General features: G+C 46.9%; 2 protein-coding genes across 3 annotated transcripts; one reads left to right on the top strand and one right to left on the bottom strand.

The window, feature by feature from the left end:
- Positions 1 to 6,036: 6,036 nt before the first annotated feature.
- Positions 6,037 to 8,019, bottom strand: LOC139051377 (uncharacterized). Its single transcript, XM_070528394.1, has one exon. It carries the CDS (start codon positions 8,017 to 8,019, stop codon positions 6,037 to 6,039), a length of 1,983 nt encoding a protein of 660 aa, XP_070384495.1.
- Positions 8,020 to 17,662: 9,643 nt separating this feature from the next.
- On the top strand, positions 17,663 to 53,344 carry LOC139051328 (uncharacterized). Of its 2 annotated transcripts, XM_070528340.1 has the most exons (5): positions 17,663 to 17,999; positions 20,699 to 20,898; positions 43,071 to 43,555; positions 46,047 to 46,289; positions 52,820 to 53,344. In XM_070528340.1, exons 3-5 carry the CDS (start codon positions 43,134 to 43,136, stop codon positions 53,001 to 53,003), a joined length of 849 nt encoding a protein of 282 aa, XP_070384441.1. In that variant the 5' UTR covers positions 17,663 to 17,999; positions 20,699 to 20,898; positions 43,071 to 43,133; the 3' UTR covers positions 53,004 to 53,344. The 2 variants fall into 2 exon arrangements, with proteins under 2 accessions (XP_070384441.1, XP_070384442.1); XM_070528341.1 differs by lacking the exons at positions 17,663 to 17,999; positions 20,699 to 20,898 and having other exon boundaries at positions 42,956 to 43,555.
- The last annotated feature ends 18,745 nt before the right edge of the window (positions 53,345 to 72,089 follow it).

Genomic DNA, 72,089 nt, shown 5'->3' with positions numbered 1-72,089 from the left:
AAATTTTCTGGCCCCCTATTCTGAACTTTGTTTTTGTACGTCTCCGTTTTTTCTCGTTCCCCTACTTCCACTAATCTTCCAATCGCCTCTTACTAATCTCTATTGCGGACGTGCTTACTTTGCCCTTGCTGTCGCTGAACTCAAGGGCTTCAAAGAGTCCAGTGGTGCCTAAATCGACTGATGGGCAGAGATCTTCACATTCTAATAAAACATGCTCCATCGTTTCCCTATCTTTACCACAGCAAGCACATGCTTCTTCCTTCTTATATCTCGCTTTCTATGTGCGTGTTCTAAGGCATCCCGATCTCGCTTCGAAAAGTAATGAGCTCCGTTTGAGTTATCATAAATTGTTTCTTTCCTGATTTCGTTTTTTCCTCTTAAGTGGTTACTCCTGGCAGGCTTCTTTTCCATTGCCCCCACCCATGAGGACTTTCAACTTGACGTTCTTCGCGGCAAAGCAGCGCCATCTAGAGTAAAGTCTAAGTGGTGTTGAGGGAAGCGGGGAGGGAGAAAGGAGGCGAACAGTGGCGCAGCAGCAAGGTAGGCGGAGGTGTGGTGGGCTGAACTGGCTAAGCAGGCCCAGCATTGTAGCGTACTAGAATCATTCTAGAACAACATACCCAGCATCGCCAGTTCCAGCAATCGCCACAAAGGGCGAAGAATCAACCGCGGCGCGTTCCAGCATGAAGCGCGCAAGTGTAGCTACTGTAATTTGTTCGCATACCGTAATTTGTATCTTTTTCTGCTAGGGGCGCTCTACGCGTCTAAATGTTTGTTCTGGAAGTGTACATATAATAACCGACAAACCTACTTCACATGTGATTTTGTTACAAAATAAGTAGACAGTTGTTTTTAGTGGACTTGTGTTGTTAAAGTTTCTGTTTTATTACTTGTATAAAGGCTTTTGAGACCTCACTGGTGTCTGGTATGCAGCAGCCCACTGGTATCGATTGCAGTCCGCGCCGTTTATCGGTTTGAATTGTGCGGCGGTAAAATGTTTGCGAACGGGGTGGTCGTTTTCTTTGGGCATCATCACGCATGTTCGTTTTAATAAGATAACAATAATATCCCAGCCAGTTTATGCGTCCAACGTTCGATAGCCACCACCATGCGAACGTGTTTGAAGACGGTGAATCTTAACAGCTGCGGTGTTTCACTGGCATAATGGCTGCATGCACGGCTTCAGTCGTTACAGCTGCTGCGTCTGGCCGCGTAATGACGCCTTGCTTTTGAAAATATGTGCTAGCTAGCGCGAAAATTCGCCGCTGGAACCGATCATAGTCCGTTTGGAAACTCCCCGCGAAAACGGATAAACCTTGCAGCCTCTGGGTGTGTGCGCCGGCGAGTAAAAAAGCACTGCTTCGCATTTTAAATTTTGCAATTCTTTGCATGCGAAGCGAATAAAACAGATTTCGGTAGTCATATCATAAAAGTGTAAAGTAATAATTATAACGTTATCGCTCTTCAAAGAGAATTCGAACAAGGCTCTTGTTCTTTCACCACGTTGCTAAAATTCCCAACACGGTGTACAGCATAAAGAATAAATAGTTTTGTCTGCTTCTACATGAAAGATACGTTGCGACAAATTCACTGCGCATTAGTGCATATGTATTTCCGGTGATAGTTGGATTGATTGCATTTGGTACGTATAAAAATTACTGTGTTTATTACCTGGTATCTGGCAAAAACATTTAATCTAATCAAGGCTTCACTAAGCACAGCCCACACAAGGACACCATTGGAAGAAATGCACACTCAAAACTGTGTTATGTGTGTGCTTTTCTGTCATGGAGCGTTTTGTGCACAGTTCTTAGTCATACATGAATCACAACTCACCCGCACTTCTGCCATTGTAACTGAGGTTCGTCTTTCTTTCTACTACAGCCTCCAAGACGCTGCTCATATTTGTTCGCCCCTTTGGACTCTATTGTCTCTGGACGTACAAGGCAACCGGGAATGTGACACCACTGGGCCACAATCCTCACAAGTTATGTTTCTGAACACTTCACCTAGAACCATGATTTCTTCATTCATTTGACCTACATTTGTTTCACCATTCTTTTCTTGCATGTTTATCATGGTTTCATCATTTCTATTTTCAGGAAGACGGACAAAAGAGAGATTATTGGTCTGCAAGCTGCCCACGCCAAGCCATAAGAAGCTCAACAGTCACCATAATGACAGCAGGTCCTCTTGAACTATGTGCCTCACCATGAAATGTTTGTAAATTTACCAGATAAAGAAATGTGAACCCTATCAGGAAAGCAACAGTCTACAGTTTTGTATTGTACCGAGCTGGAAGGCTACATTTTTACATACAAGCTTACTTGCATTCAAGGGCGTCTGATGACAACCGGAGAAGTAACATGTTCAGTGCCAACGTGTTTCTTTTCAAGTCGTTATAGCCATGATACCCGCCGTGGTTGCTCAGTGGCTATGGTGTTGGGCTGCTGAGCACGAGGTCGCGGGATCGAATCCCGGCCACGGCGGCCGCATTTCGATGGGGGCGAAATGCGAAAACACCCGTGTGCTTAGATTTAGGTGCACGTTAAAGAACCCCAGGTGGTCGAAATTTCCGGAGTCCTCCACTACGGCGTGCCTCATAATCAGAAAGTGGTTTTGGCACGTAAAACCCCAAATATTATTATAGCCATGATGACCAGAACAGAAACAATGTAGCAAACTCCTACTCACTAATTCACAAACTATGTCGTCTGCTCTTTGCAAATCAGCTTTGCGGACATTACCACAAAGCATCACACGCTACCTCACAACGTTAACTTGTTACATGAAAGTTCAAATAAATTTAAAACTTTGAAAAACACTCAATGCAATTTTGAAGAAATTATACTTCATGTTGACTGAAACCCTGGGAGTCACTCTTCAGTTTATTATTGTACCTTTTATTTAAAGTACCCTCAGGGCCATGTGGCATAGAAACGGGGAGTGGTTACGAAGCAGTAGAGTAAAGCAAACACACATAGAAGTGCAGTGAGTTCTGGTAACGTAATAATTCTCCTGAGTATACAATGTTAGCTAATATTTTGCAAAAAGAAGTTTACTATTGGTAATGGTTACCATATTCGAGGGAAGGTGGTTCCATTCCTGAGATGTACGGAGGATGAAAGATTGAAAGAAAACTGCACCCGCCTTGGTTGCTCAGTAGCTATGGTCCGGCCACGGCGGCGGCATTTCGATGGGGGCGAAATGCGAAAAAACCCGTGTACTTAGATTTAGGTGCACGTTAAAGAATTCCAGGTGGTCGAAATTTCCGCAGTCCTCCACTTCGGCGTGCCTCATAATCAGATAGTTGTTTTGGCACGTAAAACCACACAATCTAAAGAAAGAAATTCCTATCTTACTGCGATGACCAACGCGGTTTGAAATGTACTGAGGTCGCAGTAGCAAGTCGTCGTAGTTTCCATTACACCAAGCGTGGTGTAATGGAAACTTTTATGAAGTAGCGAGGGGGGGGGGGGGGGAGGGGCGACTGGCGTCATTGCGGCTGTTAGCTAGTGGAGTAAGTGCTAGCTTAGTTTTTATTGAGATACTCGTTGTACGGTTATAATGAAAAAGAATGAAACGAGTAGAGTCAAGTAATAAGATTAACGCTAGTAGGATCGCGTATTGCGGATGCCGATTCAAGTTTCGAGTGTATTAGAGTCTTGCAAAGCTGTAGTTTTGATGTAGAGGATGCTTTAGAAAAGTTGCGCCATAAGTGCCCGAACATCTGATCAGCATTGTTAATGGCATATTTTATGTTAATAGTCCAATTTAAGTTATTTGTAATATGTGCACCAAGATATTTATACTACATGATGAAATCTAAGAGAACGTTGTTCAGATGGTAAATGCTAGGATTAAAATTAGATCTGGATGTGCGGTTATGATAGATTTGTTCACTACAAAAGACGTCATGTACAGTTTGCATGAAATCAATAGGCTAGCCCTGCACCGTAAGAGATAGCTAGAAAAGGCAAATGCACACAGTCGGCCTACTTCACACTTCTAAAACATGACAAATCACTAAAACAATTTTTCTTCCTCCTGAAACAGCAGATAACAAACCTGAGCAGTGTATTCCCAAAAACTTTTTGAAATATACTCGGCGTAAGTTTGCCTTAGCACTCAACCAATCCACAGTGGACGAGCAAGGAAGCCTCAAAGTGGAAACTTGTCTTCGTCACGGCCCTCACAAATATGTTTGCTGGTTGAAACGTTGGCTCCCGGCTGAGACTTTTCTTGCTCACCTCTGTTACTCATTTGAAATGTTCATTTCCTTGCAACCTCTTTGGCTTGTTTGAATAAGCAAATCTAGATGTTTTTTCCAACATGAAACCGTAAATTGCATTTTCCAAGGATCCCTGAGAATTATTTGGTCTTATATGTTCATTTAGTGCCCTTGTTTATTCACATAATATTTGCAAAGGTCCTCGTAAGCACTGTTGTCTCCACAACGTTCCTCGCTTTCGTACGAATTCTCCACTTGCGTCGAAGCCTTTCCTGCCGCAGTTGAACATTAATTGTGTGGTTGAAACATCAAGAGCGGACGATGTTTGCTGTAAAATTTAGCATACCGTTTTGTTTTGTTTTTTACCCCTACACTTCGTGTCTATCGCCAATGTGTTATGAAAACAATGGGACATTGCAGTTGTAGCTTATCTTGCGGAAAGCACATCTTGGCCGAGCAGTTCTTGTCTTTCTTTTTTGATAGTTGAAATCGTTGAAAGCAGGCAATGTACTATGAAGCACGTCAAGCAGCACTGTACGCAATACAAGTACGAGGGTAGCTCAACATAAATATCGCTGTCTGAAACTTCATTCTCCCTGCTTTGGCAGAACGCGATGAGAAAACTCAATTTCATTGAATAGATGGCTATTTGTGTTCCTGTGTTGTAAACTAAGTGACTGACAGCATTAACTCCTCCTGACCTTTACGAAAACTGTGGCATGTACTGCTTTATTCACCATGACAATACACGATATAAGCTTACTTGCTTCAAGTATTTTTTTGGCAGTTGAGGCCTCTGGGTCACCTGGCGGCATAATAAATATATCCGTAGTCATGTTACAGTACCGTACACACGAATACCACCCCGAAAGTGGTAACAAAGCAACCGAAACTAGCGAGCGAGCAGAGTGACGAGCCCCACCAGCCGCTACCGTAGCGGCCATATTGCTCACTACGTAATAAAGATGATGTTAGTTTTGATTTTGCTAGCGCAATCTCTCGGTGGCATACCTTAGTTCACAACGCCACCACTACTCTTACATCGGTTGCACAGAGGCAGGTACAGTTGCCCTTCTGTAAGTTTATATAGGTGCTCTGTGGTCTGACTTCCTCTGTCAGTTGCGGCGAGTTCTGTGTGTGCTACGGACTTGCCTTGTTAGTCTCGTGATCGAGAGGCCGAGTGACGAGCATGGACGGAGCAGCGACAGAAGCGGTGGCAGGCCGAGCGCGTGTCGGCCGACCCCGAAGTGCCTTACCATCGCCGCTAATGGTACTCTACACTTCATGGGACATAAAAGATACAACATAAAAAATAGCCCTTGTAAAACTACTTCCCAAGCGCTCCGTACAGAAGGTTAAGCAGCAAACCTGCAACATGCGGCCCAGGTGTTTATCACTGGAGCCCCTCGTTCAATCGCGGCGGGAACTGAGCCATTTTTTCTTCCATTCCTGGCGAAAACTGCGACGGACACAGGAGGCGGCGGCGGCGGACAACAACGCCAACCAAAACGGCTGCTGCAATGAGCCCATAACTGTAAAATATTGAAAGAAAACGCACCAGATAGCTGAAATGCTTTACTATGCGATGTTCACGACCAGTCTGCAAATCTAAGCATATAACGACCAATCCTGCAAGCCGATGATTTGGACTTTATGCTGTGCGCGTACAGCCGCTGCCCGGGCTGCTGTTTGGTCCTTGGATTTCTGATCGCAATTTAGGAATAAAAACTGCCAATATTTTGCGGCGGATTGGAACAGTTTCCGCCACCAACTGCCCTGATGGTTGATGAACTGCTTGTCAGTCTTCAGTCCACTCCCGCTAGTTGCTTAGTTGCGTTCTGTAGCATACCTGGTTCCTGCCGTTTACTTGACACTTCCTTCACATCTCGAGTCGTCAGTTGTTTCCGCAGTGCGCTCCTTCGCCGTATAGTGGCTGGTGTGTTGTCACGCGTCTTTTTGCTGGTGTTCGTGTCTTTAGATGTGCTAGGTTTGCTCTTGGGTGTCTTGGTCAGTGTCGTTGACTTTGTACCGTGCTTTCTCGCCGTGGCAGGGATATCGGTCTTTTTAGGGCTTTTTGTGTCTTGCGGCATTGTGGCTTTGCGCTCTCTCGTGATGCCTGTTTTACCCGTCGAATCAATCTTCTGACTACTCTCTCCGTACTCAGCCGTCTTTGCTTTGCGTTTTGTTGTGGTAGCGCCTACTGTTGTCTCACTCTCTACATTGACTCCTGCATCTTTCGATGGTGTCGCTGTGCTCTTTCGCGATGTTCCTGCTGCTTTCTCGCCCTTCTGAGCTCCACCAACGTCTTCAGATGTATTGGCTTTGCGTGACCGTGTTGTTGTAGGTCCTGGCGTCGGCTGAATCTTCCCAGCACTGCCGGCAGCCTCTGACGTCCTAGCTTTGCGTGTACGCGTCGTTGCAGGTCCTGGCGTCGGTTTGGCTTTCTCAGTGCTGTGAGCCTCCACGGACGCCCTAGCTTTGCGTGTGTAGGTCGTTGCAGTTCCTGGCAAAGTGTCAGATTTCTGAGCACCGACTGCACCTTTGGATGTAGTGGCTCTGCGTTTTCGCGTTGTTCCTGGTGCTGACTCAGCATTCATACCCGGATTCGGCACGACGGTCTCTTGGCTGCGTGCCTCGTCTTCCGACGTCTTGGTTTTGAGTTTGCGCGTCGGTCTCTTCACTGTGGAAACCGCTGGACAGCTCGATTTCTTTTCCGCGGATGCTTGTTTACTCTTTGGCGTTCTCGGAGCTTTTGCTGTCACCGTAGCCTTTTCAACAGCACCCCGAGTGTTCTTTCGAGTCGCCGCTGCCTTGGCCTTGCGGCTCTTGCGCGTCGATACAGTGGATGATGAATGGCTACTTGACGGGGCGTCTGTTGGGCGTCGGCTCTCGTGGTGGCTGCGAGTGCTCGAAGAGCAGCGTCCAGCACGGCAATTCTTCTTGGTTTTGCGACTATCGCTCAAGCTGCTAAGCGAGCTGCTCTCCGACACAGATCGACCTTTAACCCTGTGCTTACTGCCTCCACTGTGCCTTGACATGCTTCGCAATCGACGCTGTTGTTTATCATCAACTGCGCTCTCGCCAGTGCTTACCATCGATGTAGTTCCAGAGCGGCGCGCCTTCTTGATTTTTCCTTTGTGCCCACTCACTGTGCTTGAGCTCCGCGACCACGGGTCCCTCTTAACGCCGCGCTTAATAGTGCTGCTGCTGCTGCTCGAAGACCAGCTTGTTGCAGAGATTCGACTACTCGTTCTGCGCTTACGCCGACTGACGCCGCTAGACGACGAGCTCCTTGGTCGCCGAGCGTTAGCAGTGCCGCTCTGTCCACTAGCTTTGCTCCATTTGTGGGCCGTCTGAGTCCCGCGCTTCTCTTCTCTGCCGCTGCTCGATGACCTAGTTGTGCTTCTGTAACCAGTGCTGGTCGCAGGTCTTTCCTCTGATGCATACCTCTTTTCGGCCATGCAATTTGTCCCTCTTGGGTTGACATAATGCGAGTCTTTCCTTGAGCTGCGAGCCTTCTTGGCAGTAGGCTTGCTCCCTCCAGCTCTGCTCGGTAACAAGTTTCCTTTTCCTTGGTGGTCCTTCTTTCCTACGCGTTTGTCGCTGCTAGCGGCTATCGTCGACGGGACGCTTGACGACTCGTCGGTATTGCGTAGATTTTTCCGAACCTTGTTCCGAGGTGAAGCTTCATTTCCGACGAGCCCGAGTGTGCCAGGGTCGCCGATGTCCGCTGGTCCAGCTTCATTCTCTCCCTCCGGTGGATCGCAAACGAAGCAGATGCCCGCCATGTTGGCACTCTCGAAATAAGAGGCAGATTTGAGCGCTAAGATTTCGCCCGGTTGTTTCCGTCAGTCGGTCGCTCGCCTCCGGCGCTCTTCTCGCAAGCAGTGCTTGGTACCACCCAGGAACCAGGCTCCCAGCGTCTCTAGATAGGCCGGCTCCAAAGTGCTCGAGTCAGCGCTGAATCGGGGGACACATAGCGATGTACCTGAGCTTCCAGGTGCGAGCGTCAACGGCTGTTCGAAGCGCACCACACGCGCCTGGTACACAGTGCAGGACACGCGCCTCTTCTTTTCCGTTTCTTCGCCACCCTCTACTCTCGAGCAGTAGCGGCTATTCGCGTGTTTCAGTGCCAGATAATCTGAAAAATTCCTGGAACACCTATCTCACAATGACTCTCAAAGGTAATTCGATTAGCATTCAAGCAATGTAGCAACACACAATATTGACAAAAATTCAGAGCCATCCCACTGTGTGAAGGCGAATGACCAGCAGAACTATATACATGGATGGAACGAAGGCGGCAGTATAACGACGACGGCATGCTAACATCCTGATGATGATTTTAAAATATTGGCCATGATAAAATGACGGCAGAGTCACGTCATCGATGTAAGGACAATAGGAAGGCGATGATGGCGTGGCCTCAAAAGCGACGAGAGTGAGATGACGAAGTTGGAATGAAGAAATAATAATTAATTATAGAAAAATTTACGTGCCAAAACCACTTTCTGATTATGAGGCACGCCGTAGTGGAGGACTCCGGAAATTTCGACCACCTGGGGTTCTTTAACGTGCATCTAAATCTGAGTACACGGGTGTTTTCGCCCCCATCGAAATGCGGCTGCCACGGCCGGGATTTGATCCCGCGACCTCGTTCTCAACATCCCAACACCATAGCCTCAGAGGAACCACGGCGGGTAAATGAAGAAATCGAGTGACCGCAACGGCACAATGACGACGAATGTTTGGAAACGAATGTTCGACAAACACGAATGTTTGACATAAGCATGACGGCATGACGATGAATATTTGACGAGGACACAGTGATGACGATGGAATGACAAAGGAATCACGTAGATGGAATGACGGAGATGATATCACCGCGGCGGCATGATGACAATGGTATGACGATCTCAAAATGCTGACAACGGTATAACGACGACAGCTTGACGACGACGGGATGATGACAATGAACCAACGACATTTGTATGGCGAAAATGGCATGACGATGGCTGTATCACGAAAACTATGATGAATGATGGCATGACGACGACGGCTAACAATAACTAGATGAAGAAGTTGAAAAGACGACTATGGAACGACCACGACCGCATAGCCATGACTGTACGACAGCAAATGTTGGATGACAACTGTCTGACGACGACGCAATGATGATGAAGGCATAACAATGGCGGCATAATCTCGAATGAAGGACGACAGGTTTATTATGGTAGAATGGTGAATTACAAATGACGTCGATTGAACGATGATGGCGTATAGATGACAATGGCATAACCTCAATGAGATGACGTGTCTGAAATTATGGTGATATTGAGACGACAGCGTGACGATGGTGGCATAACGAACACGGTATATGGACGGATGGATGATGACGTTGACGTGGTGGCGACGACATGGTTAGATTCGGATGACGAAGTTAGAAGGACGATGGCAGAACGACCATGACGTCATCACAACGACGCATGGCAAAAATGCATGACGACAATGGCATGATAACGGTATGAGGACAATGAGATGCCTACGAAAGTATGACGACGATTGCGTGACGACGATGCATGACAAGGATTGTATATGGAGTATGGTGTGACGACGATGGCATGATGAGAATCACTGATGACGAATCAGGAGAGACGACAACAGAACTACCACGACGGCATCGCGATTACGGTACAACGATGAATACATGACGACTGTATGATGACGATGGTGTGAAGATAATGCTACTACCACGACGCCATTAGGACCATTACAGACCTAGCGGCCCAAGCTATATGACAACTGGGTCAGATCGTGGACGGCGGTTCCAGAGACGTCAAGGCTCTGCTCGATCTGGACCTCGAAAACGCTTTCGACAACGTGCTCCACACCTTCATCACCAAGGCCACTCCAGACCTGAGCCTCGGTTCCAGATTCCACAGCTGCGTCAGCTCTTTTCTAACGGACAGGAAGGCCAAGCTTCGCACTGGAGACTTTTCTACCAAAGATGTGCCTCTCTGAGGACGGGGCACTCCTCAAGGCGCCGTCATCTCCACAACACTGTTTAGCATCTGTATGATTGGTCTTTCCGAGCGGTTGGCACGCGTCGAGGACGTCAAGAACACCATTTACGCCCACGACCTCACTACTGGATCTCCGGCGGCTGCGAGGGTACAGTCGAAGAAACCATGCAGGAGGCGATGCACGTGATCGAGGAGTATCTCTGCCGCACCTAAATTCGATGCTTCCCCGTCAAGTCGGAGATTCTGCTTTACAGAAAAGAGAAGGGAGGCACACCCAAAGATTCGAAGCCAGTCTCCGAAAGTAGCATCAGTCTTCGCACTTGTGACGAAAAGGGGGGGGGGTAATACTCAGGGTCAACGTCATTCGGGTCCTGGGCATGTTTGTCGAATTCAACGGCGGCAATGGAAAGGCGCTCCGCAAGATCATCGCAAACGCAAAGACGGACGCCGCTTTCCGCCTCGTTCACAGAATCGCAAACCGACACAGAGGCATGAAGCAAAACAATCTCCTCAGGCTAATCAACGCCTTCGTACTATGCCACTTCACGTAGACGATTTCTATGTACAACTGGCTCAGATCGGAGCGAGACAAGCTCAACGCTCTCTTCCACAAAGCAGTCAAAAGGGCTCTCGGGACCCTACCGACGATCTCCTCAAGCTGGGAGTACATAACACCACTGAGAAGATTGCCGAAACCCAATAACGCGCGCAACTCCCTCGCCTGACCACCACAGCGTCAGGTAAACGCATCCCCGAAGAGCTGGGTTACCACCCTGCGGAATTCTCGATGGTCAGTAACCCGATCCGTAGGTGCATTCGGGACAAGTTCGAAGTGGCCCCCATGTCCCGAAACGTCCATCCGTCCACAACGAGGGCAGACGCACGGCCAGAGCAGCAGCGATCCTCAACCAGATCAAGCAACAAGATATCAGAGCAAGCTTTGTCGACAGCGATGGGAAGACTTTTGCTGTCGTTGTGGTGGACACCAGCGGCAAGATTTCCAATAGCGCCTCGATTCGCACTTCAGAAACCGAAGTCACCGAGCAAGCCGCAATCGCCCTTGCCCACCTAGACGGTCGTGGGTCTGAAATTTATTGTTATTCCAAAACGTCAATTAGGGCTTTTAAGAAGGGTTGAATCGCCGAGCAAGCTGCTCGCCTTGTTAGCGTCTAGAGTCCGTATGCTCTCAGGCATTATTCGATTCACTGGTTTCCCGCTCACATAGGGTCGGTCCAGGGTGCTCCCACGAACCTCAGTGAGTCTGCTCACGCGGCTGCGCGCGAACTTACCGACCGCGCTTCCTCTGTAAGGAGCGCCGACTCCCTTCCCCCTACCGCCACAGGGACGCTCCTGCTACTCACAACGAGGTAACGAAATTCTGCATGTCCAGAATGGTCTTTCCAACCCCTCAACCCAAGTTGCTGTCGGGCGTGCCCGCGACCGGCCGCTGGGCTAGACCTGCCGGTCCCGACGTGAGACTAGCCGGGTGCGCGACTAGATCGCGTCCTCGCCGGACCTCCAATAAAGTTGTTTCAGTCATATGATAACTGCGTCATCGCATCGGCGTTAGAAGCGTGACGACAACGGTATGAGGAGAGTCAGATGACTAAGCTGAAATGAGGACGATGGAACGACCATAACGACATCACGACCACAAGCACATACCATGTGGCCCAAGCTATTAGACAGCCCGGGGCTGTCGGTAGACGTAAGCAACTAGATAGATAGATAGATAGATAGATAGATAGATAGATAGATAGATAGATAGATAGATAGATAGGTAGATAGATAGATAGACAGACAGACAGACAGACAGACAGACAGACAGACAGACAGACAGACAGACAGACAGACAGACACAGACAGACAGACAGACAGACAGACAGACAGACAGACAGACAGACAGACAGACAGACAGACAGACAGACAGACAGACAGACAGACAGACAGACAGACAGACAGACAGACAGACAGACAGACAGACAGACAGACAGACAGACAGACAGACAGACAGACAGACAGACAGACAGACAGACAGACAGACAGACAGACAGACAGACAGACAGACAGACAGACAGACAGACAGACAGACAGACAGAAAGACAGACAGACAGACAGACAGACAGACAGACAGAGAGACAGACAGACAGACAGACAGACAGACAGACAGACAGACAGACAGACAGACAGACAGACAGACAGACAGACAGACAGACAGATAGATAGATAGATAGATAGATAGATAGATAGATAGATAGATAGATAGATAGATAGATAGATAGATAGATAGATAGATAGATAGATAGATAGATAGATAGATAGGCAGGCAGGCACGCTCAAAATTGCTTATGTAGGCAAAGTCTGCTAATCGCATTAATAAGGGGTGCTCGTTCATGAAACGAATACGATAGTAGAGAAGCACACCCAGACCGTGTGTGCTTCTGTCATCGTTCTCGTTTCTTGCACTGGAAAAAATCTTAGAATATGGAATCAAGAACAGCTTGTTCGTTCACTTTGAACAAGGAGACTCAGTTACTTGGAGAAGGAAAGATACTGTTGTTTATATTATGCCAGTTGAGGCACATCCTAAAGCATCGGTGAACATAGCAACACACGGAATATAACCACAAGCACGAATCATCCATCAGACACTGGGTCTCCTTGTTTCGGCTGCACCTTCTGCATTTGTTCTGGGAGTGCCACAATTTCGTCTTTAATTTCACAGTGCCCCGTCTAGGAATTTTGGACATTGCCCCTTCGGCACTCTTTCGAAATTCACGCCAATACACCAGCGTAACTGAATGGGTGCAATTTTTCAGAAATGGTACTTCAAATATCCGCCAAATTTCAACAAATTTTAACTAACATCGCCGAGAAACGATACCCTTCTAACGACTTATGCATTTACTGCAATTAGCGCTAACGTTCGTGCTGCGTGAGAGTGCTGATTTGGTCAAGGATCAGCGGCAAACTCACACGACAGGAGCAAATCGTTTTGCACTCTCCCGGACGAGGGCGCATTGACTTCAAGAACAGGCTAGGAGGTAACCTATTCGTCCGCCCGATACAATAAGAAAAAAAACGCCATGTCATCGTCATCATCATCATCATCATCATCGAGGTGCCAAATTAGAGCAAAAGCTGTGCATGACTAACCTTCCGTAGTTTTTTCGGCGTCCGGCAACAGAAACGGACTTAGCGATGTCTTGCAAGTCCATACGGGTGGAGTACGGCGGCGCAGGTGTGAAAATGCGGAAGAGATTACAACAATAGCGTGACGCCAAGGTTATCTCAGTATATAAGTAGGAGAGGTATCGGCGCTAAAAGCAGTGGCGTTATCGATAGGGAGGACACGTATAGCTCGTACACCCGAAGAACAACATTCGTACGAGGAGCGCCGGAAGGAACAGCAACGAGAATGTAAATTGCACCGGCGCGAAACGACTACCGACGAAGAACGTTCCCGCGATGTTGAACGAAAACGACAATCGCGAGCCCAGGCACCTCCGAACGAGCAACGACGCCAGACTCGCAACACAAAAAATGACAACCATTCCACTCTGCGAAGATGGAATGGCAGCGAAAGCACTTTGCTTTTCGTTTGAGAGCTTTAACTGTCGTCAGCTTTCGCAGCCATTCCATCTTCACAGAGTGGAATCGTTGTCTTTTTTAAACCGTAAAGCGATTTATTACATCTGGCGTTGAAACGGTAACGGCAGAGCGAGTGCCATTCAGTCTGCTTGGACGCGCAGGTTCTTGAGAAGTAGCAGAAAGGGAGAGATAGTGATTATACCCGTCGCATATGTGTGGCGGCCAAAGATTCAAGGAATGTCGAAGAACGAGCGTTGAGCGGTGGCGTCCTTAAAAACCAGCAAAAACTTGCCGGTGACATGATTAGGCCTCATTGGCAGGATCAACGGTAGGAATGTATCGCCGCCGTTCGGGGGGAAATCACTTGCCATCACGCTTTTTTTTTTTGTCCTGTCGATTTGCGTTGCACTCGGTAATGTTTACGTGGTTAAGCGATGAAGTCGATCACGGCCTACATCCATGTTTTGGTTCGGTGTGTCCGCAGTGTGGCATTTGGCTTACGTTGTGAACACCACTTGCCGCCTTTATCATTTACCGCTTCTTTTCCTTGCTGCTGTCACTGTAGGGTGCACGATTGTAAGAGTGCATCGTGTTGTGTTCCTCAGCTCCTGAGGCATGCAAGGACTGACTATGCTGTACGCGGCCCTTTAAATCATCTCAGCAGTTGTCACGGAGTTATCGTATCTATTTTACGCGTGCACTTCGCACATGTTGTACTGTTACTACGTAGTTCCTTCATGTAACACTGTTGGTAATTGTTTTTTTTTTTAATACGAGGTTTTCGCCTGGACTCGTTTGTAAGGGGCTTAAATCACGCCGTGTCTTATTCTAATGACAACATGCGAGGACATCTTCGATTTTGCGGTTGCTTGGGAAATGTGTTAGAAAACACGTGGCTCAGAGCGAGGATTGGTGGTAGCTACTGCATATTGCCGCCAGCATTGCGAGAAGAAAAAGACGACCGACATATCCCAACTGCGTAGCCGCCACACCGCGAGCGTCAAGCAAAGCGCCGCAAGGCAACGCTCGGCCGGTGCTGACAGGCCGGCGGCTCGTGCGCGAGAATCGTACGATTGGCACGCGACATCAGGCCACAAAGAGGAGAACGACGCTCGAAGGAGCGAAGCTCGAGGGACGCTTTTGTTGTTGCTGATTGTTCAGTCAGTTTTTGTTGACGGGCACAGGTTCCCCCAGAATAAATAAGTTTTCGTAGAAACGGCTGTTGTAACTGTTGGTTACAATATGATTTTGCTGTTCGATTTTCACAGAAAAAATTTGCATCATATTTGTGAAGTAATTACACCTTGATGCTGTCTGAGCAGACTTACCACGCACAGTGCCTTTTTGCGTCTGTATTTTGTACGAAATTGACTTATTTCTCTTATCTTTTGCGTATATGAGTACAATTACTTACACCGCGAAGGAGTAAACCCGGCCTTGCCGTCAGCGCATGCATCTACCTTGGCCGGCGCTGCCCCGCTTCTAACAATATCGTGTGGCTCTACTCTTCCGTAACAATCGAAAAAAAAATACTGAAAAGTTGGTAAGATCTAGTTTTGTATATTTCCAAGCAGGTATTGCCAAGCAGGCATTTCGCCGACGTCTGCAGCGGAATTACATCGGCGGTACAGTGCTAACTCGCACTTTTATTCACCCGTGTGTTTGGTGACTTCATTCACTAGTCTAGGCATTTCTTCTAACATATTCGTAATTACTCTTCCTAAGGCGACGTTGACGGCACTTATTCGGTGATATCATGTGTATTCATCGGTAGCAAGACCACGCATGCAACGTACAGTACAGCGTACGTTTCAATAAAGGACAAGCTCCAGAACAACCATCTATCATCATCCTCGTCATCATCATCATCAACATCATAATCAATGGCTCATGCCCCGGTAGGCAAGCAGAAATGCAGTGGCTCATAACCCCGTGAGGCAGAGGCTATACCAGAGCTCAGCAAAGTGCAGCGAATATTGCATACCATTCATTGAAATTGCCCATACAACAAACAACGTACGTTTCAATAAAGAACAAGCTCAAAACAAGCACCCTCACCATCAATAAAGCATTGCATACCCCCCCAGCAGTTATTGTGATGGTTTCGCAACAGCTTCGGTGGAGATGCATTTTCGCAGGGCCGGGATGACAAGTAAATTTCTTTTGTATACACCTCTCTAATTTTTTTCTCTGCCTCAAAATTTCTCGATCTACCTCGTACCCCTACCTATGCCTCTAACGGATCCGGTCGTATCAATCTCTTCCTTGCTTTTTTTTTTTTGCACCCATACTCTAAATTTATCGTTCTTATCTCGACTGCAGACCGGTTGATTCCGTCCACTTTAAATCCAAGCACTTCTGGAAGGTATACGTTACCTAGGGGTCTCACTGCGTGAATCTCACTGCTTTGGGCCCACGTTAAGGAACCCCTGGTCGTGAAAATTTATCCGTAGCCGTCTACAACTGCGTTCCTCATAACCCACTAGGCAGCTGTGGTACGTTTCAAACTCACAATTAAACTTAATTTGTAATGCATGCTGGTACAACCTTTGGGACGCGAAACCCGGTCAGTGAAAGAAAATACAGCGCTATTTTCCATTAAGATGGGCTGCAGATTTGTGAAAGTGTAAAGCGGGCATCTATCTCTTCAAAAGCCGCAACTGCTCGCGTAAGCGTACGCGCATTGAAGGACTCATTTACTAGCTTTTCGACGCGCAATTTTGTAGCCGCCTAAAAGTGCGCAAGAGTAAGGTCACGGCGCATCAACAACGGGCGTTAACGGAGCAAGTGCGCTCCTTTCGTGGGCCTTTGTGCTGGCCTTCAATAAATTTATCCCCTTCCTTCCTTTCTTCCTTCCTTCCTTCATAGTCAATGAAAGTTTGCCAGTTGAAAGTACTGGCTTCGTAGCTCCACAAGTCATATCTGATGAGTCTATCTTGCAGCAGCACTCGATACCGGTTTTTTACAAACACTTTGTCTAAATGTACGCGCCACGCGCTCTCATGCAGTAGCTACATCTTCTTCGCTCTGACGCAATGGAACACAAACATGTTCGTTTAGATGGAAGCTCATTTGTTTTCACGGAATATTCCAGCAATTTTAGCCACTCCTTTTCTCCGAGAATAGATGTCACAAGCCCGCAGTGGCCAAAGATATCCGTGATCCTGGCCCGTTATGCAGAAGTAGATGAAGCCGACTAAGATGAGCGGGGCATAAAAATGACTGTTAAAATTTATTACCGTTTGGAGCTGTATAGTGTTCGTCTCAACCACGTGAAAATTCGCCCAGCACTGCGCCAACTCATTGGCGTATCCAGCAGGTTACGTTGCCGTCCCTGCTGCGACTCCGCTTTGCCACATATTCTTTTAACTACTGCCGTACCTCCGTTTTTATGGTCTGCTTTGCTTCCCTTTACTCCGAGAGTGGCTTTCACCCACTATGGGGGATTGGCAAAGGATCGTGTGATTTAAGAAAAAGATTGTCCGAATCTGAAAAGAATCACTACTGAGAAATTTTGAATAGCTGAAGAAATAAATTTGGATAAATTTTAAGAATTTAACGAGGAAATTGCCCTGATTCTCTACGACTCCCTGTTCTTCCTTCTTTTTGCCCCTCCCCTTTCCTTGTTTGGCCTTCGCGTCTTGTCCTCGCGGAACTCCAGACACATTTTTTTTCTCGACGCCATTTTTTTTCTCCAGACACAATTTTTTCTCGACGTGTAGCCAATATTTCTCACGGGCAAGTGCCGCGTGTCGAGCAATTGACATCGCCATCGACAATAACCTCCCCCCCACCCCCCACCCCCAAGAAATGGAACCATCGGCACCATCGGAAAACCATCGGAAAATCGGCCAAGTCGTCCCCAGGCATCTCCTCCCTGAGCAGCAAAAGCGACCAGCCGAAAGCGCTCGCCTCGGTCGAGGCGCCCCAGCGCCACGCGAATGTCGTGGACGACTTCCCCGGTGTGACGGAGACGGGCACGCCGCGCGAGGCGCCGGCCTCTGTCGAGCCACACGAGGACCCGACGAAGCAGAAGGCCGCAGACGTCACGGCTCGTGCGGCGCAGCGGCCCGCGAACAGGCCGCCTCCAGCCGAAGCTCCCCACGACGAACCGCGCGGTTCCGATCCCGTAAGCCTTTCACGGCGCGACTAAGGTAAGCGATTGGACCCACCTGTGCCACAAACAAAAGGGCACCCCATCGTCGCGCGCAACCGAGATCTATAGCTGCGCCGGTGTTACGAACTTCTTGCGGTGCTCCGCGGTGGCTGGCACACTGGGCTGCTGTGAGGCTACATATAGACCCTTCTTATATTTTGTAAGGTTTTCACTCTTTGAAAGTAGGACAGTGCCAATAGAATGAGAGTGCCGCTGCTACAAGACAAGCTGAGTCCGCTTCGGTCGTGGCTGCACAGTGACGTACAATTTCTCAAGTCGACGGTATACATCCCATAGTCTCTAGTGTAGCGAGGCTGAGGGACCACTAAGTGCACCATAGTTACAATCGATGCTATATAATAAATAACTTCCACGGCAAAAAAAAAATCCCGTCATGCGATCACGATGCAGGTTTATCCCACCCACCTTTATTATGATTATGATACGGTGTACGTGGAACAAACACCCCGTTGTCGTCACCAATATATAGAGCGACTGTGACTCCGACGCAAACGAGAAATGGCATGCAGCGCGCTGCCAAGTACGGAGACCGGAAGCACATTGAAAGCTTGAATTCGGAAAAATGATGATCGCCTTGAGCGTCGGTGCACGTCTCCTACATTGCAAGTCATGTAACCTTGCGTGAGTTCCGTCCGTTACGATCCAAAGCCCGCCGCCCTCTTGATAAGTCGTTCAGGTAAACCGCAAGCCTTGTCAAGACAGCTGGCTATCTACTTCCCTCACGGTGGGCGAGCGTTAATTTTTCTAAAGACAACCGCCGAGAGAGGGTCCAGGAAAAGTTCGGTTGCCCCAAGAGTAGCCCGCAACAATAACTGACAATTTCTTGAAGCCATTGTCAGGATCCGTGTTGCCAGTTAGACAACGACATTCCAGAGGGCAACTGGTTGTGACGTTGCGACGCTGTAGTTAGCCATGGTCGTGCTATATAGAGTTCCTTATTTTTCACTGCCATTCTCTTCGAAAACGAAGACAGAAAAATATTTTCATGAAAAGTACGCCGCCATCGACACATTTATTTGCTTCCGCAAAAGAAAGTGGAATACGGTCGGGCCATTGCAATAAAAAAACTATGGAATAAACTTACGCTTTATAACTAGCCGTAAATAACTAAATATGATCACATGGTGCCCTATAACAGGGCGTTTTAGAAATGCGTTCCCAATTACATAAAAATAGGGAAGATGCGATAACGAAACAATTTTTTCAGGGTTGCTTTTACCGTAAAGTAGTACATATTAAAATCACTGAAAATCGTAATTAGACAAGTAATTATGCACATTATATTAACTTTTTATCCGAAAGAGCCACGATTGGTCCTAACGCAAGATTTGAAGCCACTTGTCAGAGAATGTTCATAAACGTTTCCTGATATCCAAAAATGTTGGCGCTGCCCAATTTCTACAGCGTTCTGAAATTCCGGGAAAATTCACCCCGAAAACAAAAACTGCCGAACAGCGCGAATGTCACGCGTTTAGCCGACGGCCGTCAATGACGACACTGTCTGTGCCTCACCATCGGCCGTGCATGAAGCCGGTATCCTTATCGAGCTGCTATCTCGCTCGCTTCATACTTCAGACAGGGCTAATTGAAGATCGATGAGAGAGGCCTTGGTCCTGCAGTTAACATTAATAAGATGATGACGGTGATGACTGCGGAGTTTAGCTAAGTATAGGTTATGTCTAATTATAAGTATCGGTTTACTGATAGTCAGCACTGTTCCGTAAGCGGCTTTTACCTCGCCTGTAACTGAAAACACTGCCAGCGAATTTTCGATGTTCAGTAACTCGGAAAAGTAGAGACTACCTATATAAACCCGCAAATATATATATATATATATATATATATATATATATATATATATATATATATATATATATATATATATATATATATATATATATATATATATATATATATATATATATATTATCCGGAGGTTCACATAACGCACTACACACACTCTCTCGTAGTACACTCATGGTGTTCGCACTAGTGTTTGTGCGACCAAACACTTGTGTGTGCTGTTTTGTGCGAACCAAACAGGTGAATAATACGCACAGTCCTGCTGCTAATGCATGACCACGTGGAACCGCTGGCTCGATTTTTAGTCCGAACTAACCCGGCATCCTCGACGACTCTCGAAAGGGAGAGCTGGTATCCATCTGAATGCAGCACGATGCTAGAAAATAAAAATATAATAAAAAAAGAAGCAACGCAGGCTCTTCGCTCCTCATTACCAGTGGAACCCTAGGGATTTCTTTGCAGCTTTTGCTCCTGTGCGCGAGGTCGTAGAGTCGTTTCTCGACCGCGGGTGCAACGCATTGCAGTGGTGAACGTTAAAGAATCTCGAGCCTTCCAGGGCGGCGTCTCTCGCAGACCGTATATCGTTAATTCTTTCAGCCAGTCAGGAATCTACGTGCTGTTCACTGCTGGTTCAGTTAAGTGACAGCGTATCTCATTAGTCGAGATGTGACACAACTTAATGACACAAAAATGCGATCGGTCATAAGGCGTTTTATTCTGCTGTTTAAAGCTCTACGGTGTGTGCAAACTAGATAGTTACGGGGCCCTTTTCGGCGAACATTTCTCGTAACCAATTTTCTCCCCGCCTTTCTTTTTCCTTTTCTTTTTTTTTCTAACCTTCTGATGTCTCTGTGTGCGCATGGATGGCGAAAGGAAGTGAAGAAGTCTCGTCGGCAGCGCTAGCGGCTGGGAGGGCGACGATAAGGCCACCGCGGAGGAAGGTGGACGCTGCGTGTTCCCCGTCTCCCTCTGGATCCTTCGGCCACCTCGGGCCCCGCCCCAGGAGAGCCAAGGTCGACGGGGCCAGAAAACCGGGTCAGTGACGACAAAGGAGAAAGAAGCACAAGGGCAGCGTAAGTCATCCGTTTGTGCATGTCATTTCTCCCGTGACGTTTGAAGTGAAGCTTTACTTGTGGCGTTCGAAAATCTTGCATGCTGTTCTCGGAAGTGGTTGACCCGTCGTGGCTGCTTGGTTGACCCGTCGTGACCCGTCGTAGTTGATTGGAGCAGGGCCCTCCATTCCATTCCCACTCCATTCTGTAGGGTGGAAACCTCCGTAATTTCACTCATGTTCTTGCTTGTCGGAATGGTGAGAGTTGGACAATCCGCACTCAGTGGGATCGGTGAGCTGAGCCATTCCATTCCTCTAATTAGAGCAAATGAAGCGCTTTCTCTATAATTGTTTGCTAATTGCGCTTGCGTGCATCGTAACTAAAGGCGTATTTTTGAAGCCTTAACAACGTTTCATATATATTTAAGCACAATCTTTCTTACTCTAGAAGCATGTGTTCTGGCCTGTTATCTCGGCAGCGGGTTGTTGCCTGCAATGTACCTTATCTATTCTTTAAAGAAAAAAAGAGATTTTTCGCATTTATGGTGTCCACAGAAATCTCTCTACTTATCTGCTGCCAAAGCGATAATGAGCCCTTAAAATAAGCATTGCGCGAACGTTAATGTGCTAGAGCGCATGCCAGGTCAATATAGCAATCACACTTAAGGGGACCTTATTTCAAACACATAAAGACGATGTAAACTCAAGACAACTACACGTGTAATACGACTGGACAAACCATTACATAAATAATTATTAGATAGATTTCATTCTCTCGCTTGCCAAATAACGCAACAAACACATCTTAGCTTCGCGGGATAGAAGTCACGAATGTTTGATGATACTCAACATATATTCCGTTCTTCTTTTCAAAATAATCTCTAAAACATGCCTATTTGTAGCGACAGGCTAAATTGTGGTCCTCTCTTCCCAAGACCCTCCCCCCTGAAGTCGAAAAAAACTCGAAGAGACATAGCCTTGAGCTAGAGTGAGACAGAACTCACTCTATAGGCCCCATAAATAAAAAAGAAAACCGTCTATAATGATTGAGGCCTAGCTTCATAAGCGAAATTACGCTTCATCGTGGTTACGCGGCTTTCTTTTTTCAATTTAGGATTACACCAAACATGCCGCTAACTTCTGGTATCGCGGGGTCACACATTTCTGGCACCAGAGACGTCACGCTAACATTTGGTCGATAGCTACGCCCAAAGTACGAGTCAGAAGGGCCACCGATGGCAGAGGTGAGGCGTTTCACACTTTCGCCACACACGCCTGGTTTGATGCATCGCGTTTGTTTCGGAAAGCACGCGCACGTGATTTGAACGAGCGCGGAATGCACGGTTCGGCCGGCTCGACTGTGCATGAGCTGCCATCGGGCGGAGCTCCGCCGAGTTTTGCTTACGGTCCGCTGCGCGCTTACGTTTCACATGCTCAGGCTGGCGCTGCACATAACTCCTTCGATTTCGCGTTTTTCGGCGAGCCCATGTTCCAGAGACATTAGCGACGCGCAGTCAGCTTGGCTGCGTGAAAAGACAAATAATTGGACGCATAGGCGCCGTTTACGGGAGGGGGAGGCTCCGGGGCCCGAGTCCCCTCTGGCGTTTTCCGGAGGGGCAGAGCCCTCCCCCTCCCCGGAGACGCCAAAGAGCACCTAAAAAATGCCATTGCCAGAGTTATGGAACCCAAATCATTTGATGTTTCTTTTGACTTGGCTCTAGCTTTTCACCTAAGATTTCGCTGTGGCTAATAGTTTACGTACTGCATTATTGTTGGCGCGGTTGTGCACGGCTTTTAATTCATACTTTCCCTTTCTTTCTGAAAATCCCGACAATAGGAGGACAAGCGCATTACAAGTGCTAGCAGCGCCTACCTCATCCGTATTTTCTCACTTCAGCATTGTTTTAAATTTCCACTGTAAATACCATGCACATATACAATATTTTTAAATATACACACAGGACAAAATTTATTATATTTTTGAAAGAGATGGAGGTAGCCAATTAAACATTTTTTCTTAAGGTATTTATAAGTTTTGCCTGGAGAATAAATAAGTTGATGATGTTCATCACACTTCAAATTGTATTGCGTGATTTTTTTGACCCTGCAAAAAACCTGCAGACTTCAGTCACCCCTTCGGCAGAGTCTTTTATCAATGGCGTGTGAATGCACATGAAGGATATATGCCTCAATAACAATACGAGTCGGTGTTCGCAATGAACTTGGTAGATCAGTAAACACAAGAACCAAAAGAACTGTGATTGTTCCGTTAATATATATTCCTCTATAATGATTCCAGAGCTAATTCAAAAAACGCTAGTAGAAATCTTCATTTTATACTTTCGCTGGTTCACTTGTTCTTGGTCGTTATCTTCCTGCGCGAGTCCATTTGATGTGGTTTCTTGTTTGTCAAGTATACAGGAGAGGTGTATGTGACAGGCATACCTGTGAGATATACCTTATTTCATTTCTCTTTTGTGGGTTTGCGCGTCTTTATGGCGAATGGTGGGAAATTATTCACAGTTGTACTAGTCAAGGTACACCTCCCCTCTATTGCATAAGAATTACCTTGGGTTGGGCGCCCTTCCCCGAAAAAATATACTGGATACGTGCCTGGCTGCAAATATATATCAGTAATGGAAGTGTTGCGGTAGACCAAACCCAACAACTATTGTAAGAAATTATGAAAACCTGAGACAAACCGGCAGCTTCCAGAAACAGCGGCGGAGGACTCCATCATTGAGTCCTAGCCTACGCACAGATGTTGTAGTATTCATGGCCTCAAACCCTCACGCTAGCGTGCGGAACGTGGCCGCCCAGGTACCAATTCCCAAGTCATCAGTTTGGAGGATTCTAAATCACTCGGTCTTTCACTCGTAGCACCTAAGCCAGCATCAATGCTCGGAAGATAAGGAGCTGCAAAATCATCTAGATTTATTTAACTGGGTCCTCACAAAAGCCTGATGAGTCACCGGACTTTTTTGAGCAACATCATGTACACAGATGAAGGCAATTTTCGTGGAAACGGCTGGATAAATTTGCATAATGCAGGCTAGCGGAATGACTTCAATCCACTCTGGGTAAAGCAGACTCGGCACCAGTACTATAGTGGTTGCTCAATGTGTGGTACGGAATTTACGCCGGTGCTGTAGTTGGTCCCGGCTTCTTCGCTCACACACTGACTGGACAGCGTTATGTGGACGAAATCCGTCAAGGAGTGGTGGATGAGTTTCTCAGCGAAGTCCAGCTGTCACGTCTTCCACTTCTGTGGTATCAGCAAAGTGGGGCACCAGCACACAGCAGCAGGCAAGCACGAAACTGGCTGAATGCGACTTTTCATGCGCAATAGATTGGAAGGCACAGGCCTGTAAATTGGCCGGCTAGGTCACCTGACCTCACTCCACTCGATTTCTTTCTTCGGGGTTATGTTAAAAATTGAGACGGACGTCAGGAGAGCTCAAGGCAAGGATAACGGATGTCTGCCTTAGAATGCTGGCGTCGGCCATCAAGAAAGCCACTGAAGATGTGGTAAAGCTGACTCAGCACTGCGTAGCTGCAAAAGGAGACCTATTCGAACACGTCCTCTAGGCAACAGCTCGTCTTCAATGGCGCTTACGAATTCGTAGATATTAAGGGCACACTGAAATCTGATGGCTTTAAATGCGTACGCATTTCTATCCTTACTCAACGGGAAAACCGTCTCTCCGTCCCTCCCGTAAGACGATCGCTTTCAACATACCGCCCGCCGCAACGAGCGAATTGACTTACGTGCTGCCTCTCTCTTCAACGCCAACGAATCGGCGAGAACACAGCCATAGAGAATGAATTTTCAACAAGAGCGGACACTCCCATAGAACCCAGCGGCCGAATTGACTGTAGCGCACCAAGCGGATGTTGTTGACTTTTTCCGGTTTCGGTTTTGGGCACGCGCGTTTTGAACACCAGTTGGTACACGCCGCGCCAGCTCCGCTGCTAGGCGCGGCATTCATTTTTTTTTTCGCTTCTGCTGAACCCCGCGTGGCCTTGGCGTGGAATCGTTTCATTATTAAGTAGAAATGATTGCGATTGGCCTTTACAAGACTGCGCCGAATCTGTCGGCTGCAATTTCATAAAGAGAACGAAAGACGTCTTCTGAAATGATGAAATGTTTATTTTGCTCTATATAAATGCTCGTTCCAGGCTTCTGCATTCATCCAAAGTTGTGGCACCAAGTAAGCAGCAGTCGTTGCCGTACGATGCTCCACCGGATTCCATCAGCTGAAAGAAAGTAAATTACAAGCATGTATAATTTCGGTATATTGACCTAACAGGAGTATTGCGTGTAGAGGCGAAACGTGCGTACGTGGTGAATGAGCGGCATTACAGATAAATTCACTTTTAGGTACATTTCGCAGCAAAGACTCCTCCCAAACAATGCCATAAAATCTGAACATCCGCCTTTCAAGCACCCCTCCTTTTCCGGGCATTATTTCCTGCGCTTTAACTGCACAAATACACGGGTGACTGCGCGTTTCCAAAACAACTTGGCCTCAGTCGACACGATTGTATGCCAAGTACACAAAGGTGGCTACAACACAGGCTCAGCCAGACCATGTTACACGCTCGCAGAATGCCTTCTAATCGCACTCAAGTGAGACTCGTGGGTGCAAAGCCTGTTTTCAATCACTCAGAATACATAAATGTCATGTTCTTGAGCTCCTCCGTGTTATCTTTTACGCGTCCTGCCGGCGCATGCAACACTCCCGTGTTATCACTCTCGGCAATCGCTCGTCACGTTTTCGAGAAGCGTGAGTACCGAAATATGATATATGTTGTTGCAGGGCTATAAAATGCGTCACAAACTTGTCCCACTAAAATTCAGTACACGCACTATGGCCGGCTTGCTTTTTTGCTAACAGCTTCACAACCCCAGGCGCGGCGAGCAAGCCTCAAGGTATCCCCAAAAGTTACCAAATAATTTACAATACTTTTTCGGGTCAGAGAATGCGTCACGAACTTCTACCAGTAAGATTCAGTACACGCGAAACTAACTGCGGCACACCGCCGAGCTGCTTTTCGCTAACTGCGTCAATAAGCCGGGCGCGGCAACCGTGCTTCTAAACTACCCCAAATATAACGACTTTAGTTACAATAATGTTGGGGGCCACAGAATGTGGGAAAACTTGTCTGTCTTAGGCGCTACGACGTAGTACACGCATGTACTACACGCGCAATTGCGTCACACGGCCGAGCCGGTTTTCGCTTACTGCGTCAATAAGCCGGGCGCGGCAAGCCCCGTCTTTCTCTATGACACAGCGCTCACGGAGCTCTCGTGCGAAGGAAGCTCTCGCGACTCGCTTCCCCCTCGCCGACTCTGTCACTCGCTTCGACGTTGCCAAGGCGACCATACTGCGCACCCTCCGCGCGCATCATCCTGACGCACGTGTTGCTGCGGGGATGCCCCTTCGCCTCCTCCCCCGCGCCGCCTCTCCCGCTGGGACCGCTCTTTCCTCCTGCCGCTACGCGTCGGCTGCTACAGCACGGCCTCCCCTTTGCACAGACTGCACGGAACTGGCAGCCCCGCATGTGCGGAATGCGGCGAAGAAGAGACTCTCGAGCACCTCCTGCTAGGGTGCTCATCCTTCGATGTTGAGCGCACTGCGCTTTGTGCGTCGTATCGTCGCGTGGGACTGCCTTGCGACACGGAGGCGGCTCTTCTCTTTCCCGCAGCGCACGCCTCTATCGTCCAAAGAGTGCTTCCTGCCCTCCTTGACTTTTGCTGCGAAACACAGCTGAGAGCGCGGCTGTAAGCCTTGCATTGCTTCTTCTTTAACCTTCTTGTTTTTTTTTTACTGCTCTCCTTCATTCTCTCTCTAATCTTTTTCTCCCCACTCCCCTTACCCTGTGCAGTGCTGTTGAGGTGCCCTCCCTTGAGAGACAGTTACGGCATTGCACTTTTCTCTTTATTTCTTTTTCAAAATCACTACTACTACTACGGAGCTCCCAGCACATGCCGCACTCTGCCGCTTTCGCAGATAGCTTGAAAGGTACGGGCTGCGCCGCCGCGCCAAACATAGCCACCGCCGGAGCACGGTTGATCACGGTTCATAATGGCGGCGTTCGGGGCAGTCCATATAGTTATGTTCCCATTCACAGAAACGAAGTTCGCCAATGCAGTCGTATACACTTGAATATGTGTGATTGGGTTGGCGGGAATCACGATAAAGGAACTGAAAAGTTTGTCACCTCATGGGAACTTGTCATTTTGTTCGTCCTGTCAGAAATCACAACTTCACTGCATCGAAAGGAAATAAACCAACTCTTATTAGACGATTGCGCGCACAAAGACAGGACGTCGAACGAGGAAGGGACACACAACATGGGCATGTTGTGTCTCCCTTCTTCGTTCGACGTCCTGTCTTTGTGCGCGCAAAAGTCTAATAAGAACCGTGTACAACCAACTCGCCCAAAGCGCAACGCTTTTAAACCAACTCCCTCACAGTAGGTTAACCAAGGGTTCAGCATAAGTTATTTATCAACCAAGAGGTCATTGTACTTTTGTAGTATGAAGTGTCTGTATTTTCTCAACGAAGCGTGCTGCCTTTCGTGCCCATGGGTATCGCCTGTGGGACTTTTTTGCAACAGGGGAAAATTTTCCATATTGCAGCTTATTTCACCAACGTAAGAACTTGAACTTCAGTATCTCTTGCATTTGGTTTACCTCTTCTTCGATGACCCACAGTGGGATGAACTCAAAAGGTGCGACGCTTTGAGCATCGGATCATAACGTCACGTGGGATATATTGGTATGGTATATTTTTCTGGTACAATTTTCTTCAAGTGTCCAAATTAAGAGAAAATGTGACGAAGTAAACGCGGGGGTGCAGCACAATTGATTTTATGGACAGCATTTATAACTTGACGGTCATTTTCTGCGCCACAGCTCAAACATTCCGCCATTCTGCAGCTTGGACTTCACTGATATTGGAACTGAAGCCTCAAATACCGTATGCTTTTTCTACATCCCTGCCAGCAGACTTGTTTTGCGCAATAAACCAGTTACATTCCACTGTCTCATTTGTACACCTTTGCAGTTTATGTCAGCAAAATTTCTGCTGATGCGAACGTAACTCATCAGATTTTCAGAATGAGGTGCTTGTGCCTGCTTTCATTGCAATTTTTATGCAGGGCGCACGTCAAAAATCCTTGCTTTCCGGTTTAACTTTTGTGTAGGTTGTGTGGCCGCAAAAATGTAAACTTACCACAAAGAGCAATAAGCTACGACATTTTGGTACTTCATGGTTCCGGCTTATCGCTAGACACGTTAAACATTAGGAGTTTAAAGCATTTAGAACCCTGCAGTGTTGGGTAATGTCCATATCAAGTGCATCGTCTCTTCATTTATTGCGAAGTTATTTATAAAGTAACAGGTGGTGATTCTCGACTAAAGCATTATCTTCTGCTAAGTAATGATGCAGGAACCTCAATAAACTTTGTCAGGACGCTCAGACTTCCCCCTAAAACAAGTATCAGAAATATGCACGTTGACCTCCATATGCATGGGAAAATTAATCGTATTAAATTCCTAGGGACTCTGAGAAAAGCGACTTGTTTTCTTCTCAATAAGCTAATGTTTCACCGTGCAACTCCTAAGACGGCTGTGATCCAACTTCAGTTTTGCGACAAACTTTCACTCCACCCTTTAAAAAAAAAACATCCTTGTATATGCGGCAATAAAGGTCAATTGCTGTTGCAACGTCATAGTGCGCTGACCTGTCCCTATCCGCTCTCAGCACGCAGAGCCTGAACCGCCTCGACGCGTAAAAGAAGTCGGAAGCGGATGAAGGAAAGCTTTCGTTTTCCATCGTCTCCAAAAAGCGCAGACATAAAAAAAAGCGCAGACCAGCCAACTCTCCTCACCTGGTGATCCCTTTAGCAGATTCTAGTTTTGGGTTCCTTGCTTTCCTGACGATACATCGGCAAAAACGGGGTTTAGATGGAAATTTCGGGCCTGACGCAAAGATGAGTTCTATATCAACGTGAATAATTATTCCGATGTCTCAAGCACACCTGACTGGAAGATTGGATTGATTGTAGTTCACGCCAGAGCCACCAAACTTTATGGAAGTTCTTTCTATAGCGGCTGAAAACTCATGAGAAAGCGACCGAAGCTTCTTCATGTGACAGCAAGGAGTAGCAGAAATGTACTCAGCTTCTCTATAGACTAGCCTATCATATAAGCTTCGTCTTTCTGACTACAGGCGCGCTTTTCTAGGCCGAACACTTGGTTATATGGTTTTAGCTTTTGAAAATTTCCGATAAAAGCTACAAAAATAATTATTGTCTCAGATTCTGTTTTTGTTTGCAGTGCAGTGGACAAGACCCAAATTTGGCCCCTTTGAACACATGTTATTCGTAAGCTTCACATCATCTCTGCTTAGTTCACTAACTATGGCTACCAGGCCACCGAGCCTTTCATGTTAAGGGAATTTCACCTGCACGTGCTTCTTTTCATAGTGCGGTGGTCACTATGCTTCAACCTTCCAACTACTACGTATATCACTGCCAGTTAGACATACTGTTACGACTTTGCACCGCTGCACCACGATTACGACTTTGTGGTCCCGTAGCGCTCGTCACCCGTTTCGTGACAGAGCGTTGGTAGCGAAGACTCCGAGCCAGGCGTCGATGAGAAGAACAAAAGGGACTTTATACACTATATACAGGTCATTATACAGGACATGAACGGGTCGGCACTGGGGCCGAGATCTCACAGCAAACGCGACGGTTCCCGCACGGCGACGTCCGGCGAAAACGCGTGACACATCTCACCCCAGTCGAGAGCGGCACTGTGCTCCCGGTGGGTCGGCGGATCCGGTTTTTCAGGCGGCGCGTCGCGGCTTTTATAATCCCCGAGGAACCATTGTCACTCAAACGGCCCAATACAAAGTCAGCACTCGACGGTCGTCTGAGAGGTCCAACCAGCGACCGCGCTGGCCACCCGGTTCAAAGTTCGCGCGCGCGGTGACCTCCAGGCAAAAGGAGGTGCGGCGCCGGGCTGTCTGGCACTTGTGTGCATGTCTGAACATGCTGTTCGCCGATGCTTCTCCGCAGAGCACCGCTGCCTGACGGCTCAGCATCTTGACTTGTGAAGGGAGAATTAGGGCGCTCGCAGGATAAATTCTGCATCTTGCAGATTCGGAATCCGGGCTTGTGGTAATGGCACAACAATACGCAGCTTTCGGTGGGAACAAAATGCTAGAACGCCCGTACACCGCGCATTGGGTGCACGCTGAAGAATCCCCGGTGCTCAACATTTATCCACCAGCAAATTTATCCACAATCAAACAAACCTCTTAATTCTCCTAGTGATGAGAAAACTCGCAGATGCTCCTTTGGCGTCTGTATGACTCAGTTGCTAAGAATAGCACACACATGGGAGGGATTTCCTTTTTTTTTTACTTCCGCAGACCAGATCTTATAGCTACTGCATTATAATACTTTAGTAATGAGCTGTAGTCTTTTGATCACTTTGATTTTCCCAATGGTTTCCCATTCAACGAAAACGACTTGTGACGAAAGCTTCGCAATCTTGCGTTGATCTTGTATAGTACTGTTGTGCTCCGCCTTTAATATCGGTTTTGGGCTACAGGAATTGATAGGTTTTCCAATCGACCTCCGATTACTTCTGTGAGAAAGGGAAAGCTCTTCTTGTAATTGTGTTGCTATTTTATGCTGTCCCTACCTTACTTCCTCGATTTATTTCTCATGAATATAGATAAGCAGCTTCAAAGAGATAGATTACAATTTTACACAGTTACAATATTTAGAATCTGCCTCTTTTATTCTACCGGCAGAAATTATTCCCGTAGCCGCATTTCTGTTGGGGTCCAAAGAATTTTCCAGCACGCATTACCAACAACACCAGACATAATCATTGTATGGACCACATGCACATGCAGGACCCCATGCAGGACCACATGCAGGAGATTATAGCCTGGCCTATCAGCTTGTATGCTTCTCCAGGTGCTTAATAATAATTACGATGTACACAGTGATCACAAATACAGACAAGCAGAACATACGGTCACAAACACGAACGCACATTCAATAAAGACGTGTACAGCGTTTTGTGAAGGCTTGTGTGCCGCCAGCAGACCAGCAGCGCTTTCATGGCGCGTAACGCGCATCTGGTGCGTTGCCACGGACCGCGAATGTGCTGCAGTTCAAAACTCAAGTGGCATCGCAGGTATGCAGTGCCGCCTGCAAAGACGGTCGCCCTGATAAGTCAAACCACTCGGACAGCGAACAAAACTAACGCTTCGCTGAGTGCACTGGTTTCGTTTGTGCGCAGTAGTATCTTAAACATCCTGTCTCCAGTCCATTCTACAGATTAGCGGCAGCTTCAATAGGTTAGTACATTCTATGTGCCTAGGCCACTCTAACACTCTTTCGCAAAGACCCTAATCGGAGCCCGCGGCCCCAAATGAAGTATTATGCCCGTCTTCCAGCGCTTTTCCGACTGTTGTCATTCTCACATGGGACAGCCAACCTTGGCGTGTCTTCTCAGTCATCACACGCGAGGCAGCCAACGTTCAGAATGTAATAAGTGAAACACGGGATGTGCTGGCTCTTCTTCCATCCTGAAAGGTGGAGGCGGCCAGAAAGCGAAGCTAAAAGGACCCTTAGAGAAAACAGATCAGAGTTTACCAAACAATATCGGCACTGAAAATCACTTTGTATGTCTTCGAAAAATTTCTATTTATCGAACTATGAAATAAAAGAAATACACCATAATAAAACTAATATTAATAAAACTAATAATAAATAATAAAACACACAGTAGCGAAGAATGTTTGGTGTCGTGTTGCTGCCCACCGGCAGCGCCAGTACTCCATTGTGGCTCGATTTGGAGTGCAGCTTACTACGCAAGGCACCGAAATGTTCCTCCTTGAGCAGGCGGGTGCAGTGCCGACGCCTGCACCACGGTGCCAACGAGGCTGTCCTTCAGTGGCTTAGGCAAGTGACATGCCGGTGCGAGGGAGAACAAAAAGCTGCCAAACGCCACAGCCATCGGCCTGCGTTCACATACGTCTACATTCAGGTCGCTCGTTGGCGATGACAACGTCACTACATGCAAATGATAGTCAACACGGGAGGCGATGTTACTCCCCAAGTTTGTATAGCGTTCTAGCAAGACGCACACCTTGCAGCAGTTGTGGCTTCTGTTCGCGTTCTGCTGAACGGCGACCTGCTGCCGAGTGGCAGCGTCCACGCTGGCGGAGGCGAATGGTTGCTGGTACAAGTGTTCCGTCTCCCAAGGCACGAATAGAAAGTCCCGGATCCATACAGCTGCTCAGTCGTGGTGGCAGCGGGGCGTGATCAAGTTGACAACTTAAACGGCACCCGTGATGGAATGCGGGCAGAGAGCAGAGGAATCACGTCCGTGACATCGCCGTTTCCGTACTTGGCAGACTTCAATCACTGATGACCAAGATGATGATCATTTCCTCAATATCGCACATGCTCACCACGGGGATTGGTCAATAAGCGGCTGATACGTTTGAAATAAAATAGGATCATGCGTAGACAATATAAGTGTTAAGGAATAGAAATAGCAGCGCCTTGGAACGTTCTTTTCGTCCTCATCGTTTAAGTACGAATAGCGGGTGCGAACAGATTGGCTACGTCTAAGCTATTGGCCAAGAAACGGCTTGAATTATTCAAATGATCACTTCAAAATATTTTTAATGCAAATATGTGGGCTCCGTTGTTTAAGCACTGCTTTCCATGGTCTTCATTGAAATCTATTCTCAATTGAACTTGTCACCGATAAGCCTATGTGTAAACTGTAGACGAAGAAAATGAAATGTCCGTGGATTTCGGTGCCAAAATACGAGAGGGTACAGTGCTAGGTATTCCATGCTTTCTAGTACTTCTGGGAGAGTCATTTAATTGATCGAATACTAAATTTACATGCTTTTATTTATGAGAGCTGTGAATATGAAAAACCTTTTGGGTTCCTTGTTCTTTTTTTATGTGTTGTCATTCTTTCAGTAACTTCGTTTTGAGTATTCCCGTTGTTCCTCTCCAAGTACAGGTTCTCGTTGACAAACAGCTGGTTTGCTTTATTCTGAAAGACAATGACATGTTGCTTGTTATCATTATTATGAAGGGATTAGGACAAGTTCAATGGCCATTACTAGCTGGGGGTACGAGAAATTCCGAAAGAGGTTTCCTGCAAGGCTGGCACCACAACTAAGGCGATCGGAGCGGTTCCTTTTTCGTTCAGGTCTATTCGTTCTCCTCACTTTGCTGTTGTCTTTGTATTCTTTTTATGACTCCTTTAATTATCTGGCACAAGAACAGTTGACGCGTTTAATCCAATATCAACGTGCTTCCACACTTAGCTTCCCCCGTTACATACGAAGTTTGAAATTAGTAAATAAAGATAACGTGATCTCTGAAGTTCGTCTTTGCTAGTGTGAAAAGGGGTATGACTATATTACCAAGACATATACTACGCTTCAACACCTATTTCAAGGAAAAGACGTGTTTGAGGAACTCCCATGCAACTGCGATTGAACAAAAAAAAAAAGACCTAAGCACTCCGTGTGCGTATTCACAAACAAACAAAACTGTGTATACATTGACGTTAGCAGTTCACTGGCCGCTTCCTATTGTTCTTAACTGTCGTTCACCTGAGGGTATGTAGCCCATCCCCTCCCTCTATCGCTTGCCTTCCCACTTTTGAGCCGCGATCGTCAGTTGTGCCCATGCGCGCGGTCGCGAAATGCTCGCGTGCCGTCCGCCCCCTTCCCTCCCTCCCCTCACGGCCTTTCGTGCGACGGAAGAAAGCGCGTTTGCTCTCCGCTTTCTGCCTTCGCGCGAGCCTCGTTGAGCGGCCACCGCCGGCTTGCGTTGCGTGCTTTCGCTCACACATGTAGCACACGACGCGAGGGGACGCTGTTGTCGCCCTTCATACCGAACATCGCGGTAACGGCAACGGGGACAAGGATGCGTCTGGAGTGTCCATATAATTCGTGTCGCAATAAAACAAAATCCTACAGAAAGAGAAAAAAAATGACATAAGCGCCCACGACGATCTTTCCATAAACAGAGCAGTTTCTTTGCCTACGCTTAAAATAGCGCCAACAATTTCTCTTCATCCATACGAGCCTCGGCAGTTTTGGGTACACATTGACTCCGCAGTTGAGTTCAAGTCCCATGCTATCAAGATCATATCTGTTTGTTGGACGGTTAAGTACCGACGATTGGTTCCAGGCTATCATTTAGTGTTAGTTACAGCATGCGTCTTCCAATTTGCAGCATGCTCGTTCCAGTATGTACACAGGTGAGAAAAAATGTTTGGAAAACTTAGCACAATAATATAGAACAAGGAAAAAGAAAGATTCCTAACGCATCCGCAAATGCTGCTCTTGTGCATACGATGTGGGTGAATCCTGTTACCATGTGAATGGCGTAAGAATAACAAGGGAAAAAAAATAAAACAAAGGTGTATTAAGAGCATTTTTTTGCTACACGGCCTCTTTTTCCGACACCGCAGGGAGTCATAACAATGGGGTATGAAAGAGGGAACTGAAGGCTATTACCCCTTTGACAAAGAATGCGAAAATTGAACAAAAAACCTAAGTTCTGGAAACGGTGGTAGAAGAAAGTACCAAGAGCGCGAAGAAAGCGCGTGGCATTCGATATACTTATCACATTGTAATGGGGATGTATTATGTTCGGATACCTTTTTTATATTTGTTACTTTCTTTAATTGGTTCGAATAAAGTCGTCCATCACTGAAGAAAATCAAAGAAAAGAATCATAACATATTGTTACGCGAAGGACGAGTCAGTAAGACGAGCAACTATTTACGGGTTATATTTACAAAAGCAGTTGCAGCGCTGACCGATTAGTTTTACCGCGCGAGCGCAGTTCATTCTTCCTTCTCTTTCTCGAGTGATGGAGCTCACGCGCTTCGTTCAAACAATCAAATGCCACACGCGTGTAGCATAATCCCCCTGGAGGCAGAAGCGACGTCCCGGAGCGTCTAAATGTCACCGCTGAGAGAGTGATACTACTTCAGTCGTGTGACGTGCACGATATCACTGGACTGGGAAGCAGATGGGACGTCATGGGCGATCTCGTAGGTGACGGGAGTCACGGCACGAAGCACTCAGTATGGGCCTGTGTAAAGCGACAGCAATTTTTCTGACAGGCCGACCTGACGCGACGGAGACCATAGAAGCATCAAAGAACGAGGCGGGAAGTGCACGACTCGGTGTCGCCGGTGTTAAGAATGGCCCACTGAGGTGCAAGTTTTGCCAGCCAGTTGCGACAGCGGCGTCAACTGTTCTTGGAAAGTCAGCGTTACGCTCTAGCCAAACGGCGTCACTAAATCTACTGTGTGCGGAAGACAATGCCGCGTCCTCATCTCTCCGTCGCGGGAGCCGAGATGAGTTCGACGAACCAGGCTTTATGACTGAACACGCCACCGCCGACCCGGTCTGCAGTGAACAAGGGAGTTCCCGAGGGACCGTAGTACGAGGCCCCTTCCCACGTGTATCGTATCTTGGGCGCCGAGCGCCACACGTGTTCCGCGCAAGCGCATTGTATGTCACTACGCATGCACCATGTGCATGCTGTGCAAACAACTTATCTGTTATTGATAAATAGGCACACCCCTTTCTAAAACCTATATATGTACACATGTTCAATAAATCGGGGTTCTTTCCCCCACTGCCCCGGCCCAGCATGTTCGTCTTCCTAGGCACTACGATACACCACGCACCGTTCCTGACGTCAGCCCCGAGTTCTGCGAAGACCGTCTGACGTCGGTTGAGGACCGTAAACCTGTGCGAAAGTGTGTGTGTGTAATCCCTCGCGCAGAGAGGCGACTCGTTTACGATGACTGGTCGAACGTTTCCCTCACCTTGGGATCGAGGGAGGACCGAGTGTTTATAAACTGCTGTTGTGCGGCTGCTCGAGTGCACTCTCTCTCGCATTCATGCTAGACTGATGAATTGCAGCGTCCTTATGTAGATACTGTAAATAAACCCATATTCGTTTTTCTAGATCAGAAGTAGTCCTTCCCTTCAACAACGTCCTCAGCGTGGATAAGTTGGATGACGGCATGGGGCAGCTACCATTTAATTCATGCCCGACTCCAATATTGACAATTAATTACGAGCGATGGGATTGACCCCCCAATCCTCACACCGGTCGTACAAACGCCTTTGATTCTCTTGGGATTTCAGAAGGCGCTCACGGGCAATTTGCCTTGCGTGGGCAGAGCGGGCCATGGCGTCAAGTGCATATTCACTGGTACACACTTCTTTTTCTTTTTTCCAGCAGTGTACAGTGGACAACGTAAAGTATTCGATAATATAAAAAAAATATTCGAATTTTCGAATCATGACTACTCTATTGGAGAACCAACCCACTGCGCTGGAATAATATTCTATTGCCACTTAGTAACGACGGTCACAATGGCTTTGTAGTCACTGTGATGTTCACTGGTCTGCATACTCGCAACTGCAAACACATGCTATGATTATGTCAAATCGATGCACGTACGCCACTGGCTGGTCGGTTGGGCCGGATCGGTTTGGCATCGCAAGCAATGTTCCTACAACACGAAACGGGCAAATCACTCCCTTTTCCGTCGCGAAACATACACATTGAAATCACCCACAACGACCACACAGATAGTGCCATCGCAATTGAGTAGCCATTTACCTTACGCAGCTATGAGCCATTCAATTTGCTTGCTTGCTTTTTAACCCGCAAAGAGCGGTCCTCTCAGCCACCCTAGAGAAACTGGACAAGCGCCCAATGTCAGAAAACAAGATCCTTGTAAACTGGCCTACGCGAACATCAACGCGATCTGCTATGAAGGCGCTGCTGCGATACTTGAAAAATACGGGACTTTCTGAGAAATTGTGACTGTACACTGTGGGACGTAGGACTGTACGGTGACGCTGCGTAAGACTAGGAACGCCTTTGTGGACTGCGTGACAGTGCCCACAGAAACAGTTCGTGTGTACATGCGTGTGTGTATTTAGGTTTTTCTTTTCTTTTTTTATCCTTCTCTCTCTCACCTATTGCATCCCCTTGCCCCTCCCCCAGTACAGGATAGCCAACCGGAGATAATCTCGGGTTAACCTCCCTGTCTTTTCTTTGCCTTTCTCTCTATCTCTCTCTCTTGCTTGCTAACGGGGGTATGCGCCATTGCCTACCGGGGTATGAGCAATTCATGATGACAGTTTTCGACATGCCATAGTGTGGTGTTGCGTGCGTGATGAGAAAGGATGTAAAAACCTTTCGCTTCACTTTGCTGTGTGCTTGTAGCCTCTGCCTCATGGGGCTATAAGCCACTAAATGTTTTGCTTACTTACGGGCGTATAAGCCATTGATAATGATAGTTTTTGTATGCAGACAAGAAAATTCTATGTCACACTGGTTACATACAGCTCCGCTGTACTAAAAGACAGTGTGGGACAAAAAAGAGGGTGAGTAGGAGCCGTACGAGCAGTACCCATGCTCTCTGCGGAGGGTGTGGGTTCGGGCATAACAATCGGCAAGTTATTTCTAGGTGTTAGTTTTCCTTACCCCGTTTCTCAGTGTTGGGTCGTTGACCCCGTCCGCACAAGCGCGCCGAACCCAGAGATTGTGCAGTCTGCAGTTTCCAGGGGTGTGTGCCACTGGTTGTGGGCCGTCGTCGCCTCCCCGTGCTTGTGACGCCGTCATTTTCTCGTCAGCGTCGTCCCACCAAGTCGTCGCTAAGCTATCTCACGTAATCGTCGGAATCCAATTAATATACAGTTGATCTCACGCCGTCATCGTCACACCATCCTCGTCCTACAACGACGTCAAACAAGGCTCGTCACGCGGTCTTCTTCACCTGATCGTCATCATACAGATGTCGTGATGCCATCATCATCAAACACTCGTCGTCATCCTATTGTCACACCTCTTTTGTCGTTTCATCGACGTCATTCCTTCATCATTTCATCGCGATGACGCCGTCATCATTCGGTCGCGAACGTGCAAGCGCTATGCCATCGCCGTCATTTCGTCATTGACATACGTTCATTGTCATGCAGTCCTTGTCATATCGTCGTAGTGAAGACATCATGGCCCTTCCATTGCCGTCATTGTAGACTCTTCATCCGGTTCTCAACATACCGTGATCGTCATGTTGTCCTCAAGGCAACATCGTCATACGGTCGGTTGTCATCCCATTATCACCATGCCATCGTCGTCGTACTGTCCTCGTTAAACTATCTTCATTGATTCAGAATCGCTATGCCACGGTCATGCCGTCACTGTCATAGAGCCTTCGGCTGCGCAAAATTATGCTTAGAACTGCTTTGAGCGCTCGAGAATTAAATATGAGAATAGTAGTTTTAACGAGAATGCTATGAAGCATGTCTTTTTTTTTTCACATTGAAACGTTATGAAACAAGCCAGACCTTCGAATTTCCAAGCGATTTAAGGATTACGAGAGAGGGAGCGAATACGCCTAGCCCATACGGCAGCCTACCGCTTGAATATTCGCACTACACACTCGAAGCATACTACGCGTTTTTTCATCGACTTTGCTTTTCCCTTAGCTTATCAATTTTACACTCCAAGTAAAGCAACAAATATTTCCCTTATGTTTTCTTGGTTTGATTATCTGTTGATTCCATATGGGGTAGGGCACTTTCAAAGTGCTAGAATAATGCACTTTGAGAAATCAAAGAGCAGGGGCGCTAGGAAGGAATTCCCTGAGTTCGGCCAAGCTTGTACTCTTCGTGAGCTCTGCAGACCCCGTCTCATGAATGAACTAGTCATATGGAGACATGACATTTAACCCCAGGGACCCGTCTAGTTTCATTGGCTAACATGACTTGCACGTCACCTCATGGGCGGACGGCAAAGACAGACTCACGTGGTCAAATCGTGGGGAGCTTTCTTTCATTTGCTTATCGTTCTACAGAGTGCATAAGCCGTGAAAAAATTATTAACAAGAAGTATATTTTGTAAGTCCTGTTACAAGCTTTGTGAAAGTTTCGCAAACATATCTTAAAGAAAGGGAACCCAACGGACGCGATATCAGCTGAAGACATCCAACGCACTGACATCAAACGCGCGTTCTCTACCAAAAACGACATAGTGGACGTGAACGCAGCCGCAGAACATACCGAACTAGGATGCATGGCCATTGTCATCAAAGCAAGCCTTTCCGAAATTACAAGCTGCTCAATAAGCTGAACAAGCGTCAATCAAGCTTAGGAGCCGTCGCTCTAGCTACGGCGGAGGGCTTCAAAACCAGCATATCACTAACCATTCCAATTGATTCACCAGACGCCTGCCGACATTTCCTGAACTACAGAATAGGCCACCGCGTAACACTCCACATAACACAGCCACAGCCAATCCAACACAAGATCCTGTGGTAGCGCGGATATGCAGGAATAGCGGGGAACGTAGAGACTGAGAGGGTGGCTCAACGGTATACAATTCGAGTGCCCGAAGAATCCAAACTCGAAAGTCCACCGTCTGTTTCAAGTGAATACTCGGATTTATTGGCACGCACTTGCAGGAGAACCAGGATACGATATCCTCCCCCACATCAATCACTCACGAGGTTGGAGGTCACTGATACGAGACAGCTCCAGACAGGAACCGTGCCCAACCTAAATCTATTCAGTAAAAGGTGTACCCCGCCAGATGCGCAGCTACATACCTGGAGGCCACAATTTATCAGAACACATGGGAATGCCTACATATGACAGCAGTCCCCAAAGTCATAAATCCAAGTGAAAAGCAATGGCAGGCACTGCTGGCCGGCGACCGCTGCTATATGATCAAATTGGTCTCGTGCAGCGAGCACGCGTGGAAGCTGAAAGCGCTGGAGCCCTGGACCTGGGTCCCACCCCTGCTAAACCCAGTTAAGAGCGTCGAAAAGACCCTGACATACTGTCACAAAAGACTCTGTAAATAGAAACCAATTAATGTTTTGGATGATGATCAGGATGATGATCACAATGATGAAGCAGACGGCGCGCTGTCCTGCAGAACGACATGTGCGTAGTGCCCGCGTGGGCACTTCTTGCCTTCTGTACGGGCAATGATAAAAGTCAACAATACAAGAATGATACAATGATACAAGTCACTAGAAAGAGGTGATACGCCTTCGAAGATGCAGGCTGCAGGCGCTTCGCGGAGTTTGCAGATAGACAGGGAGGCATTCATGTTGACATCTTGCATTGCTTGACTGCCCTGACATTTTCGCACCTTTTAAGGCGCTGTACCTCTGCTAACAGTATGTAGCATGCCTAAGCTTTAGCTCGAGAGCCTTCATCATTTCATTGGAAAAGCAATTATATTGAGGAGGGCTTACGGAGTTGCCATCTGTCGGAAGCGGCTTCCTTGCATAGTATGAGGGATCACGCGGTGCGCGTCTCATAGGTTTGGGTGACGGTGCTCAATAAAAACACCACGCGGCAGCCTTCCTGGACATTTCTGTTAGTACTCTCAAAACAAGCGAACTTTCTAACCGTCAAAATAATAATCTTGGGAAAACTGAAGGTACAGAATTGTTTACAAACGCTATCTCTTTACCGAATACGTGCAGTGAAAGCCACTGCGCGCGGTCGCTTCGATGGAGTCTCCCGAACCGGCTTCCTGTGTGGGCTGTCTGTATAACCAAATGGCGCATAACAGAATGAAGCCTAAATGTAGCGATCGCATGGCTTCGCGGCGACCTACTGCGCATCTGCATGCATGTCCACGCACAATGTTTTGCTGTCGCTGCGAGTGCGTTGTCGCGCCGTGCCGTGAGCTTTAGGCCGGAGAATATGATCATTTGACAGTGCACGAACAGCCTTTGTTGCGTGGACGCTATCAGAGCTGTTAAAAATAATTTCGTTATAAAGACTGACTCCTACGGCGACTGTGATGCGCCGTCACGACGATTCGATCTTTTTTTTTCTAAATTCTTGGACGCTCCAATATTATTTCTCAAGTTGCGTCGCACTGTATATCTATGGGTATTCTCAGCGGGCGATATCCCGCTGCTTCTCTTTTGTAATCTAGTGCGTTAATTCATAACATAAACATGACCATATACCATGCCAATTTTTAATATGCTTCTTACCGTTCCCTTTCCATTCCAGTGAACTTGCCAATATCTAGCATCAACAAGTTAATAGACCAAATCGTCGCGGCATTATCCGAACAGCGCGCGCGGGCGAGCGTCTCAGTGCGCGCTTTCTGCTATTCATCGAACATCACAGTCCGGGCGCCGCAGCAGAAATCTTCCTCGCGTCTGTGCTTGCTGCATACCCGAGTTGTAGCCGATGGCTGTTTGCCGGTTCTACGTTTCGCGGGCCAAGGTTCACGCAACTTCTTGTCCTGCGGCTACGTGTGAATAAGGCTGACACCGGGCTCCATTGCGTATGTCCGGCACTGCGGTACGGAGCAGTAGCCTACTAAGCTACACTCTTCATAAGGCAGCCACTATCTATTACAGTGATTTCAAATGTTGTCAAGCAGACAACCAAGGGGGGAAAGCCTAACCATTTATTCAGAACCACAGCACAGGTGGGACTTTAAACTTTCGTTTTCAGCTCGCTTAGGCGCTTCCGAATACTTCCGAAGCAGCCGACGTGGCCGCGGTGTCCAAGTGCTGCCTCATGCCACGTCATGCTAACGGTGGCGACAGATTTTCCAGTGGTGGGGCTCGCCCCCAATAGACACTTCCAGGCACATTTCCGCCGCCACCGTCGCCATGATATTCCGTATAAAGTCCAAATTCCGTAACGGCGTGGCCGCGAGCTGCATGCTATGCACGAGTGAGAGCATGCGAGGATGAGCCGAAGATGGTGGCTGGATCTCGCTCGCTCAAGGGTGGAAGGCGGGGAGCAAGTCTTCCATCGTGCGCAAGGCCCCGGGAGAGGGGAGGAAGGAGGACGTTCTCCTCTGGCGGCGTATGCGTATGGCACGGCTTAGCGCGGTCGCGCCGGCCCTATCGCGAAGGCGACAGGCCGTCGGTACATAGTCGTAGGTGTGCCGTTGGTTGATAGTTTCATGCGCGGTGCTTTCACTCCTTAGTACGCGTTGAAGTGAGGGACAGCACTAAAGTCAATTCGCTCGCTGCATATGCCGCTCTTCGTGACGCCAACATTTTGACAGCGAGTGTCCGCGGTCATCGAGTGAGACGTGTTGATGTTTCCATGCGCACGCATAAAACCATGCTTGTTACCTTAGTTAATACGCGAATGTTCACAAGTTTACGGCCGATGCTTCGCCTCGTGCGAAACTGCCACATTTCATTTTACTAGGCAACCACAACAGTCATATCGATGCGCTTTGTTGCATTTCAAAGAAAAATGTAATAAAAAGTGCAGCAAATACATCTCTTACTTACTCCATCAGTGTTCGTATCATAATGTTCGATATCTTCAAAATACATGAAACCCAAGCGCCATGTTTACAATTCTGTAATTCAGCAAAGAAAAACAATATTACCAATCACTAAACCACACCTAATAATACGCCTAGAGCAGACAAACGTGATCTATGACACACCTTTCTGAAACACACCACTATTCTTTATTATGACTTTCGCAAGACACTTGTAAACATAGAAACAATTTCACGTAGGCTATGATTTCATATATCTCGTTTGCCCACTTTATGTGCTCTAAGAGATGCACTTGATAGATATGCGTTGTCTGTTTTTGCTGGAGAATTATGGACGTGTAAACTTCGCGTCTGTATATTGTTTCGACTTAGCCGTTCTCATCAATCATATTTAGAAATATGCACAGCAATAATTTGATATTGTGCTTCCCGAGCTAGATAGCTTGTAACTTTATCTACTAAATGCAACAATTTTTTCCCAAATCTGTACAGCGGTTGTCTCATAAAAGTATTTCAGCGTTTTACATGTCTTTCAATACGGAAATCCAATAGTCTTTTTTTACTGGCTGCCGCTTTTGACACACTCTTAATTCAGCTGATTTCAGTTACAGCTGCAGCTCGCGAGTGGGCCAAAAAAAGAGCCTATCAGCAAAGTTCCATGACTGGCTATACACAAAGTTTAGAAATGGAAGAGAGGAAAAAGAAGAACGACACGGAGGCGACTCTCTCGCGCGCTGGCACGCGAGGTCCACGCGACAAAAGAGAATCTCTCTCGCGCTTTCGGACACGCAGCTAATCGTGGTGGACGCACTTAGAACCATCACGGAAAGGAACTGCATCGTCCTACTACCAATCATGGGGATGGGTGTACCTAGCGGCATCGAAATTCACCGTCTCCTCCAAGGCTGCCTGTCAACCATCTCGGAAGAGACGCCATCCCGCAAGACGCCTTCCTCGTTTGCACTCGCCGCACTTCCAGATGCGGCCAAGGATGACGTGTCCTACGCGTTCAGTAACTTGGCCATCGAGGACGTCCTCCCAGGCAATCGGGACCTCGTGGTCAAGCCGTGGTCCAAGGTCGATGAACGCACTTGCGGCAGCCTCACAGGACAACCCAGGAGGCTGTTCCCGAGGGCCCAGTGGTACCCGCTCGTTGATATGGGTGTCAAGGACACCGTGGCTCAGTGTTACACCATGCAAGTACCATGGACCGTGCAAGGAGTCTGGCACCAGACGGTGGTAGCCTCGAGGTTCACCATGCGCCTACTAATACAGAGGTAACGTCCAATTCGGTGTTTTTTACATCAAATATCAGGACCACTGCGAACATCCTCAGTGGAGAGACAAATTTCATTTTATTTCTGTACTGTTGTGAAAACCCCATTGAGGGGTTGTTTTGCCTCGCAAAGAAAAGAAAAACAGCGTGCAACTTCTTCAGTACAGTGAAGAGCGCTTGCACCAGCCGTGGTTGCTTAGTGGCTTTGGCGTGGTGCTTCTAAGCACGATCTAGTGGAATCAAATCCCAGACGCAGAGGCCGAATTTCAACGGGGGCGATATGCAAAAACGCCCTTGTACCGTGCATTGGGTGCTCGGCAAAGATCTCCAGGGGGTTGAAATTAATCCATAGACTGAAGAAATAATCTGTAGATCTGTACTTTTTTGCAATGCGGCGTCCCTTATAATCAGATCAGAATTATGGCACGCAAATCCGCGAAATTTCATTTTATCCTCAATGCTTTGCCGCTGCTAAAGTATCACATGCTTCGCAAACTTCACGGCGAAGCGTAACTGCTTCATGTTACCTTGCTTTATATATTTCGAGGGGTCTACGCTATTGTCCCTGCTGAAATTCTCCATTCCGTAAGAGAGGAGATCCAATCAAACTTCATTGGAACGGACAATTTGTTTTGCTTTGCATGCAATATACAGAATGTATTTTTTGTTGCATTTTAATGAAAAACGTCAGAATCTCCGAGCTCTCAGAGGCTGATTTGTCCATTACGTAGTCAATGTTAAATTCAGGAAAATCATTTACAACTCTAACACCCAAAAAAAAAAATATCGCAGTTCATTAAAGTTACGCAAACGTTGATAAACGTAAAGAGGATAAACATCATATTTTATAAACTGTTATGTAAAACACCGCTAATTTGTAAGCTGTGCTAACGCAAAACAATCGTAAATACTGGAACAACTTAAGATAAGCTATAAATTCAAGGGCACATTTATCTGTTTCAGGTACCCGTGCTAACAGGAACAGCATACAAAAAAGGGGAAATCTCTTTGCTGCAGAGTCAAAAATTCGTAAACTGTGTGCTAAACATTTTTATGAACGCATTCGACTAGTTTTTAAACTCGTTTACGCTTCAAATGAACATGTGGGCTCATTCAGTCGGTCGTATTCCGCTATATTCCGTAAATAGAACGAATTTCATCGCTTAATCCTTACTACCCAAGGCCGAGCAAGGAGTTACGTTTGTGGGCATCGAATGGACTTGCGTGAGTTCGGCAATGTCGCGCATTGGCACTAGTCTGGCGTAAGGAAGATACAGACCGCCGAAAGGGCAATTATAGCTTTACAAAAAGCCTGGAGAAGGAGAGAACACGATATGTTCCAAAGAGGACCCGTCCGCAAATTTGAGGATTTGTATCATCTACGCGTGAATATAGTGTCTATCACTTTTATTTGTCCACCCGTTCCTTCTTAGGTTTGATTTCCCAGCTGATTACAACTCCCTTCACAGCTAGCCGGTATGACTTCCTTTGATATTGCTTCAGGAAGGGTTCCAGCCTATGGAACAAGAAGTTAGCACGGATGCATATAATAATAATAATAATAATAATAATAATAATAATAATAATAATAATAATAATAATAATAATAATAATAATAATAATAATAATAATAATAATAATAATAATAATAATAATAGCTACGAGAACAACATACACAACAACATATTTGGGTACGTGCTAAATAGAAGCTCCTGCTTATATACAATGCCGCTGTCTGCTACAATACAAATTGCATAAGAATAAAAAGGCAAATAAATAATTAAGAAACGTGCTTTGAGACACTTTTTTGTCACAAAGGGCAGCTTTTGCGACATCAGACTAAGTCACATAGACAAAATCGGGGTATCAAAGGATGAAGTTCAGGCTTTTGCCCCTTTATGAAAAAAATGTCAAAATTGAACACACAACAAAAGTGCTTGAAACTACGGCAGGAAAAACTGACAGTAATGTGAGTGGTGCATAATGTAGTGATCGCAGTGCACCTGGGAAGTATTGTGTTAGGAAGCTTTCTTATTTTTTGTACATTTCTTTATTGGTTATATTGAAGTCGTGTCTGAATAAATAAAATCGAATAGAGAAATGCTGACCTTCAGTACCGCTCCTTAAGCACTTCACGGTCTCGACTTAACATCAACTTTTAAATACAAGGGAAAATAGAAACTCTTGGAACACGCAGAACAATTTTTTGGCAATCAATGAAACATTTTCATTATGGTTAGGGTGAGTTAGGATAAATTATGGTATATATTAATAGATGGCAGTTGGATTTCCAGAACAAACATTACTACATGTATTCAGCACAATTTCTTCTGCTTCCAGTAAGGGTGATGACATCGTTAGTATTTTGATTCAGAAGGCGCTCTTTACAGAGAATAAAGCAGGACACGCAGCTGCAGCGTTCGTCGAAGACTTGCTTGACGAACATGAAGTTCAACAGTAGTGTTCACTGTCGTTATGTATTGCCAACGCAGTACCCAAGATCCGAGTACGCGGGGAGCGGAAGCGGGCGCGACCATGAGTGGCCAGTTCGTCGAGTGCGACCACGTGACTTCTGCCGAGTACCGCCTCGACGTCTGGGGTTGCAGGCTACGCATCCACCCACGTGACACGCTGTCGTGGGCGTTGACGAAGCTGAACGCCATCAAGGCTGAGAGCAACGGCGACACGTACGGCGTGGCTGGACCGAGCAGCTGCATTTGGAGGCTACACGCGAGGTAAGCCAAACACAAGTCCAGCTGAAACAATGCGGTCATTGTTCGGCCTCTTTTATTACTATTCCAGTTAGGCCATCTTGTCTCGTAAGAGCCACCGTGATTGTAAGTCACATATATGCTTGTGCAAGCCAAGGTGTCACGATCAACTACTACCTAGGCCGGTTTGAGGTAATCATGCAGCGCAATCATTCAACGTTAAATATACATTCACGAAGGGATTGTAGCAGTTTCGTCAAATACCGATGTAGGAGCTTGTAGAGGGGCATGTAGCCTGTTCGTTAGTACGCAGTTCTGCGCAATTCGGCCTTACCGCCAAAGCTGTTAGGAGATAGAATGACAATGTATAAATATACGAAATGGGAAGAGCTAATTTCTCGTTCGCATAATCAGCCTTTTCTTTGTCTCACATAAAACTTGATATCTTAGAAAAATAACATACAAGAAAAAAAGAAAGCTGCACCAAGTATACAAATTTGTAGCTGAGTAATACATAAAAGATATATTTCTAAAATCTGCATATATTGAGTCATAAAGCGGACAGCACCACTGGTAACATTTCATGAATTGGAAGACGAAAAGGAAAGTAAGAGGCTGCGGGCTTCTTTACGGTTTCACTTCTCTTGGACACCTGACGCATATACACCTACCATGAAAGAGACACAATGTAACAGGAGTAATAGATGCGAGAAATTTCTTATACGAAATGACGTGTTATAGATAAAAGCATACAGGACGAGAAATAGAAGTACTATACACTCGGCGTAATTGCTTAGCGGCTACGGGGCTGGGCTGCTAAGCATGAGGTTGTGCGATCGAATCCCGACCGCGGCGGACGCATTTCGACAGGGGCGAAAACACCCGTGTACTTAGATTTAGGTGCACGTTAAAGAAACCCACGCGGTCCAAATTTCCGGAGTGCTCCACTAGGGCGTGCCTCATGATAAGATCGTTCTTTTGGCACGTAACACCCCATAATTTATTTTTATTTTAGAAGTACCATTAGCATAAAACTGATAAGTTAATATTTCGAGCGCGCCACCTTAAAAATGAAGCGATGGAGAAAGTCCTGCAGCATGTTGTCTGTCCGCCGTGTATATAATATGCGAAAGCCCAAAGTCGCTGTAGCCAATTTTGCCTCGCAATCTGTAGTGTTCCGTGCGACCAGTCGCTAGACCATGTGGTGCTCATGCATGACATTACAGAAAAAGTACCGCCTTGTGGAAGCTACGAGCCACTGTCATTGGGTCCTCGAAGGAGCGAAAGAACGGCAAAGTTGTTACCCACCCGACTGTACAACGAAGCGATAAAGGAAACCCATGCGTGTTTGTCAGCCTAGGTGATGTGCCTTGGCTGACATCGGGTTCCCGATGTCAACAGCCACATGCGCAGCGTATCCTGTGGGCGCACTGAAGACAGTAGAATGTGGAAGAAAATGCGCCACCCAGGAGAACGCGACAAAAAAGGTCATTTCGTTCTCTTAGGAGGCATACTAAATATTGCGCAACTGATTTTCCCTTTCATTAGTCTTGAGAAAAATCCAGAAACCCCGCTGAGTAGCCAGTTTCTCGTGCAGATATATACGTCTGGATGCCGATGGAAAACTGAGCCCTGACTTGCACTCCGCACCGCCCGAAGCGTCGAGGTGGTTTGGAAACCAAAGTATTCAGACCACATGACACTGTATGTACCATTTAAATCCCAGCCGTAACGACGTTTCAACTTGGCTACTTTGATTCTAAATGAGTAGCACCAGGCTATCATAGCGGTGATGGCAACGATTGGCTGGTAATTATCTGTTTCTTTATGCGAAGCATATTACGAGAGCTCAACCCAGCTCCTCAGGCGCGGCGGTGTCGCCTTGAATACCACGTGACACCGTGACGTCACGACAGAGGAGAAGTGGCTTTGGCTCAACTCTTGCAAGATGGGCTGGGTGGGAATCGAACCAGGGTCTCCGGAGTGTGAGACGAAGACGCTACCACTGAGCCACGAGTACGATGCTTCAAAGCGGTACAAAAGCGCCTCTAGTGAATGCGGTGTTGCCTTAGAAACGAGCTGTTTCTAAGGCTCAGGCGTGCGTCGCTTGCTCAGGCGCACATTTCGTTGCCGCGCCGAACGCTGCGTTGCTCGACGCTCACCGCGTCCAATGCGGGGCGTCCAAGGCGAAGCAGAGTAACGCATGAGTTGTTTCTTCGTCTAGCCCAACCAAATATAGCCAAGCAACAGCAGTTCACCAAGCTAAACAGTGGTTCAACAACTAAAATAAAGGCTAGTATGCTTCGCATCCTGGGCTTAACCTTACCTAAGCCACAGCCATTTTTTTCTGTTTTGTTTTTTTGTATTAAATCCCGCAAGTAGCCGCTAATCCCAAACGAAGGCCTGCGATATTTCAATTGTGCCCGGGTGATACCTAAACTCTAAGATGTCGCCAATAGTTCAGGAGAGTTTCTCAGTGATTTCAGGTCTGCGCCATTTCAGCGAGCGAGAAGCGTTTTTGTCGGTTTCGGTGTCGAAACGGCGTATTATTTTTATACAAACAGGCCTAATTGTATTTCAAATGAAATATTTTGAACGAAGGTTGCTCTTAACCGCGCTTTTTTAAACAAGGTTATTTTTACAGTTCGAGGTTTTCATGCGGTTGTTCTTCAAATGAAGCAGCAAATTAATAAGTAGTTGAGGTAGAATAACGTACGCTTCGTCTAAGAGGCAGTCAAGTCCGATGAATCGTATTGTGAAAGCAATGCCTAGCATTATTTTTTTTATTTCTTACATTTTGCTTGCCTTCGCTTCATTTTGCCCTGACCTACCCAAAGATCCGGAGGCGCAATAACTAAATATATTCCAAATTATTCTATTCCGTTTCTGCATTCAGGCCCCCACGATTGGTCAAAATTTTTTCGGGCCACCCCCACTTTGTTCATCTGCCACGTGACGTCAGGAAAACTCTTCAATTCAAATGACGTATTATGATTGATTAGACCGAACAAAAGAAAAATACCCATTTCAGATTCTGCGCCTGTTTCACCATCAGCCGCTATTAGTCAAATGTGTTTGGGCTGTGCCCTTTTCGTCTGCTGGTCCCGCAATGTCACAAAACCACAAAAATTCGTTACTGCAAAGTGACGTAACAAAATTAAATCTTTTCCGGAACAGCTGGAGACTCCCCCATTTCGAAATGAATAGATGATGGCTGCCTGCCGATCGCTCCGGCACTGGATGCGCGGAGCTGCAGTGGAGAACGGATTTACAAGTGCATAATAAGATATCTTGAGTGGCAGATGATGTTGTCGAGCCCTTTCGGCACCCACACCCGTGACCAAAATTATACGAAAAAGGGATTGCCGATAAAACTCATTTTATCCTGTGTCTGTGAATGCAGAATAAAATTAAAGACTGCAGTCCGAGGCATTACGAGTTTTTTAGCGCACTGATTAGTTTCCGTTTACGCGCTGTAATTACGAAGAAATTCCGTTTTTTTGGCGACCCCCTGATCCGCATACTTTTGTTCACGGGTACGCGACATTGCTCTACCACCTTTGTTACCCTGAGGGTTCGTTTAAGCGGCATTTTCACCCTTCCGTAGCACGTCCCCGCATTCTACTACCAGAAAGCGAAAGCTAAGCAAAAGGAAGCGAGCCAATCGCCGACGCCGGCACCGCCATCCTCGTCCGGTTGCATACTTTCACGTTGGTAGCTCGGCCCCACTGAAATGCTCGGCTCATCTACGTATACTCCTCGCCTCTGGTCCGCTAATTAGACAAGAAAAACGTGTCGTGGTAGGCAATGCTATTCGCTTCAGAAGCAAACAAATGTGACCTCGTATAACTACGATAGCTTTCCATTGGCCTCCGTAACCAACGCCACGGCTCACCGAACAATGCTTGCGTCGACGGATACGTAAATATGACATCACGAGATTGGAATAAAAACAGATTGGAATATCTTTATATTGTACGTCCCCTGTTTGCTATTTCACTTCTCTGCCACAATTATAGAGGCCTGTATAAGCAGCATTCGAGCAACCTGGGTTGCTTGCTCTCAATGGCCGGGCCAAATTCTGCGTTTTAGGTGCATTGCGCATGAACTGGCAAAGTAGTTTTCTTTCTCTTTATTTTTTTATATACGTAGCACAAAGACGCATGTATGTACTTAGGTATGTTGTCGAAGGAGTACACTCTTACTATGAACGCGAATACTTCTTAAATGTGCAACAGATTGCTACGTTTTTGTCAAAGCAATATTTATAACAATATTTCAACAGTAACACCGTAAAAAATAATCGAGACTAAGGTTTGAGTTTCCCTATAATATTCTAACTGACATAAAGAGAAAGAAATGGAGCTGGGCAGGTCATGTAATGCGCCGGTTGGATAACTGCTGTACCATTAGGGTTACACAATGGCTAGCAAGAGAAAGTGCAGGCGGTCGAGGACGGCAGAAGACTAGGTGGAGCGATGAATGCATGGATGGATGAAAAACTTTATTGGGGTCCTTTAGGGCGTGCACTAGCGCGCAGCGGGCCGCTCCCACGTCGGGACAGAGAGGCCGAGTCTCACCGCCACGTCGCGGGCCCGTAGGACAGCCCATAACTGTTCTTTGAGGTTGGGACTGTGTAGGACCGCATCCCAACGTGAAGAAGTGTTGTTTTCATCACCGCGTAACGCGGGACATTGCCAGAGCATGCGAGGTAAATTCGCTAAGTCATTGCATAGTGCACATGCATTTGTTGTCTGAATTTCGGGGTACACCTTGTGAAGAAGTAGGGGGTTTGGGTAAGCCCCCGTCTGTAGAAGCCTTAGTGTCATAGCCAGAGGTCTATTAAGTTTGTAGTGTGGGAGGGGGTAGATCCTCCGAGCCAAGTAAATAGGTGAAGTGATGAAATGAGGGAATTCGCGGGTGCTAGTTGGAATCGGTTGGAGATCACAGGGAGAGGCCATCCTCCTGCAGTTGACAAAAAAAGGATGATGATGATGATGATGACGATGATCACGACGACGACAACGACGACGACGACGACGACGACGATGATGATGATGATGATGATGATGATGATGATGATTTACCGACTATATCGACACCTGCCCTAGTTTTAATGCAGTGCCAGTTTTTGCCTCGAAAATCGAGCCAAACGTTTCGTCATTTCCGTATGCTTCCAAAGCTGGATCTTTAACCCCTGTGTGAACAAAATTCCAGCTTTCCACAGCCTAATCATTGCATTTCTCTCGTGTGGCTTGTTTTCTAGAACGTCTCTGTCACTTGCCTTTTCCAGTATTTGCCCTGTACTTCAGGCATTCGTGAGAAACCCGCTCATTCTGAAGAAAATGCGCAAGCTTCGCCCAGCGGCCGTTTGGGACGCTGGCGGCTACGTGTCCATATGAGCTGCCAATAAAAGAAAGCTTCACAATTCAAGATAAATTTGTCCAGGTTCTCGGATCGAAGCAGGTACCAACGCCTTTCTGGGATGGTCTTTCGCCCATCTGAGATAACCAGGAGGCTAGCTTAAGTGCACGCAGCATGAAGGCTAATCAATCGACAAATCAAAACACATGGATTTGGGTTGGTGGCAATTCTCCCTTTCATGAACCTTCCTCCACCTTGCACGCTTCAGTAGAACTGATTTCCGATGTTCAGTGACTACGTGCTTGGAGATGTCGATTAATTCACCTTCCTGCTGCGATCTGTTAACTTCCTCGTTAACTCAGACGGTAGAAATACCGCCAATAAAAGGCGTAGGTCACGAGGTCAATCTCTCCGGACTAGGTCGAATTTTTTTCATAAGCTGAGAAGTTTTGTTTCTGAAGAACGGTGAGGGGTCTCCTTTAAAGCGTCATGCTACAGTTGAACTTAAAAGAAACAGTGAAAACGAGATTTCAAAAAGTGAATTTTTATTTACCTACCACTTTTTAAAATTCTGAGAAAAATGTGAAATTTCAGGTGGATGACAATTTTCTCTTTCATGAGCCTTCCTCTACCTTGCGTGCTTCCGACAACTGAGTTTCCATGTCCGCAAAGCTCTACAACGCCGATTTCACTTCCACTGCAAATACGTAATACATATCGCAGAAAGCATTAGACATAGCGTTCGATTTCACCGTTTACGGTTAGGGGCAGAGTGGTTGAAGTAATTCGAATATTATACGTACTCATCCATGTTCGCGTATGCTGCTGTTGTGTATTGCAAGCCCCGTCTCTTCAGCACATAACAGCTTCATCAGCACATAACTGCTCCTATGGCAGAGCTCCTTTATATAGTGAACCTTCTTTCCAGATGTGTAAAATATAAATCTGTCCTTTACTCGTTCTGAAGACATTCAACGGATGGTAGCTGCTTTGAACTATATTGGATTAGCTGCGCAGAAGACATCATTAGCAGCTTCACACAAGCTCAAACCATCAAAATGTTGTTTAACTCGATAGAGTATTCGTTCACCTGCTGTGACAATTCTTTAACTTTTTCATTTGCTAAGAGGACATTGACTCTCCTCGTGGCTGAGTCACACACAATTGCATCTTTTTCCTTCTTCTATCAGGTTCGCCGCGAACAGAGTAGACGGCAGTGCGACAATCCCGACAGGAGTCGCCCGTCGTATCGTGGATCGCCGCACTTGTGGCTACCGTCTGCTCGGTTGCACCTCGTCACAGCTGCAGCGGCACAACAACCCCAAGCTCAGCAGGCGGCCTTCAAGCCTCCTCAGCTGTGCTGATCCAAGCTGAGTCGCTGGCCGTGCGTTCTCTGCTGACCACGTGACCAGCGACATCAAAGTGCACTGCGTTCGCTGGCACGATGGCTACAATAGACGTATGCGGGCGCACTGCCGGCTGCACTGCGTTCACGGGATGGCCACCTTGCGCAAGGCTTGGCGACGACGTACTCGGCAACCGCTGCGAGCTAGTCGCCGTGTCACTATCCCGCGACGATTGTGCAACGAAACTGTGGCGCCGCTTGCCGGGAGTGGGTGCACTTTTCTTTCGTAACATTTTATATTTTTTTCGGTGTATTTGTGTGAAAGTAGTATCGTGATATGAGCTTAAAATACAGTTTTTTGCGATCGAAATGCGTAGCTATCTTCATTCCTTGAGCATGCTATATGTGGGCGATGGTAATAGGCGAAATTGTAGGAGCCCGGCACTCTATTTCTCACTATGCTTCTACTTTTTTTTCCCCATAATTATGCCGTTCAAAAAACTAGGACGTTATCTCGAGAAGCCTGCTTCGTTACATGGTGGCCAGAGCAGACAAGTGGTTCTGTTCGTGTGCTCAGCTATAATATCCTGCAATGTAATCTAATCCACGGAAGCAAAGGGCTCGCTGGAATTGCACGCCGCGTTGCTCCAAACGAGTTCCTTCTAAAGGCGCCAGGATTCAGCCTTCCTTTTTAAGGATTCCTTGGAGGATACGAACGCATACTCTCATGCATACAGAGAAATGTGTTCGTATCGCTCACACTTAAGAGGGACTTGCAGACGGCAACTCCTCACGGGGTAGTGATTATGAAGATGAAGTAGAACAACAAGGATATGATTACCCGAATTATTATTATTATTATTATTATTATTATTATTATTACTATTATAAGTTTGACCCCTGCTTAAGTTTTCCTTTAACTCTGGTAGCTCACAAACGCAGTCTCCGTTACCTAAAGAACACAAAGCGCAGCGTCAACTTTTGCCTCGGCTTGTACCACTATCTTTAAAACTTGTACTGGTCGTTAGTAGATGTGACAGCTGACGTTGATTTATTTGGTTTACGCAGGTCATTAAACTTGACTTGCGCATATTCCTACCTAGAAAACGGCTCAAAATTCATTCACTGCTTTTGTGAAGTACTATAAACGACAATAAATCTGAAAGACCGCACACACAGAAAAGCGAGGCAAATGAGGCCTAGATATGTAGAAGCTTGAATTTAGGCGCTGTCATTACCTTTGCAATGTAATTGTAACAATCGTCACTTCATCCACATTGAATGTGCTGAAGCCAGCAAGATAGATAAACCAAAATATTTTGGAGCTACGTGCGCTCTCACTCTTGAAAAAAGAGCGCCCAAGAGGTGTGTAATAATGATGAAAATGGGGATGTCTCGAACACTGCTGATGCCTTTGCAAAACATTTATCTTCTGTATTTGGTCTAAATATGCTTCTGCATCAAATAACCTTCATTCTCATTCTGGTACCGTGTGTTCGTGTGTATGGGATGTTACCTGAATGCGGGCACGTACCCAGGATTTTTTTTTCGGGGAGGGCCCACCACGTCCATAATAATAATAATAATAATAATAATAATAATAATAATAATAATAATAATAATAATAATAATAATAATAATAATAATAATAATAATAATAATAATAATAATAATAATAATAATAATAATAATAATAATAATAATAATAATAATAATAATAATAATCAGCCTGTTTTATGGCCACTGCAGGACGAAGGCCTCTCCCTGCGATCTCCAATAACCCTAGTCCTGCGAACAGCCGATTCCAACTAGCGCCCGCGAATTTCCGAATTTCATCGCTCCACCTAGTGTTTTGTCGTCCTCGATTGCGTTTCCTTTCTCTTGGTACCCATTCTGTAACCCTGATGGTCCAACGGTTATCTAACCGGCGCATTACATGACCTGCCCGGCTAAATTTTTCCTCTTAATGTCAATTAGAATATCGTCTATACCCGTTCGCTCTCTGATCTAAACCACTCTCTTTCTCTCTCTTAACGTTATGCCTAGCAATCTTCGTTCGATCGCTCTTTGCGCGGTCCTTAACTCATTCTCAAGTCTCTGCCCCATATGTCAGCACTGGCAAAATGCACTACTTGCACACCTTACTTTTCAATAATAATGGTAAGCTTCCAGTCAGGAGCTGGCAATGCCTGTCGTATGCGATCCAACCTATTCTTATTCTTCTGTGAATTTTCTTCTCATGATCAGGGTTCCCTGTGATTAATTGACCTAGGTAAACGTACTCCTTCACAGTCGCTAGTGGCCGACTGCGATTCTGATCTCTTGTTCCTTTGCCCAGCTATTATCTTCAGCTTCTGCATATTAATATTCAACCCCACTCTTACACTCTCTCTGTTAAGGTCTCTAATCATTTGTTGTGACTCGTCTGCATTGTTGTTGAATAGGACAATGTCATCGGCAAACCTAAGGTTGCTGAGATATTTGCCGTCGATCTTTACGCCTAAGCCTTCCCAGTTTAACAGCTTGAATTCTTCTAAGCACGCAGTGAATAGCTTCGGATAAATTGTGTCTCCCTGTCTGACCCCTTTCTTTATAGGTATCTCCCTGCTTTTCTTGTGTAGAATTAAGGTAGCTGTAGAACCTCTGTAGATATTGTCGCGCGAAGGACGAGTCAACTATTTACAGGTTATATCTACAACAACGGTTGCAGCGCTTACTGGTTAGATTCACAGGGTGAGCCCAGTTCGTTCTTCCTCCTGTTTTCTGGAGTGATGGCGCCTACGCGCCTCGTTCAAACAAACAAATACCACACGCATGTAGCAATATTTTCCAAGCTTTTTACGTAAGCGTTCTGTACTCCTTGATTACGTAGTGCCTCTATGATTGCTGGTATCTCTACTGAATCAAATGCCTTTTCGTAATCTATATAAGCCAAATAGAGAGGCTTATTGTACTATGCAGATTTCGCGATAACCTGATTGATAGCATGGATGTGATCCATTGTAATGTATATCTTCCTGAAGCCAGCCTGTTCTCTTGGTTGACAAAATCCACTGTTGCCCTTATTCTATTGGAGATTATTTTGGTAAATATTTCTATAATACTGGGAGCAAGCTAATGGTCCTATAATTTTTCAATTCTTTAACGTCTCTTTTTTTGTGGATTAGGATAATATCTGCATTCTTCCAGTTTTCTGGGACCCTTGCAGTCGATAGACACTTCGTATAAAGAGCCGCCAGTTTTCCAAGCATTATGTCTCCTCCATCTTTGATTAAATCTACTGTTATTCCACCTTCTCCTTCCGCTCTTCATCGTTTCATGTCTTGCAGGACCCTTCTGACCTCATCGCTTGTTATAGGAGAGTTTCTGTATCCCGTTCATTACTGTTTCTAAGTGAGGTATCGTGACTCCTCTGGGTACTGTGTACAGGTCAGCTTAGAATTCTTCCGTTGCTTTTACTATATCTTCGAGATTGCTGATGATATTATCCTTCTTACCTTTTAGTGCATACATCATGGTTTGTCCTATGCCAGGTTTCTTTTTTACTGATTTCAGGCTAATTTCATTTTTTGCGGCTTCTTCACTCTTTCTCATGTTATAGTTTCGAATATCAGTTATTTTCGCCTTGTTGATCAGTTTTGACAGTTCCGCGAATTTCGTAACCCTGTGTGGCCGCCAGTCCCATACAACCGCGTAGAGCGCAGGACTCTGCGATTCTAGACGTACTGCGCTCACCGCGAAAGGTTAGAAAAACACCCACATAAGCACAGCAGAGAAGTGGCTATGTGAGGCGGTTCGACCGATAACTGTAGAAGCGTCATTCAAAACAAGTAATTGTTCTCCACTTTCGGCGGCGTTTTCTCTACTTCCTTTTTATGCGAAGCATATTACTAGAGCTCAACCCAGCTCCTCAGGCGCGGCGGTGTCGCCTTCAATGACCTTGAGTACTCATGCCATACCACGTGACACCGGGACGTCAGGACAGAGGAGAAAGGGGGCTCCAACTCGCGCCGTCGCTCGCGGCGTCGCGGCGGTATATAAGCAGCTTCGCTTGCCTCTGCTAGACACTCACGAGGTGAGATGCCTCCTGGAGACAGAGCTGCTCGTTGGAATGAGAAGCGAAGGTTGCGGCGTGCTACAGAGACTGATGAAGAGCGGGAAGAACGTCTGGCCAAGCAACGTGCTCAGTATGCGGCTCGGCGACAAGTTACTTAACAAGTTTAGCCACCAATATGCTTCGCATCTGACTAGGCTTAACCAAGCTAAGTCAGCCAATTTTTCAAATAAAAAGATGTTGATCCATAAATATTCTCATAAACAACGGTTAACTTTTTTATTATTCGTTTTTGCTTGCCGTTTGGCTATTGCCTTCGCTCTCTCCCTTAGTAGATCGCTTAATTTCTCAACTCCTTGCGATTTTTGTTTCCAGTTGCAGATTTCGCACGAAAAGTGCTATACAATTAGGGAAAAGCAGACGAGGTAACGGGCGACAGTCATCTTGCTTATGGGTTTAAGGGTTATTGCAGGGTTTCATGATGGACGCTCTTTCACATTATTTCATTTCCCACCTTATCTAACCTATATCACGTGTATATGGTTCCGGGCATCTGCCAGCGTCGCGCCGAGCCGTAACTCAAGGAAATAATGAAGCAAAGGGATAAGTTAAACGCAATTGGCGTTTTCTCCGGCCGCAACTCGTTCCATGAGAGTACAGACCAGCTGAGTAACAGCCTCATCCCTCTCCTGGTCCCAGGATCAGCCTAAACAAAGAAGGTTGAACTAACAAAAGCAACTATGCGCGTGACGGTTGAATAGATGGTGACAACTGAATGCATCTCGAGGTAATCGCGTGGGTGCCGAATGTATGAGAAAACTGTCCTTCACATTACAAGAGATGCCGATAACTACCGCCATCTAAAAGGTGTGAAAAAGGCAGCATAATGCTGACCGATGAACAGCCGCCAAGTCTCAACATTGATCTGGCGGTGCTTGAGGAATGTGTGAGGAGTGGTGGCGTGGGTGGGGGAGGGGGGGGGGGGGGGTGTGCCACTTGACTTCGGGGGGGGGGGGGGCGGGCCCCCCCGGGCCTCCCCACCCTGGGTACGTGCCTGCCTGAATGTAAGTAACATATGTCTGCTTGACACACGGTAATACTTTCGCTAGAAGTCATTCTTTCGTAGTGGTTAAATACCCTGCGAACGACATATTTTTAGAGAGCGTTCGGGTGAACAAGAATTAAAAGATTTGACAATACTCGCCCTGTAGTGCTGAAATGTAATGAGATCTTGTGGTATATACAGCGTATCCACTTAGAGCACAGACGATTATGGCGAGGAAAGCTGAACGCACGCACCTAGCATTTTGCGTCGTGCTTTACCCCGATTGTTGGGAACACAACACTTCTTAGGCACGCCGATGTTTATATAACGCCATTAATAAAATGTGGACCTTTTTTCATATTAGATGGAGAGATGCGCAGTGACGCGATTTTGGAGAGCACGAGAAATTGTAGACAACTTGATCCAACAAGGGAACTGGCTCATCTATAGCAGAACTGATAGTTGGGCGAGTTGGTACGAATTCATAGTGAAATATTCTTGTGCGCACAATTGACAAGGACACAGTGAAGGGGACACACGAGCGCTTACTCACAACTATTTTATTTTCGGAAAGATACAGAACATATATACCCTAGCTATCAGCGCTGAGCATGTGCAACAAGAGTGGTCAGTAAAAAATAAACAGATTAAACCTAGATTAAGAAGGTTCAACCAGTATTTAAAAAAGCGAATTCGTTTTCAGTGATTACAACCGATGGTTGGCTTATGCATCTTTCAGCGCACTTTTTGATATGAAATGCTTCTGCGATTTCACGCGTTAGTTTATTTTTATCTGAAAACAAAACGTCAGTGTTAAAAAATATCGGATCACAATGACATAGAATGCAGTAGTTCGATAAGTGCGAATGAATTTCTTTACCAAGAGAACGGTGTTGTGAATAGGTGTTGTGTACCGGCTTCCATTGACCTGTGGCAACATGTACATAGGACAAACCGGTCGGTGCATAAACACCCGTCCAAAAGAACATGAACGTGATCATGAACATGATCAGAACATCAGAACATGAACATCAGAACATGAACATGATCACTGAAAATGAATTCGCTTTTTTAAATACTGGTTGAACCTTCTTAATCTATGTTTAATCTGTTTATGTTTTACTGACCACTCTTGTTGCACATGCTCAGCGCTGATAGCTAGGGTATATATGTTCTGTATCTTTCCGAAAATAAAATAGTTGTGAGTAAGCGCTCGTGTGTCTCCTTCACTGTGTCCTTGTCAATTGTGCGCGCAAGAATATTTTACTATGGCTCATCTAACACACAAAAGCTACTGGGTGCACTATTTGACGAGCCTGACGGCCAAGGTGAGGCGTGTTATTTGGATCGGCTCCATTCGATGAGGTAGGGTCGCAGACATCAGGCAGTGCTTCGACGTTAGCTTCTTCCAGGTGGTATTGGTAGAAACGACGCAGCCGCGAAATGAGTGAATGACTGCGTTGACACTCTTCGCTCGCGGTACCCATATGTACGTATATATATGGGGGGCGGGTGGGAGAAGGAAAAGGCGAAGTGAGAAGGCGAGGAAGCGCTACTACTTCACACGACAGCCCTTGCGGCCAAACTGGTAAGTTGAGGTTCAAGGTCCGGCACGGTTTCTCCTACTTCTGAAAACTAAACACCACGCAAATATGTCAAGCGGACAAATGACACACGGCGTACTGACGCAAAGCCGCAGTGAAGTACTCTGGCGTCAGGGCGAAACTACAGAAACCGTCGCAAGTGAAACCTGCACTGCTGTGCCCGCCTCTGCAGTTGTACGCCTATGACATTGTGCAAGATCGCGGGGTCCATTCCGTCCGCGGCATCCGCCTTTCCACGGAAGTGATACACAAACACGCTCGCACACTAAGGTTAAAGGTTACATTAAAGATTCTAGGGGGTCAAAATTACTTCAGCGTTTGCCACTCAGGCGTGCCTCATAATCCGATAATGGTTTTTGCAGCTACAGCCCCATAATTCAAATACAGTTTAACACTTCTGCCACTATGCTATTTTCCGTGTGAGGCAATGACAATGCTAACCTTCACGGAGGATATGGCGCAGAACAACGTCTCAAGCAAACACCTCTCCATGCGTGTTCTGTGTACTAAGCAGAAAAACAGCACCGGTGGCCGCAAGGTAATGTTTAACGTCAACTCACCCATGTCGTGTTGGACTAAACGTCGAAGAAATTACGCTTAACAGTAAAGATTACCGCTAATTATCATCAATCAAAGCATCCAGCACAGAAACCTTTTTTTTATTATTGGGTTTTACGTGCCAAAACCACTTTCTGATTATGAGGCACGAAACCTTCAGAAACCACAGAAACCTTCCTTACATGAATTCACACAGTGCCTGCGATCTACAGAATTCTTTAACTTGGGTTAAACGGTGCCAGCAGGGGAGGTCGATACTCTTACTTCACTTTAAGTAACCCTGTGCGCAACTTGGAGCATGCATCCATGATTTCTTTCAGTTGTAATTCATGACATATAGGAGAACATAAAAACTCGTCAACTTCTAAGCGCACACTTTTGGGTATGCTCGTCATACCGATAAGGAGAGCTCTTAATCCGCCTATATATATCTTGCACTTCCGCTTAAGTGCGGCTTATACTGCATTGACCTCGACGTGGTGGTGGTGGGAGGGGGAGGGGAGGCTGAAAACTTTTTTTTTTTTGAAGAAAAGGGGCAGAGGGATAAAAGGGGGAGGGTGCTACGCATGGTAGTCCCTCGCAACATTCTCAACGAGCCCACGATATCGCGCCAGGAGCATCGCAAGGCAGCCTCCCCAGGCTCTTCACTGCCTATTAATTTACGGAGGAACAAGGGTGGGGGGTGCTTCGGTTACCCCCACATGATGTGATTAAAACTGGCTTTGGTTGTGGAGAAAAATAAACAGCTAGATGAAGGGTAGGGAGAGGAGTCGATGAGGTGAAGGAGAGGGTAAGGTGTGAGTGGCGCTGTCACCACAGCACCTCGCACCTGCGCGAGGATTTGTTTATTAGCTGCGGCAAGATTAAACTTTCTAAGCGGCAGTGGGGACAGATGTCGTGAAAAGTTGGAAGGCGATAGCGCGCAGTTAATGTAGCCGTTGCCGCAACGGAATCTGGCTCACCTAATGTCTGCGCCCGGACCGTAAATCCTCGGGCGCTGGCGTGAGCCGCTACATTTCTGGCAAGACCAGCGTGCGCGGCAGTCCATATTGTTACGTCCCCATTCACAAAAACGAAGTGCGCCAATGCAGCCGTATACATTTGAATCGGTGTGATCGGATTGATGGGAGTGGCGATAAAGTAATAGGAAAGTTTGTCACCTGAAGGGAATTTGTCATTTTGTTCGTCCTGTCAGAAATCACAAGTTCACTGCATCGAAGGGAACTAAACCAACTCCCTCGCAGTAGCTTAACGAAGGGTTCAGCATAAATTATTTATCACCAAATACGTCACTGCACTTTTCGTAGTATGAACTGTCTGTCTTTTATCAACGAAGCCTGCTGCCTTTTGTGCGCATTGGTATCGCCTATGGGACTTTTCTGCAACAGGTAAAAATTTTCAGTATTGCAGCTTTTTTCACAAACTTAAGAACTTCAAGTATCCCTTCCATAAGACAAATTGGGATCAACCCAGGTCGCAGAAAATCGATGGCAAATAAACACATGTGAAGCTTTGAGCATGGGGTCATATAAGGAGCGTGGGATATTTTGGTATGGAATATTTGTCTACCTCAAGCAAATTTCCTTAAGTGTCCAAAACAAAGAGAACTGTGGCGTAGTGAAAGGGGTGCACAGCGCGATTGCTTTTATGCCCAGCATTTATACCTTGTGGTCATATTCTGCCCCCCCCCCCCCCCCCCCCACCCAGCTCATGCATCCTGCCATTCTGCAGCTTGGACCTCGCCAATATTGAAACTGCAACGTCAAACGCCTTTCTTTTTCTACCGCGCTGCCAGTGAACGTGTTTTGTGCAAAAACCGGCTACATTTTACCTTCGCATTTATTTGCCATCGTAGTTTAAGTCAGCAAAATTTATGCTGATGCGAACGTAGCTCGTCCGATGTTCATAATGAGGTGCTTCTGCCTGCTTTCGTTGCAATTAGTATGTAGGGCTTACGTAGAAAAACCTTGCTGTCCGCGTTTACTTCTATGTAGTTTGTAGGACCGCAAGGATGCAAAATTATTGCCCAGAATGAGCAAAAAGACTGACATTTGGGTACTACATGGTTCCGGCTTATCTCTAGACACGTTAAACATTAAGAGGTTAAAACATTTAGAGCCCTGCAATGTTGGGTGATGTCCACATACAGATCAAGTGAATTGGCTCTTCATTTAATGCGAGGTTGTTTATGAAATAAAAGCTGGCTATTCTCGAGTAAAGCATTATCTTCTGCTGAGTGATGATGCACGAACCCCAATAGAATTTGTCACGAGACTCAGAATTTATCGCGAAACCAGCAACGGAGATATGCACGTTGACCTCTACCTGCATTGGAAAATTAATCATATTAAACTCCTAGGGACAGTGACGAAAGCTATTTGTTTTCTTCATTATAAGACAATGTTTCACTATCTCCTCCCAAGATGGCGGCGGTGGGACTTCCGTTTTGCGACAAAACTTCCGCTCCCACATTTTTAAATAAAGCACCCTTGGCTGCGGCCATAAACGTCAATTGCTGTTGCAACGTTATACTGCGCTGACGTGTCTCTATTCGCTCTCAGTAGGCGTAGTCTGAACCGCCTCAACGCGTTAAATGGAGTCGGGAGTGGATGAAGGAAAGCTTTCATTTTCTATCGTCTCCAAAAAGCGCTGAAATAATGGCCAGGGAAATTTCCTCTCCTGGTGATCCTGTCAGCACATTCAAGTTTTGGCTTCTTTGGTTTCCTGAACATACATCAGCAAAGACGAGGTTTGGATGGAAATTTCAGGTGTGACGCAAAGATGAGTCTTATATCAACGTGAAGAATTCTCCCGATGTCTCAAGCATCCGTGATTGGAAGATTGGATTGATTTCAGCTCAGGCCAGCGCCACCAAACCTTATGAAAGTGCTTTCTATAGCGGCTCAAAGCGCCTGAGAAAGCGACCGAAGCTTCGTCATGTGAAGAGCAGGCAGTCGCAGGATTCTACTCGGCTTCTCTACACTAGCCCATCGAATAAGCTTCGTCTTCCAGACTACATGCGCTCTTTTCTAGGCAGAACACTTGGTTATATAGTTTTAGCTTCTGAAGATTCCCCATAAAAGCTGCAAGAATAATCATTGCCACTGATTCTACTTCTGTATGCAGTGCAGTGGACAAGTCCACAAATTCGACCCCTTTGAACACATGTTATTCACAAGATTCACGTAATTTCTGTTTAGTTCACTAACTATGGATCCCAGGCCACCGAGTAATTAATCTTAAGGCAAATTCACCTGCACGTGCTTCTTTTCATAGTGCGGTGGTCACTATGCTTCCACGTTCCAACTACTACGTATATCACTGCCAGTTGACATACACAGTTTCCGATGGGAGCAAAATGCAAGAACGCCCGTGCACCGCGCATTGGGTGCACGTTGAGGAACTGCAGGCGCTCAAAATTTATCCACCTCTTAGAGTCACTGTGGCGTGCCTCATAATGAGAACGTGGTTAAGGCTCATAGGACCCCGGAATTTATTATAATTTCATATTCGAAAGCTCATTTTTTTAAAGAGGACAGAAAATGCCTGTCACTAACAACGTGCATAGTATTTCTACATATACATTATTCTTGGAACCGGTAGCCATGTCCTAGAAGACTATGTGCAGTTTCAATATAAACTTTACCATGCTGTGGTAGCCCATCCCACCGCTTAATTTTGCAGTGAAAATAAAAAGTATTTCCACCAGCGTTTTCATGTGGCGATAGTGAAAGGTGACGGCGTCAGGGGGCGTGCTGGGTACCAAATTATCAAATACTAAACGAAACAACTTATGATAACTCAAAGGGAAATTCATGAATTTTAGAGGCAAGATCAGGATGCTTAGAACAGGTACCTATTAATCGAGATATAACAAGGAAAAATAGGCGTGTGTTTGGCTGCAGTCAAGCTGGGGAAACGATGGAGCATGTTTTATTAGAACAACGTGAAGACGGCTTCCCAGAAGTCGATGTAGGCACCACTGGCCTCCTTGAAGCCCTTGGGTTAAGCGAGAGCAGGGGAAAAGTAAACATGTCAACAATAGAGATTAGTAAGAGGCGATTGGAAGATTCGTGAAAGAAATATAGGGAAACTGCCAGAAACGCAGACGTACAAAAGCAAAGTTCGCAATAGGGAGACAGAAAACGTGGTTGTGGGAGTTCATAGGGTTTTCTTTTCTTTTTTTTCTTTTTTAACCTGGTTAGTATATAAGGCAGTATAATAGCAAGAATTTGGTGGAATGTATATTGAACAAATGGGGATGGTTTTGTGTGCTAATACTGCGATAGCAACGGCTTCTACGTGGCTATTTATGACAGCTTCTCTAGCTGTGAAACCACCCTGCAGAACAATGGCTACAGCCCCCGAAAGCCGGTTCGCCTGAATACGGTCGCACCGTACAGCCTTTTAAAAGAATCTTATGTTTTTCGCTTAGGTTTGTTTCCTATAAGCACAACGCCACAGGAGAGAATGTACTTAACATGGACTTGATGCCACCTAAGTGCCGTAAGAGCCCCCTGGTATTCCCCTGGATAATAAAATCCATTTTGAAAGTAAAACGTAAAAAATAGCAATACGAGGGAATAAGAGATAAGAATGATGTACGGTGACGTAGTTCTGAGGAAGACTGAAAGAAAATATCGATGACTTTCAAGTTATCGCTTTCTTATTTAACGTGGTTATAGGGACCTTGTTCCTGTTTCCGCGCTCGAGGGAGCGCTTGTCGTTCGGCGTTGATAACACTGGGTTTTTGCGTCGACTAGCATCGCTATCTCTGAGGCGCTGGAGAACCGAGAGTTGCACACCGAAACACGTGTCTCAGGCCTTGGGTTTTGGGTGATTTTGGCGGCCTGCTGGTCCGCTGTCTATAGGGCCCTTGAAGGCGATGGAACAGCACTTGCTGCTTCCACCATGGAGGCGGCAGGGGTCACGGCGGGACCACTATGCGTGGACTCGGAGGACTCCTGAGGCCTCTGAGATACGGGCCCCACCAGCGTCACATCGGCATTACTTCTTCGCGAATGTCATGATAATCCTTTATCATGACTTTAGCTTCAAAGAACAAGATTTTCGCTTTAACAGTTAGTGCAAACACTTATTTTTCTTTTTTCCAGCAGTGTACAGTGGTCAACGTGAAGTATTCGATAAGTTTTTTTAAAATATTCGAAATTTCGAATAATGTCTACTCTCTCCGAGAACCACTGCGCTGGAATAATATTTGATTGTCACTTAATAACGATGGTCACAATGGCTTTGTAGTCACTGTGATGTACACTGCTCTGCGTATACTCACAACTGCAAACACGTGCTATGATTATGTCAAATTTATGCACTTACGCCACTGGTTGGTCGGTTGGGCCGGATCAGTTTGGCATCGCAAGCAATATTCCTACAACACGAAACGGGTAAACCACTACCTTTTCCGTCCAGAAACATACATATTGAAATCACCCACAACGAACTCACAGATAGTAGCATCGCAAGTGAGTAGCCCTTTACCTTACGCGGCTATGAGCCATTGAATTTGCTTGCTTACTAACTGGGATATGAGCCATTGCCTACGGGGTATGAGCTATTCATGATGACATTTTCGACATGCCATTGTGTAGGTTGCACGCGTGGTTAGAAAGAATGTAAAACTGTTCGCTTCACTTTGCTGAGTGTTTGTAGCCTCTCGCTGATGAGGCTATAAGCCACTGCATTTTTTACTTACTTATGGGCGTACGAGCCATTGATGATGATAATTTTTGTATGCGGACACGAAAATTCTATGGCATCATAGTTGCATACAAGTCCGTTGTAATTAGAGACAGTGTAAAATGAAAAAGCGGGTCACTAGGAGCGGTATGAGCCGTACCCATGCTCTCTGCGGAGGGCGTGGGTTCGGGCATAACAATCGGCAAGTTATCTCTAAGCGTTAGTTTTGCTTAGCTCGTTTCTATGTTTTGTGTCGTTGGCGCGGTCCGCACAAGCGCGCCGTACCCAGAGATTGTGCAGTCTGCAGTTTCCAGGGGTGTGTGCCACTGGTTGTGGGCCGTCGTCGCCTCCCCGTGCTTGTGACGCCGCCATTTTCTCATCAGCGTCGTCACACAAAGTCGTCGCCAAGCTATCTCACGTAATCGCCGTCATCCAATTCTTATACAATTGATGTCACGCTGTCATTGTCACGCCATCATCGTCCTACAACGTCGTCAAACAAGGCTCGTCACGCGGTCTTCGCCCCATGATCCTCATTATACAGATGTCATGATGCCATCATCATCATGCACTCGTCGTCATCCTTTTGTCACACCTCTTTTGTCGTTTAATCGACGTCATTCCTTCGTCATTTCACCGCAATGACGCCGTCGTCATTCAGTCGCGAACATTCCAGCGCTATGCCATCGCCGTCATTTCGTCGTTGACATACATTCATATTGATGCAGTCCTTGTCATATCGTCATAGTGAATCCCTGATGGCCCTTCCATTGTCGTCATTGCAGATTCTTCATGCGATTCTCAACATGCCGTCATCGTCATGTTGTTGTCGTCAAGGCAACATCGTCATACGCTCGGCCGTCATCCCTTTATCATCATGTCTTCGTCGTCGCACAGTCCTCGTTATACTATCTTCACTATTTCGGTACTGTCCTGCCACGGTTATGCCTTCGTCTTCATAGCACCTTAGGATGCGCTAAAGTATCCTCAGAACTTCTCTGAGAGCTAGAGAATTAAATATGAGCGCAGTAGTTTAAACGAGAACGCTATGAAAAAATATTTTTTTCACAATGAAACATCATGAAATAAGCGCGACCTTCAAAATGCTGAAGCGATTTAGGCATCACGAGAAAGGGAGTGAAAACGCCTGGCCCAGACTGCAGCCTACCGCTTGAATATTTGCACTACACACTCTAACCGTACTACGTGTTTTTTCGTCGACTTTGATTTTCCTTTAGCTTGTCAATTATACAATCCAAGTAAAACAAGAAATATTTCCCCTATCCTTTCTTGTTTTGATTATCTGTTGATTACGTATGTGGTAGGGTACCGTCAAAGTGCTAGAATAAAGTCCGAGGAGACATCAAAGAGGAGGGGCGCTATGAAGGAAGGCCTGGAGTCCGGCCAAGCTTGTACTCTTCGTGAGCAGTGCCAACCCCGTCTCATAAATGAACTAGTCGTGTAGAGACATGACATTTAGCCCCAGGGATACATCTATAATTATTGGTTAACATCACTTGCACGTCATCTCATGGGCGGACGGCAAAGACAGTCTCACGTGGTCAAATAGTAGGGAGCCTTCTTTCATTTGTTTATCGTTCCACAGATATGCCGTGCAAAAATTATTAACAAAAAATATGTTTTGTAAATTCTGTTACAAGCTTTGTGAAAGTTGCGAAACATAATTAAAAAGAAAGGGAACCCAACGGACGCGACATCAGCTGAAGACAACCAACGCACTGACATCAAACGCACGTTCTCCACCAAAAAGGCTTAGCCTACGTGGACGCAGCCGTACAAAATCCCGAACGAGGATTCATAATGGACATGATCATCAACGCAAGCCTTTCCGCATTTACAAGCGGCTATATAAACTGAACAAGCGTGACTCAAGCTAAGGACCCGTCGCTCTAGCTGCGGCGGAGGGCTTCAGAACCAGCAAGTCAATAACCATTCCAACTGATTCACAAGACGTCTGCCAACATTTCCTGAACAGCAGAACAGGTCACCGCACACTCCGTGTAGTCCTCGAGATGAGAGGCGGCGTAACACTCCCCACAACACAACCGCAACCGATCGAACACAAGATCCCGTGGCTGCGGGGACATGCAGGAGTGGCGGAGAACGATGACGGACAGGGTGGCTCAACGGTATAGAATCCGTGTACCAGAAGAATCCCAACTCGAAAGTCCACCGTCTGTTCCAAGTGAATACTCGGATTTATTGCGACACTACTGCAGGGGAAACAGGATACGATATCCTCCCCCACATAAACCACTCACGAGGGCGGAGGTAACTGATTCGAGACAGCTCCAGACAGGAACCTTGCCCAACCTAAATGTGCCCAGTAAGACGTGTAACAAGCCAGATGCGCAGCTAAATACCCGGAGATTCCCATGAATACCCCTGATACCCATGTATCAGATGACATGGGAATGCCAGCATATGACAGTACTCCCCAAAATCATAAATCCATGCGGGGAGCAATGGCAGCACTGCAGTCCGGCGACGGCCTCTAGGACCAAATTAGTCTCGTCCAGCGAGCACGCATGGCAGCTGAAACCACTCGAGTACTGGACAAAGGGTCCCAGCCCAGCTAAACCCAGTAAAGAGCGTCAAAAAAGACCCCGACAGACTGTCACAGAAGACCCTGTAAACAGAAACCGATAAATGCTTCGGATGATGATGATTATGATGATGATGATGAAGGAGAAGCAGACGGCACGCTTTCCTGCACAACGATGTTTGCGTAGTGCCAGAGTGGGCATTTCTTGCCTTCTGGTCGGGGATTGATACGAGTCAACAAGAAAAGAATGATACAACGATACAAGTCGGTAGAAAGAGGTGATACGCATTCGAAGGTGGAGGCAGCAGGCGCTTCGCGTAGTAGTAGAAAACATTTATTCACAAAAGAGGAAAGAACTGCGGAGAAAAAAAAGAATGTACAGTGAGTGGAGTCTTCATTTCAAAACCCCAGTGGCCTTGGCTGCTGCTCTCGCCTGGATTACCAGTCCGCGCTGGGTCTCTAGGTCTGAGCTGGACAGGGTGGCCTCCCACTGCTCCTCCGGTTGTTGTGTTTGTATGTCTGGCGGTTTGGGGCCCGTACACCCCCACGTGACGTGGTAGGCAGTGGGCTGTTCGTTACACCAGGGGCATGCGTCTTTGTAGTGTTCTGAGAAGAAGCTGTATTTGTGTAAGTTGGGGAAAGTCTTGGTCTGGAGCTGTCTCCAGTCCCGCGCTTCCTGTGCGTTTAGCCCCTTGTGTGGTGGGGGGTAAAGCTGTCGTTGTTTACGCAGATATTGAAGTCTCGCGCCGTAAGCCGCAGGGACGGGGAGGGTGGTTGTGGAATCGAGGATTGTGGCCGCTCGGTTTGTGTGACCTCGAGCTAGCCTGTCCGCGACCTCGTTACCCTCCACCCCCGAGTGCCCCGGGGCCCACGTAATCTGGTGTTTGAGTGAAGAATTTGTAGCCAATGGATTAGTCGTGAATCTAGCTAATTTTTGAGGTATTCTGCCTGCTAGAAGGAGCCGACATGCCGCTTGGGAGTCGGTTACTACTTGTAGTTCTCGGTTGGTCGCGTCCCCGTATTGAACAGCCAGCACGATCGCCGCCGCTTCCGCTTCCGTAACCGTACAGTGCGGAATGGAGATACTGGAGACTTCTGTGTAAGTAGAGTCCACCACCACGGCTGCTGCTGCGTTCGATGCACCCTGATAGAGGGAAGCGTCAACGTAGACCGTCTTCGGGCTTCGTCCCGCTGTGCGTTTGAGGTAGTCTACTCGGGCGTTTCTTCTGCCTTCATTGTGAGTTTGAGACATGTTTTTTGGGAGTGGGTCCACGTGTACTCTGGCCCGGTACCGTGGAGGAATGTTCGTGGTCGACTGGATGGTGTCAATGTCCGCCGGGTAGCCGATACGCTTGAGGATGTGTCGGCCTGTCGCTGTGGAGAGCAGGCGTTCTCTCTGGGACAGGAGGACCGCCTCTTGAATTTCCTCGAACGTGTTGTGTAGTCCCAGAGCTTCCAAGCTCACATTGGATGTATACGGTGGGAGACCAAGGGCATTCTTGTAGGCTACACGTATCATCGCATTGACTTTGTTTAGGTCTGCTCGGAGCAGGGTGAGGTATGGGAGCCCGTAGGAGAGGCGGCTGATGACCAGCGCTTGCACCAGACGGATCGTGTCCTCCTCCCGCATGCCTTTTCTGTTTCTGGCCACCCGGCGGATCATCTTAGAGATCTGCTGTGTTGTCGTTTTGAGCAGTTGGATTGTGTGGTTGGCCTTTCCGTCGCTCTGCAACCATAGACCCAGGATCCGGATGACTGGCACTTCCCGGATGGGAGCCCCGTGTAGGAGGATGCTCAGGTTGCCTGGTGATTTGTAGTTGTGTCCCTGTATGCGGATAACTTCGGATTTGTCGGGCGAGCAGCAGAGCCCGCATCGAATGGCCTCGGTTTCGACGCAGTTTGCTGCCGCTTGGAGCGTGTCTTCCTTCTCGGCTAGGGAGCCGGTGTTTGTCCAGATCGTAATGTCGTCCGCATACAGGGTGTATCCAATGTTCGGAACCTGTTGCAGAGCCCTTGCGACTCCTATCATGGCGATGTTAAATAGGAGCGGGGAGATGATCGATCCTTGTGGCGTGCCCTTGTTGGGCATGTCTTGAGGGTCCGATCTCGTGTCACCCATTCCTATTGTTGCCATTCGGCTGGATAGAAAGTTCTTGATATATTGGAAGGTGCGCTTGCCGCAGTTGAGGTTGCTGAGCTCCGAGAGAATGGCCTCGTGAGACACGTTATCAAACGCACTTTTGAGATCCAGCGCCATAATGATGTGTTCGCCACCCCTCGGGATGTTGGAGAGAACCTCTTCCTTCAGGAGAAGGAAGGCGTCTTGCGTCGACAAGCCCGATCGGAAGCCAATCATGGAGGGATGAAAAAGATTGTTGTCTTCCATGTAGTGTTGGAGGCGCGTCTGGACGACTCGCTCGTAGAGCTTGCCCAGGCACGATGTGAGAGATATAGGTCGTAGTGCTTCGATCACCGGCTTCTTGCCCGGTTTCGGAATTACTATGATCTCCGAGTGTTTCCACTCGGAGGGAATTTCATTCTTCTCCCAGAGCGAGTCATTGAGGTACTTGGTGAGGTCCCTGATCTGTGCCTTGCTCAGGTTGCGGATCATGGCGTTGGTAATTCTGTCTACTCCCGTCGCCGTGTTTCGGGTGCACGATCGGACGGCGGCATACATCTCGGCCGCAGAGATGGGAGCGTCGAGTGCAGGATTTTCCTTGCCCTGGTAGGTCGCCGAGCACGGTGGGGCCGTACTAGTGCCGATGTATTTGTCCCTTAGAGCCTGAAGCAGTGCTGCGTCGTCTCCCGGGAAGAGGTGAGCAATGCGCTTCAGGGTGCGTGTAGATTGTGATTTTGATTTAGAGGGGTCGATGAGGTTCCGCAGAATTGCCCAGGTGCGGGAAGTTCCCAGCGTTCCTCGCAGTGACTCGCAGAACTGTTGCCAATTTTGCTGTGCTAGATTGGTGGCGTATGTTTGAGCTTCCTCCGTGAGCTGTGCAATCCGCAGGCGGAGGGGTCTGTTTAGGCGTTGCCTTTTCCATCTTCCCACGAGCCGGCCGCGCTTCTGCCATAGCTTGAGTAGGTGGCGGTCTACTTCTGGGGCTTCCGGTGTGCGGTGTATTGTTTCTGTTGCTGTTCTGTATGCTTGTCTGATGCCTTCGCTCCAGGCGTGAATAGACTGAATGGGACCTGACGGGAAGGGTGCATTGCGGAATTTGGGCCAGTCTGTGATATGGGCGGTGCCCAAACCCCTTCTAATTTTGGATGATGATATGGACGTGCTGAGTATGCAGTGGTCGCTGCCCAGCGTTTCGCCTAGGTTCGTCCACGTTGCGTCGGCGACATTCTTCGTTAGGGTGAGGTCGGGGCAGGAGTCACGGGTGACACTGTTGCCTTCCCTGGTCGGGTATAAAGGGTCGGTGAGGAGTTCCAGTCCGAGGGTTTCTATTGCTCGTGCGACTGCCACTCCTCTTGCTGAGTTTGACTGATACCCCCAGTCATGGTGGGGGGAATTGAAATCCCCAACTACGATGAGCTGGTTAGCTTGCGCCAGTCGATTGGCTTCGGAAAGGAGGTTGGTGAAATCGGCCT

This window comes from Dermacentor albipictus, unplaced genomic scaffold, assembly GCF_038994185.2.
Source record: "Dermacentor albipictus isolate Rhodes 1998 colony unplaced genomic scaffold, USDA_Dalb.pri_finalv2 scaffold_11, whole genome shotgun sequence".
In the NCBI taxonomy this organism is placed as follows: Eukaryota; Metazoa; Arthropoda; class Arachnida; order Ixodida; family Ixodidae; genus Dermacentor; species Dermacentor albipictus.
This window is presented reverse-complemented; position numbering and strand designations above follow the sequence as displayed.

Bases quoted from the DNA above. Each gene is read 5' to 3' on its own strand.
- LOC139051377 (XM_070528394.1), bottom strand. From the start codon at position 8,019: ATGGCGGGCATCTGCTTCGTTTGCGATCCACCGGAGGGAGAGAATGAA.
- LOC139051328 (XM_070528340.1), top strand. From the start codon at position 43,134: ATGGGGATGGGTGTACCTAGCGGCATCGAAATTCACCGTCTCCTCCAA. The intron at 43,556-46,046 runs GTAACGTCCAAT...TTGCCAACGCAG, and splicing joins ATGCGCCTACTAATACAGAG to TACCCAAGATCCGAGTACGC. The intron at 46,290-52,819 runs GTAAGCCAAACA...TTCTTCTATCAG, and splicing joins ATTTGGAGGCTACACGCGAG to GTTCGCCGCGAACAGAGTAG.